General features: G+C 41.7%; 7 protein-coding genes across 10 annotated transcripts; 3 read left to right on the top strand and 4 right to left on the bottom strand.

Annotated features, from left to right (window-relative positions):
- Positions 1-3,474: 3,474 nt before the first annotated feature.
- Positions 3,475-9,537, bottom strand: slc38a8b (solute carrier family 38 member 8b). The gene is made up of 10 exons (XM_026166808.2): positions 9,100-9,537; positions 7,959-8,157; positions 6,049-6,205; positions 5,869-5,970; positions 5,727-5,784; positions 5,231-5,345; positions 5,006-5,153; positions 4,718-4,920; positions 4,509-4,560; positions 3,475-4,065 (listed from the first exon to the last, which is right to left on the bottom strand). The coding sequence occupies exons 1-10, from the start codon at positions 9,286-9,288 to the stop codon at positions 3,963-3,965; spliced, it is 1,326 nt and encodes a 441-aa protein (XP_026022593.1). The 5' UTR covers positions 9,289-9,537; the 3' UTR covers positions 3,475-3,962.
- A 3,628-nt stretch (positions 9,538-13,165) lies between these two features.
- Positions 13,166-18,698, bottom strand: nrn1lb (neuritin 1-like b). Of its 2 annotated transcripts, XM_080299030.1 has the most exons (4): positions 18,403-18,698; positions 15,364-15,511; positions 13,948-14,290; positions 13,777-13,905 (listed from the first exon to the last, which is right to left on the bottom strand). In XM_080299030.1, exons 1-3 carry the CDS (start codon positions 18,455-18,457, stop codon positions 13,987-13,989), a joined length of 507 nt encoding a protein of 168 aa, XP_080155156.1. In that variant the 5' UTR covers positions 18,458-18,698; the 3' UTR covers positions 13,777-13,905; positions 13,948-13,986. The 2 variants fall into 2 exon arrangements, with proteins under 2 accessions (XP_026022463.1, XP_080155156.1); XM_026166678.2 differs by having other exon boundaries at positions 13,166-14,290.
- A 6,938-nt stretch (positions 18,699-25,636) lies between these two features.
- On the bottom strand, positions 25,637-27,817 carry thap11 (THAP domain containing 11). Its single transcript, XM_026169335.2, has one exon. It carries the CDS (start codon positions 27,720-27,722, stop codon positions 26,892-26,894), a length of 831 nt encoding a protein of 276 aa, XP_026025120.1. The 5' UTR covers positions 27,723-27,817; the 3' UTR covers positions 25,637-26,891.
- Positions 27,818-27,879: 62 nt separating this feature from the next.
- On the top strand, positions 27,880-39,857 carry gfod2 (glucose-fructose oxidoreductase domain containing 2). Of its 2 annotated transcripts, none has more exons than XM_080298975.1 (4): positions 27,880-27,994; positions 31,066-31,187; positions 32,635-32,995; positions 37,325-39,857. In XM_080298975.1, the coding sequence occupies exons 3-4, from the start codon at positions 32,743-32,745 to the stop codon at positions 38,218-38,220; spliced, it is 1,149 nt and encodes a 382-aa protein (XP_080155101.1). In that variant the 5' UTR covers positions 27,880-27,994; positions 31,066-31,187; positions 32,635-32,742; the 3' UTR covers positions 38,221-39,857. The 2 variants fall into 2 exon arrangements, with proteins under 2 accessions (XP_080155101.1, XP_026025097.2); XM_026169312.2 differs by having other exon boundaries at positions 27,894-27,994; positions 31,066-31,183.
- Positions 39,858-44,939: 5,082 nt separating this feature from the next.
- LOC113023295 (uncharacterized) lies at positions 44,940-50,451 on the top strand. Of its 2 annotated transcripts, none has more exons than XM_026169321.2 (4): positions 44,940-45,384; positions 45,593-46,012; positions 46,511-46,915; positions 49,603-50,451. In XM_026169321.2, the coding sequence occupies exons 1-4, from the start codon at positions 45,141-45,143 to the stop codon at positions 49,935-49,937; spliced, it is 1,404 nt and encodes a 467-aa protein (XP_026025106.1). In that variant the 5' UTR covers positions 44,940-45,140; the 3' UTR covers positions 49,938-50,451. The 2 variants fall into 2 exon arrangements, with proteins under 2 accessions (XP_026025106.1, XP_026025114.1); XM_026169329.2 differs by having other exon boundaries at positions 44,947-44,966.
- A 395-nt stretch (positions 50,452-50,846) lies between these two features.
- cog4 (component of oligomeric golgi complex 4) lies at positions 50,847-61,148 on the top strand. The gene is made up of 19 exons (XM_026169294.2): positions 50,847-51,012; positions 52,215-52,297; positions 52,394-52,508; positions 52,894-53,068; positions 53,261-53,454; positions 54,776-54,881; positions 54,964-55,121; positions 55,206-55,264; positions 55,352-55,476; positions 55,587-55,705; positions 57,629-57,795; positions 57,908-58,073; positions 58,464-58,526; positions 58,627-58,740; positions 59,309-59,401; positions 59,481-59,564; positions 59,666-59,767; positions 60,055-60,183; positions 60,741-61,148. Exons 1-19 carry the CDS (start codon positions 50,878-50,880, stop codon positions 60,873-60,875), a joined length of 2,322 nt encoding a protein of 773 aa, XP_026025079.1. The 5' UTR covers positions 50,847-50,877; the 3' UTR covers positions 60,876-61,148.
- Positions 61,149-61,703: 555 nt separating this feature from the next.
- On the bottom strand, positions 61,704-68,375 carry gnao1b (guanine nucleotide binding protein (G protein), alpha activating activity polypeptide O, b). The gene is made up of 8 exons (XM_026169304.2): positions 67,880-68,375; positions 67,692-67,734; positions 65,365-65,506; positions 64,906-65,066; positions 64,687-64,815; positions 64,481-64,610; positions 63,564-63,717; positions 61,704-63,483 (listed from the first exon to the last, which is right to left on the bottom strand). Exons 1-8 carry the CDS (start codon positions 67,995-67,997, stop codon positions 63,296-63,298), a joined length of 1,065 nt encoding a protein of 354 aa, XP_026025089.1. The 5' UTR covers positions 67,998-68,375; the 3' UTR covers positions 61,704-63,295.
- Between the last annotated feature and the right edge of the window lie 455 nt (positions 68,376-68,830).

Below are 68,830 nucleotides of genomic sequence, written 5' to 3'. Positions count from 1 at the left end.
ACTTCAGGTCACTGCAACAAGCCCAGGTACAGTTTACTGACGGATGGGTGCAGGACCTTGAAATGCACCGTGTAGAACGAAAGACCATCGTACGTATCATAAGTTTACCAGTCTCACAAATCGTCGTCATAAATACACATTCCTTAACCGTTTATTAATAGGACCTTTGAGCTCAACGGTAATTAATTAGTAGTGGAAATAATTTCTGGTAGCATCACAGAAATGTAGCAGTGACAATAATATTGTATGCTGTAATCGTACTGGGCAATTAGTGATACAAACCTGTTTTATCCTGTGAATAAAAGTATATGTTTTTGTCAATGTACCATAATAACAGAAGCGAAACGCAATATTGTGTCAGGACAATTCACTATTTATGCACAATAAATAAAGGAGCATAGCGCGACAATTTCTGTTCAGCGCCAGACTTGCTTGTAACCTATATCACCAATTATGTTAAGAAAAATGACGCATTAACTACAACAGCAGACTGACCTTTGTGTAAATGCTTGGAGCAGACTAACCTGTGAGCTGGAGGGTTCTGGGACGTTATATTTGATCTTTGAATGGCTGCAATCCAGGCCATCCGTCGCCTCTTTGTTACTTCGGAAACATGGCTCGAACAATTTCTCTTCAACGACGTAATCCGATAACAACCGATCTCTTTACCCGTCGGCTTCCCGTGGCTGTCATGCGACCGGCTATTGCAGTTAATAATACAACAGCTTCTTGACATTTTTGTGTTACTTTTTATCGCTGTATAACTGATTTTAATTGAAAGCCTAGTACCGCTTGCCACGAGTTCCCAGAATCCTTTGCGGTTCTACCCGTGAATGACGTCACATTTTCAATCTCTATATAATATGCATGTTAAATTTTATATTTGGGGTAAAATATCAAGTCTTTTCAAGTAAACCGGTTCAAGTCCAATTCAAGTCCCAAGTCATTGGTGTAAAAGTCCAAGTCAAGTCACAAGTCTTAGAACATTTTTTCAAGTCAAGTCTAAAGTCATAAAATTAATGACTCGAGTCTGACTCGAGTCCAAGTCATGTGACTCGAGTCCACACCTCTGGTACATTCATCAGATAGGTTTGACTGTCATGGTGCACAGATAATTTTAATGACTTTTGGTGAAATCTTGAAATCTTGGTCATTTTCACTTGTCTAGAAAAATGTTGTGTCTATTAGCACCAACCAGCAGAAGGCTGATACTGGACTGTGATTGGTGTTGATGGGTAGGGGACGTTCAAGTTCATTTCAACTGGTCATTAATGTAAGTGAACCAATCACATGCCAGCAACTCAGTGCATTTAGGCACCGCAGCATTGCGCTGATGACCCGCTGAGCATCGGAATGAGGTAAGATAAGATAAGATAAGATAAGATAAGATAAGATAAGATAAGATAACCTTTATTAGTCCCACACGTGGGAAATTTGTTTTGTCACAGCAGGAGTGGTGAAGGTCAAAGGTGATTTGAATGTGACTTTGAATGTGACCTGTGTGTAAACTGCTGATCCACTGGCATTTTCTCATACAACCATCTCTATGGTCTACAGAGGTTGTTCTGAAAAAGAGAAAACAACAACAAGAACTCTAATGACCATAACCAAGATATGCAGATGAGCATCTCTGAACACATAGTATGTCACAACTTGAAGCAAATGGGCTACAGCAGCAGAAGACCACACTGGGTACCACTCCTGTCAGCTAACAACAGGAAGCTGAGGCTACAGTTCACACAGGATCACCAAAATCATTAGATTAGAAGATTCAAAAATGTTTCCTGTTCTGAGTCTTTCTTTCATTCAGATGGTAGGGTTAAAATTTGGTATAAACATGAAAGGGTGGAATCCATCCTTGCTTATTCCCAGGATCTACATCACATCTGACCAGTCACATTGTTATGATGTCACAACTTTGTGACTTGGGAAAAAACCTGCCAATCTACACTCAGGAAGAAAATCTAAAAAACAGGGGCAGTTAGGGTTTCAGTTTTGTATGCAGTGTTTCCACATAGCAAAACTATGACATCACTACAATGTGACTAGTCACTTGCAATGTTGAACCAAAACTAATGTTCCTGAATCAACATTAGTTTTGTTGATTCAGGAACAGCAACAACACAACAATAGAAGGTGTACCTAATAACGTGAGTTTTCTGGTTGATTTGTGCATTTGTTTGTTTGTTTTTTATTTCAATAGCATGAAAATGTATGTGTTAAATCGTCTAAGGAGCTTGGAAAGAAAAGCATCTGGACTTCTTTAAGTTGATTGAAGACGTTTCACCTCTCATCCGAGAAGCTGAGAGGTGAAACGTCTTCAAGCAACTTAAAGAAGTCCAGACGCTTTTCTTTCCAAGCTCCTTAGACTATCCTTTATGCCCAAACAGACGAACCAATAATATTCCAATTGTTCTTAACCATTAGCTGTGTTTAATGAGTATTAGCAATGTTAGCATGCTAATTCACTAAACTGATGAAAACAGGTGAGCGTGACTGCTTTGAGGATTGTGATGTTAACCTTTAAGTCACAGCAGTGCTGATCCTGCTCCAACACTGAGTCAGAAATCGGGCTTCAACATCTTTATGTGGGTGCTGGGCAATAGTGAGGGTTGACTGAGTGGGTGAGTGAAGTGCTGCTGTGACTGAAACATCTGTTTCATCCATTTCACATGTTTGTTGCTTCAAATTTGGCAAAGCTGCAGGTGAAGATTTTTGTAACAATTTATAGCCTTATGATAAGGAGACTTATTGTACACTCTTCTTATCCATGGAGCTCAAAGATTTTCATTTTGGCCAATTTTAAACTTCTACCTTTAGACTTAATAACTACAGAAACTACCAGCAAGCTTGTCTTACTGGCTTTACCTATTAAGTTGCCTGCATAAATGTAATGACAGAGAATGACTGCAAGATTTAAGCAGTTTACTTGATTTTCACCCTTTTTTCCTTGAAAATCGTCATTTTTCCAGCAGGTTGGGAAAAACACAAGAAGAGCATCACATTATGAGGGTTTTCCTTAAGGACATCAATAGCAAACATCTATTGCATAATATTCATGAGGAACTGCTGTGTTCCTTTTTTTAAAAATTTAAATGAAAGTTATTTAAATGTTGTATGTTCAGACAGATAAGTTCTGGATTACTGCAAAGTCAGCATGGCTCATTTTGCTTTTAAATCAGACGCCTCCAGACTCCAGATAAAACACCCAATTTTCCAGATGTAGTGTAAACTATTACTCACTCGTGCACTGACACACGTGTGTGAGCACGTGAACGCTTCCAGGCAGCATCCTATTACTCTTTTAAGTTTGAAGTCCATAAACAATAAACAGCTATATTCAGCACACCTCAGCCATCACCCTGTGCTCAGTGAAAGCAGCAGATTTATATCGCCGCTGGGATTAAGGCAGTGTGGAGTTTAGAAATGGTGCGACAAGATAAGGAACAAACACTTAAGAGAAAGGAAAAAAACAAGTCTTCAGTCAGTTTATCATCCTGTAAATGCAAAAGTACATTTCAGGGACAATGAGTCCATCTGTTTATGCTGAAAAGGCTCAGCGGGCTCAGACAAGCCATTATCGCTGTGGCCAAAATAAGCATGATAAGAAAACAGCTTCATCTTATCTGTGTTGTCACTATGCAGTTCCACATATACAGCATGTGAATGAAAAAATATACAGAGAGAGGCACTTCCTAAATGGTGCAATGCTGCCCCCTGTCAGTGCTTAAACATAAACAAGGGCTCAGACAGATGAGATGTTTCACTGATGCTTCACCAGGCAGTCAAATATTATAGTCAATATTCATCACATCACATAAGAAACCATTCAGACACTGTCAACCTAAATTAAGGCCACAGACAGTCAAATAAGAGTCACACATACCCCTAAAAACCTTCTTTAAAAATGCAACATTCATCTCCCTGAGAGAAAAAGAGAGAGTTTATCTAGTTCTGAAAGTTCAAAATTTGCGGAAAACCTCCATGACAGCGAGGGTCGTGCTCTGTCCAAAGATGAATGCTCCAACTACAATCGTTATGACTCCCCAAGCTGTTAAAATCGCCCTGAAATGATAAAAATGCAATCAGGTGATCGGGAGCATCAAGTGACAGATCAGTGCAACAGCAATAAAAGAAAAACAGAAAATTCAGAAGCATTTATCAGTCTGTCCTTTAGCCAGAAATCCTTCACTTCTGAGACACTGGATCAAATTTACTGTGCAAATAAAAGCCCAGAGAGGGAGACATTACCTCACAGCCATTTCTGCTGTCTGTTACTGAATCTAAGAGTCATGCAAAATAAATTCACAATATTTCCTGAAAAATCTCCAGGAAGTAAAAATTTCCACATAAAATACTGTCTAACATACATTTATTCTTTAAACATTTGTCTACCTGTACAAACTGTTGCATGTTCAGCATGTTCCATTTATTTGGATACACTGATTTGAATAGAGATACTAGCTGAATGAATTAGAATAATACATGGATTGTTTCTGTCTGCTCACCTGACTCTTGAAGAGATGTTCTCAGTTTGCATGGTGAACACTAAGCAAAGACCTGCAACACACAAAAACACACCACACAAGGGCCTGGGTTACAACGACGTCCTTGTACACCTTTCTCTTATTTTTGTATTGATTGTATATGATAATAAAGGGCTAAATATGTCATTACAAAACAATAAAAGTCACATTAAAGTGAATGTTGCTGCTACCAGGAAATATAAAGATGAAGAAGGCGCTGATTCCACCGATGATGCTGATGACGTCGCTCATGTCAGGTACAAACATGGCAATGACAAGCGTGAAGGTGATCCAGGCCACCGTGAGAACAACTCTACAGCGATTCTCAAACGAATGAGTGACGATTCCCCGGTAATGTCTGCGAACTCGTAACATCAGGTTGAGAATGACTGACCTGTTCCACACACAGAAACACAACATGGCAGTAAGCATGCTCAGAGTCAGAAAATTAAAAACATCTCCACCCTGGTGAGACTTACCTCCCGAGAAGAAGAATAATTGGGTAGATGGTGATAATTGATATTCCGAAAAGTAGCCTGGAAACGATCATGACCACATCATTTCCTGGATATGACATCAAAATATCTGAGACTACGTCTTCTCCAAATGTCAAGAAGCCGTACACACCTGGAGAGGAAGAGAGCGGGTTTGATAGAGAGCTGCCAAATAAGCAGATAATACGCTTGTTTTGGGAGGGGACTCACCAGTTAGAGTGTAAATGAGCAAGCAGAAAAGCATGGAGAGCACAGAAATGACCGCCCAGTGGGAGATCTTCTGGTTCTCCATGCTACTGTAGATCGCTATACAGGCTTCATGGCACTGCAAACACACACAAGCACACTGTCAGAATATTTGAATAAAATCCAGGCTGTCTTTTGATGATGCTGAACAGTGAGTTCATTTTAGCATGACACAAATGTAAACATCCTTACTGGAGATGACAGGGAAGCATATACATATATATAATTATAAATAATAAAACCAATCGGGAAAATTTGTTTTTATAGTTTCTGGTAAATAATCTTGATTTCAGTAAGTGTGACACCCTCCTGTTTATCTCCTCATTCTTTAAAATATATATAAAGACTTAAGGCAGGGGTGCAATCTGCTAGGTATACCTAATAAATTGGCTATTAGACTGTATTATATAAAGGGAACATTAGGAAGTGAACAGTTAAAGATGTCCAAAAACAATCCTACCTGAAAGCCAAAGCAAATGGTCGGTACAACACTAAACATCGATGCCCATGAACTCACACTGAAAGACACAGATACATGTTCAGTAAGGTCGCACACGACAGGAACTTATCATAAGGATATGCATGCATTCGGATTTACTGACCTTTGGCTGTGGTCTGGAGTTATGACTGCGTGACTGTCCATCAGGTAATATTTTACAATCACTGCCACACACAGATATGTAGCAGCCAGCGTCCCCAGCACACTGACACAAAGAGAGACGATGAACTCGCGTAAACATTTACACTGTGAGTCAGGCTGAACACAGGTTAGTGCTGCTTACCTTGTGTATTTCTGGATGCCGATTTCTTTTGGGATGGACAGTGGTAGGATGATTACAAGGCACATGACGAAGAGGGCAAATCGTTGGTCTGTGTACCAGTGGTAGGGCATTCCTGCCTCGCTCGATCCCGTAACTGTCTCATAGAGAGAAATACACACTGGAGACAAAAAAGCGAGAGAAGTTCACAATATTTATCTACTGCAACATGAAAAGCATCAGTAAGCAGGACAACAGGGAGCAAGAACTGTCAAATCCTATAAGATTTAATGGGTCTAGTTGACTAGATTTACAAAACAGTCACACAAATTTTGCTTTTTCCTTTGTGATTTTTTTTTATGGCAAGATATCAGTTTTTAAAGTCAGTGGATCAACACACAGAAAGATGAGGCGTCCTGTGAATTAGTTTCAGCCATTTGTCACTAATCTGTATCATGCAGAATCTCTGATTAAAATCAGGAGGCGTTTGGGGGATGGAGTGTGTTTGGAAATCCAATCAAATGATGTATTTAAAACGGTAACAAAGCATAAACACTAAAGGAGATTTGAAGGTTTTCAGATAGACAAAACACAACAGGAAAAAAATTAAAATGTGAGATATTCCTGCTCCCAGTCACATGTTTAGCCTAATGCAAGCTAGAATAGAAATTAAGGAGCAGGTGATCTGCAGTCTGTATTAGGTTGCATGGTTACAGGTTACAGGGAACGGCAGCTAAACTGATCAAACTCAGGTGACAACAAAATAATGTCAAATACTCTAGAAAGCAGTGTGAAAACAGAATTCTTACAGGCTTTCTTTTATCCATTTATTTAACCTGCTAAGGAAATAGAAAAGGTAACATTAAAAGTATTAAAAGTTGATAATTTGGGAGTTTTTAGTGCATCAGCAGAGCATTCAGTGCATCACACATTCTGCTGTAATGGGTAACCTTAACCTGCTATCCTGTTAAAACCCCTAAAAATGTTTGCCTTACAGCTAGAGGCTAAGTCAGTAGAGTGGCAGTATTTGTTTGTGCTCATGGTCTGCAAATCTAATGGTTTATTAATATGTGTATAGTTAATGTTAGCAGATATTTTATAAGTGACTTTGTTTCTTGTCATCTTTCCCTGCTGTACATGAACACACAGGTGCAAGGTTTTCATGGCTAGTTCTGGTTGTGAGTTCATGTGCAGGCAGATATTGGAAGGCTGCAAGTCTGGAGCTGAAACAGGACTTCACTGTGTTTGTTAATGGACCACTGACACCCATTCAGCCGTCTTTTTCTGGTCCAGGTCACAGGAGTGGAAGTCTAAGCAGACAGGGGGTGCTGGTCAGATCCTGGTCAGATGATCAAGCCACCTCCACTGGCTCTTTTAGACATAGAGAAGTAGCAGCTTTTCTCTGTAATGCCAGGAGCTGTACATTGTCTCTGCAGGGCCCCCTAAGACCACTGGACCACTGGGTAAGGTGTCAGACAAAGAGAGATTCAGAAAAGCCCCATGATGGTGCCCAGTGTTTAGTGCCTTGGACTGGTTTGGAGTCTAGTGAGAGGCTATGGTGGTCTGATCCCTGATTGCCATCACTGGCTTTAGGAGTGGTGATAAGATAACAATAAAGTTTTTATTTTATTCTCATTTTCCTAGTTAACTTTTCATTGGAAATGAGTTAAAAGGAAAGTTTGGGGTGTAATGTTTTCCTTTCCATCATATTGCATCTGAGAATACCTGTTACACACTTCCAAACTGTTGTCAGTGTCCTCTTTCTTGATATTTTGTTATTTCCAGCTGACACCAAGTAATGTCAGAGCAAAACAGAGAAAGCCATAGAAGAAAGCAAGAATTTGGTTACTGATTACCAAGGCACGGATGCCACAGGTGAAGCTGTTTCTCTTAAAGCTAAAGAAAGCAAAGAGGAAGGCAAAGGTCTCGCTCACATTTCTCCAGCTGATCCTGGACCACCACGAGGAAGGCAACACTTATCATGAAGAGGTTGAAGCAGAAACAGACTTCACAGAGTTTCCCCACGGCTCGTCCACACACTTCTCTCACCACGTCCTGATACGTCTTCTGTCTGCTGACAGATGACGCATAGCCGAGGACGACCAGGCCGCTGATGAGGAAAACCAGAGACACCTGAAGGGGCATCAAAGGGATCAGCTTAACGCTAATCTTCACTCACAGACCACAGTGATGATATCACAAACTATGAGACAACAAGGCTGTGGGTATAGGTGTTTAAAAAAAGACACCTGAAAGAAGAAACATGCAAAGAAAGAAAAATATGCCAAAGCCTACATGTTTAAAATATTCGGTCTTTCCAACCAGTAATCCAAAACACTCAGGTTAATAAGATCGATGTCAAAGTGAACACTCTCTCTTTCTCTCCTGGGGGAAACTGAGCACAGGGGAAATGAGATGAGGAAGAAGTAAGAGTAGACAGGTGGCTCACAGAATAAAACAGAAAGTAACTATTACAAACTAGACACACACATGCACAGCAGCTTAACACTCAGGGAAAGAACAAATCCCAGGACTCTGAAAAGTGCATCTCAGCATTTTTAACACTGCAGGAAATTAAATGATTAAACAATATCTGCGTGCAAGTTATAAGTTGCAGCTGCTGTAACCAAAGTGACCGTTACAACAACTGGTGTTAAAAATATAAAATATATAACAACAGTTACATGAGACAAAGATGTCAAGCTCTGTGCCCGCTGACCTCTTTGGCCCATTCTTGGAAAGCATGCAGTAATAAGTCCATGAGATACACACACACACTGCTTTTCCAGCAGTCAGATGCAGTGCACTGAAAGTTTAGATCTTCACCTAAAGTGGAAGCTTCATTAGAGCTCACGTGTTAAATCTATGCGTCTCTTTCACACCAAGGAGCCAGAGAGAGGGATGGTGAATCCATACTGAGCCCATGCAGGTTGTAGACCAACAGACAAAGTAACCTCTGGGGGAGGGGGACATATAAAACTGTTGAATTTTGACCTAAATTATTATGTTTCAATATTTTAGATGATTCTTTGTAAACAACACTAACTCCAGCAGCATGTTAGATCCTGTACTCACCAGCTCCACACTGACTGCAGTGGTGACTCCCCCTGCCTTCTGAAAGGCCCAGGGGAAGTTGAGCAGTCCGGCTCCCAGGGCAGACTTCAGCATGATGAACACCGCACCGAACGAGCCGAGCCGCGGGGGGTCCGCGTGAGATGCCGATCGGGCCAGCAGGCTGATGCTCTCCCGGGCCAGCTCCTCCATGATCCAGAACCAACACACAGAAACACCAGAAACTATTCTTGTGCACCCAGAAACCTGCAGTTCACGTGTTCGACTCCCTCTGTATCTCCAGAAGTAGTCTCAACCTGGTGAGCTGTAAACTGTGCCAATATATAGACCCACACACCCGCACACACATGACTAACATGGTCTAATTAGACTTTTCGACTATTAAAAATTTCACTCTGAGGTGAAAAATTTGACAGTAAGGTGAGCATGTTTACTTCTGCCTGCTCCGCCATCCCTTTATGTCTGTCTCTGATGCTTGCTGATGAAGAAGCCTAACTGAGCAGTGAGGCAAGTTTGATAAATGAAATCAAATCAAATATATGATGTTTCATCAAAGCTGACAAACTTGCAGTGACATCAGCAGACTGACCTGCTGAGTGTTTCCGGGAAGAAATATTCAACTAATTCCATTTTACTCTCTTGTTTCTTTCTATATAAACAGTCCCAGCGCATCTCACACTCGTTAAGGACAATAACACCCACCTCAGGGGGGAAATTGACAGAGAAATAAATACAATTGTTCATTTTATTCTTATTTCTTATTAATTTCACGCATTATGTACACAGATCATAGAGTTGGTGCTCAGTTCAGCTGACAGCTTTAAAGTGTTTACATCCTGGTAGAATAAACCCCCGGCCACATGGATTGGACAGCCCAATCTAATACACTAGGAATTCATAATCCCTGCCATGTTTTATGCTACACACCATCTGCTGTAGAGCATCGCTCAAAAGCGGATGAGGACTCAGTTGAGAACAGAAATAAGTTAAAAAAAAACAACAACATGAAAACATGTTAATGGCCAGGCATTGCGGCTCCTCCTTTGAGTCTCACGGTGATGGAGATCGACTCCGGTGACGATCATGATACAGAGATTTGAGTGAGCAGGTCTGCGAAGGTGTTCTGGGGACAGACAAACTATGTAAGGGACGGGTCATCAAACTAAGATATAAATAGATGTTTTTATATAAAGAATTCAAAATGTATTTTTGCAGGCTACACAAAGCTCTATTTGTTTCTTTAAAAATATTTAAATTGAACTTAAATTGAGTTTGTTATGAATTGGGCAAATACATTTTTGCGTGTCTTCATTAATTAGTTGATTTATATTTAATTTCACCAGAGTTGTAGCCCCAAATTCTAACAATTACTGAGTACTGCTGCCATTTTTTTATCACATAGGTGCCACAATGGTGTAATAGTCAGTGCTGTCACCACACAACACGAAGGTCCGGGGTTTGACTCCCACAAGTACACACTTTGCACTTCTTGAGCGGAGTTAGCATGTTGGGTTCTCTCTAGCTTCCTCCCACACTCCACGATATCTGCATTAAGTAATTTTTTTCTAAACTGGCCCCAGGTATGAATGTTATCATGAAAAGTTATCTGTCTTTGGATGTTGACCCTGATTGGCTGTGCTGCCCAGTGGCAGTTGCGCCCCATGACCCTGAATTAGATAAGCGAATTGGAACTGGGTATAGAAGAGCTCAAAAATAGGCTTTTTAATCTATAAACAGTGTAGCTCTAACCCTAACCCTCTAGGTGGATTCCACCCATTTTCAGTGTAATTCTTAATTATCTTCATAGGAACACACTGTCTTGTCTGTTTTGCACTCTTTGACAAACACTCCAAGTTTAGATTCCTGCCTAAACTAAAAGACTGCTTTTAAAATGTGTTCATTTAGGCACGGCAGCTTTTCCCCTTTCTGTTTGTGGCGACCTGCCATGTTATGTGCAGACTCACTGAGGGTCGTATTAAAATTCAGTCTTCGTGTACTAGTGAGGATTTTAATCTGTATCTGTATCTGTTTAGACAGAGCAAAATGCTTTTTGATGGCAGTCTGATGGATTTCAGGCCAAAACTGGAATCTGTAATAGAGATGGCACGATACCACTTTTTTATGTCCGATACTGATACCGATATCATAAATTTGGATATCGGCCGATACCGATATGAATCCGATATAGTGTGTTTTTTAATAAATAAAACTGTTTTTTTAATATCTTGCTGCATTTTGTATAAGTTCAAACTCAAGTTTAAAAAAAAATAAAACACTAAAGCTATTCTGTTATACCTGTATGCAAAAAATACACTGCACCCAAAAAATTTCATAGTTTAGCAATACTGATCAATCTAATAAACTTAAACCTACTCCATCCTCCCTATTCTGGTATTTTAAAGAGTAAGCAACCTAACTAATAGGGTTTCAAACTCCCAGCAAAAAAAAAAATAGGGAACCACCCCCCACCTTATGATGCTTAATCGACATAATCAACTTTAATTTGATGCAGTGTGAAAAAAATGCACAGAAATCAATTATTTTTCAAGAATAATTAAATCGATTCAACATCTTTGTTCAACAGAAGTTTAAACTGCACAGATGGTATCTTCCCAAAGGAAAAGTACTATAGCTTACTTGGGTATATTAGACTTAATAGTTACTATATACAGTAATGGACTTCTATACATTTTACATCAGATTAAAACGTTGTGTGTAAAATTCAGACAATTAATTATTAAAAGCTGGACATTTTAAATGAGAATAAGAAAGAAAAGTATGTCTTTGTGCCCCCCTTTTCCCTGTTCATGCCCTATCGGCCCCCCTGGCTAAACTTTGCTAGATCCGCCCCCGCACAGTTACCAGCCGTCAGCTACGTAGAAAAGGATCCTGGTGTAGAAAGTAATATTAAATAAATCCTAACAACAGATTATCAAGCTTAAACGTGCTGCTGTTGTTCAGCCGCTGGTTTCCTCTTTCTGGCGCGAAGTGGGCAATAAACAAAGAAGAGAGACGGACAGAAAAGCTGATCAGCTGATCATTAATCAGTTTCACAATTGAAGTAGCAGCAGGAGAGGGAGGGAGAGAGAGAGGCAGTCGCTCCATATATCGGTTGTTAAGCTTAATGCGGGAATGCTTTACAAACATTCAGAGATGAACTTACACACTTGCTTTACTTCTCTCTGGGAAAACTTCCTCGGAGATGAAATGCCAGTTTGGTAGTGAGGCTACAAATACACACAGCGCTCTATCACGTGATGCATACTGCTCCGAGTGCTAAGGTTATGGGCCGAGTTAAGCCATGTTGCAAGTTTTGTGAGGTACTTTTTTGATATTTAATGGATCGGATTACATCTTTTATTTCTCTCTGATATCCGAACCAGTAATTTAGGTCAGTATCCGACCAATACCGATGCGTAATATCATCTCTAATCTGTAGTGCAAACGGAATGAGACATACACACTTAAAACTATGAAAGAGCGCTGGTCAGGCTAACCTGTGAGATTTGGATAATCTGGTGGTTGATAAATATTAAAGCTATTTACGGTCTACCTGAGGTTCCCTTGACTGCCACAGCATCAGTCATCACTCCTCAGATGATGTTCAAGTCTTCCTACCTACGGTGTTTATCTGCTCTGAGGCCACTGAGACTGATTTTAAGTGTTTTGAGGTGCAACCTGCTACACAGTGGATGAATAAAGATAGATGAGATTAATCATGACTCTGCTGTTATGAAACAGCTTAAGGGTATTAAGATTATACACACACACACACACACACACACACACACACACACACACACACACACACACACACACACACATAAAACCTGACTCAGAGCATTTGATTTTAGGATAAGTAATAGTTTCAATCACTCAGCAAGATTGTGTCATGTATGTTAACATACCTTCCATGGTGAAAAATCACAGTGACGTAAAGTTGCATGTCCCACTAAATAATGCAAAACTAGAAAATGATGCAGCAAATACACCTGTGTAAACCAGTGAAAGAAATTAAAAACATTTTTACAAATGACAATTACACACTAAAGAGACTCAGACTGCTGACTAATGTGCTTGTTGTCCTTTATGCTTCATTACTGTCCAAGGAAATGTTTATTGCATGCTTTTTGTGCATTTTATTGAGACATGTGCACACTGTTCCCACAGGAGACATCTTTAAACTGGGTTAAAGTCACATGAAATAATAACATGTAGCAGCACATCAGAGAGTCTGTCGTCACATAAATCTGATTTCATGTCGTTAAACCAGTCAAACAGGGTGATGACTTAAACCTACTGCACAAAAACACAGTTCGCCCCCCTCGCTGATAATACTCTCCTCCGGATCACACCTGATTAGGTTGCACGCAGATCTGAACACCTGGCGTTACAGCATGCCTCAAAATCTCCTTTGTCCTCAAATCATGGGACACTGGTGATGAACTGCAGCAGGGCTAAAAGATATATATTTTTCATAACCAGAGCTTTTCTTTCAGCTAAGTTGACACATTAAAGAGATGTGGGGAAAGGGTTTATTCTTCCTTACATTAACTGTTCGTTCTTCTATAGCAGAATAATAAATATTAGATTATGCGAATTTAATCAAAATCATTTAAACTCTTGCAGTGATTGAAAACTTGGTGGACTTCATGTAAGAGGCTTCTGTCTGACAGAAGACAGGTCTTCAATTTTTTTCAATGCGTCAATGCTGTATTAGTGTCCTGAACCAAACATTTCAAACTGATCCAGTTATAGCAATCCTTATTTAAGGATTATGATGAAAGTGACTTGTATGGATTGTGTGCCCTTGTTTGTTTGGATTGTAGGGGCAGCAGGACTGTGACGGCCTGCTGGCATCACTCTGACCGAAGGGTTAATATGGGTTAACTAACTCCTGAGCAGAACTAGCAGCATGCTGCACACAGGGAGCAGTACAGTGAAGAGCGTGGGGCTGTGCTTGTGTGTTTGCCCTTTCAGTGTTTCCTGGTTTGTCTGGTCGGACGTGGGGGGGCTCTGAGCTGCAGGCACGGTGCTGGGTGGGAGCGTTGTGCGGCTGGCGCACATGTTGTAGAGGTTTCCAGAAAACTCTGTCTTCCTGGACTCTTGTCTTAGAGACTCCCAAACAGCTGCTGCTTCTCCAGGACAGCCGGCCAGAGCTGAGTTGGCACAAACGTGAAATGCATTCCAGGACCTTGAAAGAACCAGGACAGGAAGAGAGGTTAGCATCTCCAACACAATAATAACCCAGTATGTTAAAGTAATGAGATTACTACAGCGTTGATAAGTAGCAGACTTCCTGTGGTTTATCACTTCTCTGGTGTCCTGCAGGACCCTCTGACATCACTTTTGGGTCACAGACTTAAGACAGCTCATTTTCTGGTAATTCGAAGGAGACCTATTATGTTTACTTCCAGCTTCATATTTTATTCTTAAGGCCTTTGCACACAGCGCATTGTTAAAAAAAAAAAAACTATTTCACTCGCTGGGCCCACGTCCTCATTTTAGGTTTGACAGTGTTTTTAGTAGATAAAAGTGAAGGCTTGGACATGAACTGAGCTGCGGTTTGGGGAAGGCCTCGAAGGGGACTGGCGATGGCTCCCGGGCCTGGCAGATCCCCATGCACCGTCTTTCTGAAGCAGGTTTGTGTGACGTGTACACACTGTAAATATATTTTTGTGAAGCTTTTTACCTCAAAAATGCACCACTAAGCAACTGAGTATATCAAGCACTGATGAGCTGGCCCTGATGTTTCTAAACAAAAATCATAAGAAACTGAGATTCATCCGATTCTCATGAGAAGGATGCTTTCATACATATTTAAGGATGTCAATGAGGCAGTTTGAGCTGTTGTTGGAAGACTTGTAACAACTTCTGAGGATGCAGAGATCCAGTTGACCCAGAGCAGCAACTAGCAGTGTGTCTGAGGTAAACCAGTATTATCTTACCAATTCCAGATCACTCGCATTTTAACCTACAAGCTCACTGGTTGCCAGATGCAGTGGCCTGATTGGTCAGATCTGTTTATCTGGAACTGAAAAACTAAATTTGATTCATAAATTCATCCAGCGATAATATGTTTGGTATGCATTAAAAACAGGTGAGTCCAAAAAATATTTTGAAAGGACAAAGAAACACAGCCCTTCAGCTCTTGATCTGTGACCTCAGTGAACACTTTCCCAAAGGCTGTGTGGTTTCAGTCACTAGTTTCAAGTCTCATTAACATAACATTAAAAAAATGACAGACTGACACACACAAACACACACCTGCAGATGGCATCGATGTCCTGTGTGCTCTGCTCTTTTTGTGTGTCCACTAAACTGTCCCCGAGTGTGAGTAAACACTGAGCAAAGCGCTTGTAGATGGAACCACATGAAACAGGGATTGCAGCGCTGAGACACACGGGGACCAAGCCTGGTGGAGAGGGAAAGACAAGACACAAGCATATTTGAACACTACAAAAAGATCATTTTATCTAAAGAAGGTCGATGCTCTTTCTCACAATTGAGCACTAAAGACATATAAAACACTCCTTTTTTCAGTGCAGAAGAAATGAATGCATACATGAGGAGACTGTAAATACAGTGTTACTAAACTAAAAGGTTATGATGGGAGAAAAATAAAACCACTAGATTGTTGAGGATTTGAATACAATGTTTGTATGTTCATAGTTGTGATCCATCAGGTTCTTAGATGGATCAAACAGATACAGAAATATGTTGTATTCCATTCATCTGGAGGGATTATACACCCTCAGAGCCAAATTCCATGTAGCACTATAAAGCCATGTATAAGCTGTATGGTTGCATCGGTCAGTCCACATATAACATGTCATATAAAACATGTCCTTATGTAGTTTGAGTTTTCACTGAAACCTTCCTGAAAAGCTGAGACACAAGGTCTGACTGGAGCACTGATTTGGGAGTAAATCTGTACTGCAAGATCGCTTTCAGTTTGTCGTTGGCCTCGAACACATTCGTTTGCCAGCAGACCTGATGAGCTGTTCCAGGGTCACCCCTAAAACCATAAACATCAATCTGATGCTAAACCAGCCTTCATTTTTCTGGCTCCAGGCTTTACACAGAAATTTGGATGCTCTCTTTCTAATGTACTGGATGTGACTGAGTGCAGTTTGTCTAATTTCTGCCTTTGTGGTTCAGAACTACTGTTGGCTCTGGACAAGCTGCTTACACGGGGTGTAAAGAACACTGATCTTATTTTATATATCACTGAATATTGAAGCATTGATATTTGAATTAAAGAACAGAGCTTAAACAGCAATCCTAAAGGAGATCTGGCTGTCTGTATACATTTGACCAGAGGATATAAAACAAAAGTTAAATATGCATTGCAAAAACAAACCGCTTGTCTGAAAAATTAGCTCAGAAATTGGTGACATCTAGGACATTTTTGCCTTTTCTCCACACGCCACTTGGAACTTTTGTGATTCAATCAGTCTAAGACGACCTTGTTTCTGCCTAATGCCAGTGCACGTTATTAGCTGCATCATTAAACCCCTGATGTTTTGCTTTTGCTTCTCTGTGTTCTTTCTTTGCAGATGTTTTTTAATAGCTGTCTCTGCAGAAATGTAATGAATTCCTGTTGCGAAATTTCCATGTTACTTGGTAGATTTTTCCACAAATGAGCTTCATTCATAAAATGCGGTTGCACGCTTCACCACCACTGCAAGTCACAGCTAATTGCATTATGGTTCCCGGTTGTTGGAAAGTGTTCTCATGAGCACAATGTCTCCAGGGATTTTCTTCGTGTTTTCCACAAATGTTCAGTTGAACTCGAGGATGAACTGATTACGTTTCTGCACTCAAAGGTCAAAGACATTGTGACCTCAATAAATATGTTGCTTTGTGATAACTCAGTAGCTCCAATTAAGACAGAATTTCACACAAATGACAAATGGAGATAAAATGATGATGTTGTGACTTTTATATGCAAAAGGATAAAGGTCGTGTTCACTGCAATGCCTTAATTTAGTGCAGAAACATCCTTCTGGCAATTATTCAAGGGCATTATGTAGCTATGTTAAAAAGTCAACCCCAAAAACCTTTATATTGTTAGGACAGCCAAGGTGGAAGCAGAATTTGCATTATTTACTATTAATAAAAACCTTATATAAAGATAATAACATAAAATATAAAATAATATATAATAAATATATTTAATATAACTTATACAATAATAAATATTACCACAAGCATCTTACAGGGTGCCTGAGCTTCTTCTGAAACTGATTATTTTCTTCTGCATCAACTTATTTACCCTTTTTTAAAAATTTGCGAGAAATCCAGCCACAGATACTCTGAACAAAAATAAAAGTAGCAGAAAAATTGAGCACAAAATGAAAAAGTGGTTAATCAGTTAATCATTTCAGCTGTATCTTTATGAACTTCTGAGTAGTTTGATTTGTGATAAAAAAAAAAAAAACATATTTTGTGTGTTCTCTATGTTATATATGCTCAAATCTACATAATTCAAATACTGAATAACATTAATACTAATATAATAAATGTAGCAAAGTAAAAAACTTCTGACTTTTTAAAGTCTGCTCTGAAGACTATTTATTTAACCCTGACTCGAAACTCTGCACATGGTTTCCTGTGTACCCAGACTTAGTGTATGTGTACAAATGGCAAATAAAAAAAATGAATCTAATCTTTATCTCTAAGATAAATGGTTTTGTTTCCCTGGGAGAAAGATTCTGTAACCGAAGAGTGTAATTGATATCCTGCATTGCACTGGGTATCTATTTTATTCTATTTTATTGTTTCCTTTTTTTTAAATCAATGTGTGCTTGGAAAAAAGATTTTAATCTGAAAGATATTACAGTAAAGTAAAGGTTAGATCAAATTTAATATGTGTTGTAGCAGAAATATAACGTGGTATGAAAAGAAGGCTCCAATTTGTCCTCAGCTAAATCTACTTAGTTTCATTCCATTGGTGTTCACACTCAAATACACAATGTTGTACACCTTTCTGCATGCACACACACAAACACACAAACAGCCTGGGGGGCATTTCATTAAGGTAAGCGCATTTGTAAAACCTTTCTCATTAATATCAGAACAAGCTGAAGGGAACATCCCTTATAAGCCATCTGAACTTCTCTGGACCTTTTCTGACAAACCTGAAAGTGCAAAGAAATTGTATATCCGTATACAGACGCAGGACAAAATTGGGGCAGTGAAGAGCACACTCAACACTTACAAAGTTTTCCTACAAGACTGGATTGCACACAAACACGTACAACACGGTCACACTACAACTGGAGAGTACGGCAAGTTCCTTACTGAGGCAGAGGGCGATGGGCAGCAGCACCGTCGAGCTACCTGGATGGGACTTCATTGTTTGGCTCAGAAGTCCCGTGGAGCCGAGTACCACCCCCGAGCAAGAGGCTCTGATGTGAAGCTCCCACTTGACGTAAATCCAAAAAGTGCAAAATTCCTGGCCTAAAATGTGATTTTTCCGACCGTCCGTGGGGAATTTATCAGATGGCAAAAGTACAGCAATGCACGGAGGCACAACCCAGCTGGATTAACAGTGAAAGGGACCAATGCATCACAGAGAGTAAGAGGATGTTGTGCTTGTGTGTATGTGTGTGTGTGCACTGGGAAGGCTTGGAGCAACAGACCAATGAGAGCATCACATCATAGCACAGTGGATTAGAGTGTTCTCATTTCCGGTTTTCAGTATTTGGAACATTTGTTTGAAACCCAGATATATGATCTTATAATGATTTTGCTGTTCACACTTGTGAGACACCTACCTGTTGCAAAAATCTGTTTTAACCATTGAACAGAGACTTTGTAAGTGAACAGTCAAACAAACCATTATTAAAGGTGTCAGGAGGCAGGAGGATTTTTTTGTGCACAGATGGATGACATCCCAGTGAGGATAACACAATCAGGCTCACCTGGGAGTCCAATGTGGTTCCACAGCGCCTTCTGGGAATAGCCTCAGCCCACGAGAGAATTCATCCGCTTTTTAGGTTATGACAATAAGAGACAAAGACAGAACTGTTAAACTGTTGAAAATGGGTGCTTGTGATCTTTACTCCTTGACTTCCTTGTGATTCCATCTTACATCCCCCTCCTCACCCTCCCAGATGGCTCACACTCTGTGCATTAGTATAAGTCCTGGTTGACATCTGCATACCGACACAGGAGGAATAGGAACCCATTGTTAATCTGCGGCTTAGAACAACCATCGACTGCAGAGTAATCTGTCTGTGTCCCAAGCTGCTGCCCTGAATCGATACATCACTGGAGCTACTTTGGCAAAAAGTCTTCCTGGAAACATCTGCATTAGCTCATCAAATTCATCACTTTGCAATGTCATATTGCAGATGTGTAACATTTACGGTGCCATGAAAAAGATGTCATTCACATCTATCAGTTGGGAAAGGTTTCAAAGACATTTCTGAGGCTTTAGGACTCCAGAGCTATTATCTACAAATGGAGAAAACTTCAAACTGTGGTAAACCTTCCCAGGAGGGGCCACTGTCACCAAAGAAGCGCTTCAATAACTCTTCCAAAAAGTCTCGAAAGAACCCACATTTGCCCAAAAACATCTTTGTGATCCCCAAGATTTTTGGGAAAACATTCTTTGCACTGACGAGACAAAGGTTTGCCTTTTTGGAAGGTTTGAGTTACTGTTACATGTGGCATAAAACTAACACAGCATTTCTTAAAAAGAAAATCGTACCAAGTCAAACATGGTGGTGGTCAAGAGTTAGTCTGGGCCTGCTTTGCTGCTTCAGGACCTGGGCGAAAAAAGAAGAATGTCCGGCCATCAGTTCATGTTCTAAAACTTGAGCGTGCTGTATATAATCAGGTTATATCTGAAACATGCAAGTGTGACAAAAATGAAATAAATAAAGAAATCATGAAGAGGGCAAATACTTTTTCACTGCACTGTAAACTGGGTGAACTTATCTAGATTTTTTTGCTATTCTAAAAAAGGAAATTCCATTGTTTATATATTTCAGCTATATAAAGGGGGCAATTGTGGCTCAAGAGTTGGGAGTTCGCCTTGTAATCGGAAGGTTTCCGGTTCGAGCCCCGGCTTGGACAGTCTCGGTTGTAGTGTCCTTGGGTAAGACACTTCACCCATTGCCTATTGGTGGTGGTCAGAGGGCCTGGTGGCTCTAACAGGGACCGCAGATTTAAAAGTAAACATTGCCATTTTATGTAAGACGCAAAACTAGCAACTGAAACCGTGAAGTTAGGAAAGAGGCTCACAGATTAAAGGATCTGAAGGACTGTTTTACCCCTAAAATTGTATTCAGTCTTTTTTTTTTCTTTTTTTTGTAAGCACAGGAGTCGCCCTCTGTTGGCCAAAGACTGCATGCTTTGAAGAACTTTGGCTTCATTTTTGAGATTTGGAAGTGATGTCCATGTTTTACATGCTTTGTGATTGTCCAAATCAAGGACTTTATATCAGGGGCGGAGCGTGGGGGTGGCTTACTGGGCTTAAGCCCGGGGTCTTTTGGAGTGTAATTTTTTCATAGTTAGATGCCTGGCTGACAACTGTATAAAACAAAAAGTAAACAAAATATTCGAAGCACGTAGTGCACACTGTGGGAATTTACGACTGTGCGTGAATCCCCCCTGATATTGGTATGATCCGAGCTCAGGCACTAAGCGACTGAGCGAGGGGGCGGGGCAGCTGCTGCCTGTGAGTGCGCTGTTGGAGAAACGGAGCCAGCCATACTAAGGAGAGCTTAAGTTTGACCAGGTACCAAAGCAAATCATTCGTACCTTACAAATAATGTAAATATGACGGTGCATCACGAAAGATTGATATCAAACTGATCACTTGACCAATATTACGTTACTTGCTCTTCAAGTGAATCAACAAATGGCGAAATGAAAAGCGAACAAATGCTATTTTTTTTAGAGAGTCTTAGCTTACGTGTGTTTATTTCATATTTTCAGTTCTTACCCTCCCCGACTAAATCAGTTTCAGTTATGTACTGAAATATAAGAATGGACATTAGAGGCTTCTTTCAAAGAAAAAACTCAGGTAAATGTTATTTTATATATTATGCTTTGTATGTTGTTCAGTATATTTCTATGCAAACCAAGAGGGATTTCAGTACACAGCAGGACATTCACATTTGTAACCAGATATTTACATAAAACATAAACATAAAACATTTTTACTGTACAACATCAATTTAGAGTAAACTTTTGTTTTAGATAAATATTGAAATATATTTTGAATTAGTTAAATGTCAGAATAAAGAGAGACAGAGCTGTCTATTTATTATCACTTTAATCAAATTTAGGAGCACATATACGCTAAGTTTATTGTTAATTTATAAGAAAACTCCAGAGGATTCCATTCTGAGCTGAAGAAGCTTCTGATAGGTTAGTAGAGTCCATGTGAGTAAATTGGTGGCACAGCTGTGGATGCATATAAGGCAAAACACAGAGCCTGTTTCATTGAAATGGGAAAATCAAGAGATATCAACCAAAACACCAGGAAAAGAACTGTGGAGCTCCATAAGTGTGGCTCAAGTTTGAATACAATTTGGTGCCATTTGCAATTAAGAAATACAGATAGTTTCTCTCTTTACTCTTAAAGTTAACAGATATGTTTTTTATATTTATCAATCTAAAAAAAAATAAACATTTAGTCTGATTTGATGTTACAATTAAAAAAGTGTTTGTGTTTTGATCTGAAGAGTGTGTAAATATCTGGTTTCAACTGTATATTTGATGATTGTCAGCACAAAGAGAGAGGAACAGAGAGGAGAATGAGGACAGAACAAAGATGGAACAAGAGCAGGTGAGACAGACATGTTAGTCAAATGGTCGTTTACCAAAAATATCACCGTATCATAGGTCGTCATGTATCTCGTACCTAGTGTTTCTTTTTAGGTTTGTTATTTATCAAATTCTATATTTACTAAGTTATGCAGGCTTGTTTATACAACAAGGCTAAATAATTATATAAACTTTTCTCAATCTAAATAGTGTACTTTGGTAGAATTAAAAAATAAGTGTAGTGCAGGTCTATGATGATTTTTAGTGCTACTATCATCTAGTTCTGATTCTGGTTCTGTCTTGGTTAAATCCCAAGTAGTCCTGATTTCGAACTGTTGTAGTCCTGTTTTAATTCTGGATCAGTTCTGGGTCTGGTTGAATTGGGGTTTAGTCCTCGTGTCTTGATACTAACAGCTGGAAACGTGTCATACAGCTTTGTTTGACAGAAATGAAGGAGAAAATCTTTTGTTCATTTGTTTGTTTGTTTCTACATGAGCTTTGATCATTCTCTGTAAGATTAAGCTCAGCTATTGAACGGCGTATATTTTAAAGTAAAGGCTTTAAAACCAAGTTAGTAGTACAAACGTCACTAATGTCACATAACTTTCCCGACATGTGGCCAACAGTAATGTTTTAATGTTCTTCGTTATTAAACATTTGCACATAAATAGGTGACATTATATTCAGTACTTAAAGTTTACTCTTTGGCCGCCCCTCATCCGCCGTTTTTTTCCGGCAAAATTATCCACACCCACCGCCGCGCTATGCATTCTGGGATATGTTGGGCCACGAAGTCTACACTGCCACAGCCTTAAAATTCAGGGAAAAGAAGGACGCATTTCAGGGCCGCATTTCGAGCAGCCTTTGAATTGGGACAGCCTTCGGCGCGCCGCTGTGACGTAATCGGCCTTGAAATGCGTACTTTAAGCTGCAGACCCTGAATTGGGATACAGCCAGTGTCAGGAGTTTCCCTGTGCTCAGGGTCCTAATATGCCACACCCCTGAACGGCTGCAGTTTATCCTGAGGCTATATTTAAATGTTTGGACCTTATGTTTAAATTAAAACCAATCCACACTGAAAACAACTTTTGTTGTGAGATTCTCCTCAAAGAGGACTCCTGCTGACAACTTTTGTGAAGTGCTGCGCTGACCGTTTTCCTCCTCCTCTTCTTTCACTTAGCTCAGAGCCGTGATCCATGTACGGTTACTTTGCTGTTGCGAAACTGTCCTGTTTGCCTCACGCAGGACACCCAGCTTGTTGTGTGATGATCCCACCAGCGTTTTCCTGGACAGCTCTGCAGAGAGCTGCGATTTGCTTTGTCATGAGCAGTTGAGACGATGGTCGCAGAAGATTCCAGATATAATATTCCTTATTCGATTTGTTTTAAAAGGACAATGTAGTTTTTTCTTATTCTTTTAATACAGGAAGTCCAAGCTTTAAAGTGTCACAAAGTATTTAAACACAATCTGATGAATAGAAGCTTAATATAAAATGTCAAAAGAATTATTAAAATAATTAAATATTATTCAGTAATTATTATTATCAAAAAGTATGTTCCTAAAGGAAACTGAAAGCCTAATTAATAGTGTAGAAAAAGTTTCAAGCATTTCAATTTACAAGTAAAACAATATACACAAGATGTGAATATTGATATACATGTAGCACACTAAGTATTCACACTAAAAACAAAATATGCAGTAGCAGCATTAGTAGGATATGACAGAGTTTTTAAATGGCAATCCTGCAGACTGTCAGCTGTCCAAGGATGACCCCGCCTGATCTAGACTCACACACTGAAAGATACAGGTGGATTATTATATAGCTATAGGGAATTGCAAAATGATGTCATGCAACTTTCTTTTCTATAAATCTAACATTGCTTCCTTAATTTTTTTTAGATCATGACCAGCAAAACTATAAACTTTGACCCGGATTACTTATAATAAAGGCACCCTTTCTGACACACTTCAAAGATTTTCCATGTTTATATACAGAAAGTCTTATTTCAGTGGATTTCAGAATCACATGTTGCTTTCATTGTTGTACCTAAACAATGAAACCTGCCTTGAAAAGATGTCATTTGGCCTGATTGCAGTGGTAAACGGCAACAGCCATCAAGAAGGAAGATAGAGTTGTGTAAGTTTGATTGACAGCATTGGATTAAGGCCTTACGCAACACTGTAGGGAGTAGAAAAGATAAATCCAGATGAGATTAGGATCTGGATCCTCGCTCTTTCCAATGCTCTCTCTCCATCCATTCATCCATCGCTCCCCCTTTCTCTGTTTCACATTAATACATTAGGTGTTCAAAAATTACCCATTCCAGTGTGAGCGGTGGAACTGCATTACATGCCTATGTTCGTGTTAAGATAATTAGCATTTCACTTCCTTAAAATCTGTAACAATTAAGCAAATGAGCATCAGATTGGCCAGCAGACACACATAGATAGATCAAGCAAATTAGGTCATAAAGAGAGGAGCTGAAGCTTCTCTTCTTCAAGCTTTTATCCTAGCGCCATCTAGAGGGTAAAAATCATGCTTCAGACTCCGACTGTAAGGATGATTATTCCTGTCCTGAAACTCTGGACTGGACAAGATGACGAATCAGTTTCTTTGACCTCCAGTCACCTAAAATATGACACTTTGCTGTTTTAAAAATGAAATCACATTTGCATTAAAGCAAGAAGTCAGAACGTGTAATTGAATCCACTATTTTCTAGTAATTATCCTCATTTATTGACAAATTGGGTCTTAATTTAACAATTTAGTAAATCTGAAGCAAAATACGACTAGAGATCATTTTTTGAGGAGTGATTTCTCTTTGGTGAGTTGGTTCTTTAATCCGTTTAGGCTTGTTATTTACACTAGCAAAGAGAGAGAGAGATAAAAAATTCATCTTTTGTTCTGACATTATACAACCCAGTTTCAGTGTAAGCCGTAAACAGAAGGCACTCATTACATTTAAGCGAGAAAACATTTCATTTGTTTTCTTTGTGCAATATTATATTAGAAATTTCAGTTTCGTGCATTTCAGCTTCGTGATTTCTTTTTTAAATAAAGTCCTATCTCTGTTATTTTGAATGTAATGCCAGCAAAAAACTGTGTAAAACTTTGGGGAAGAGCAACAAAATACTGTGGGGCCAAAAACACTTCTCACTCACTTTAGCTAAGTTGGTAAAAACAGCTTCTCAGACATTTAGAAATAGAATTTAACATACAGTGTAATTAGAAAGATGATTTCACCAGGCCAAAGATGGCCATCACATTCAGGTTTTCAGGTGGTGCTGGATTCAAACAACAGTCAGAGCACGGGTTTATAAACAGAGCCACAAAAGCAAGTTAAAACTCTGACATGAAAAGAAAGGAAAACACACAAAGAAGATCCAAAAACTCTAATATGTTCTTGAGATCCAGCCTGGACAATGACGTAAAATATAAAGCTGTTTTCTGACCCCTCAAAATTTTAACTTCCTGATAGAAGTAATACTATGCATCCTGTGAGTTAAAGAGAGATTTGTAGACCCAAAGTCAGCATCTCTATGATGCAGAGCTATTAATCTGCACAGATTATCTATCCTGTGCATCTGTGAAGGCACCACTAGTGCTAAACAATGATGATGATGATGTAAACTGGCAGACCAGACCTGTCACCCACTCGGGGGAAAATTCAAATCCAATTAAATTTTGGGTGTGAATAATTTTAAGATCACTGCACTTTACGCGACGATCGTAAACTGTAAGGTTTCCAACACGAGTCTTTTATAAGTTTATTTCATACAAATTGTATTATTTTGTCCACAACTCAACACAGCTGAAAAAATTTGTAATATTACTTACAAGAGCCACTGCAAATCTTCATGTCATTTTAAAATAAACCCCTCACCGCAGTCCGGGGATGAGATCACATGAGCCAAACCCCTCCACCCCCCCAATATCAATGAAGGTTTAAAAAGAAAACAACAGAAACACTGTCAGATCCTTTCTCCCCCACCAGAAGTCTCTAAAATGCTGCTATGAGACAAAATGCTTGTTGGCTTGAGAAATAACTTTCCAGTCTTAAACAATGAGCTGCCAGATCAGCTTCAAAAATATGAAATGTTTGTAATAGCCTGTGCTTAAAACACTGATGAACAGGACAAATATGTGGGAACTAAACATCTGTGTGAAGAATAGGGAAGAGGCACGTAAAATGTTTAAATCACACCCAAAAAATGAAAAAGAAGTAGGTGCTGCTTCCCCCAAAACTAGGGAAAAAACGTCCCCAAGAAGCATCCTTTAATAAGAATTAATTTTAAGTGCCCTTTAAAGCTTTGAGGAATTTCTTCAAGTCGTTTTTTCTTCTTCTCAGTTGCAAAAATACCTCTAGCAACAAAAATAATGGAAATAATCTTAAGGTACCTTTAAAGGCAACTCTGAAACAGTCGCGGTAGAGTTTTATTTAGTTCACTACAACCCTAAGCAGGCCAAGATTAGTGTTTTGGTAAAAAAAAAAAAATCCTATAAATACTTCATCTTGGCGCATTTTTGCATGTTATTGTGGGGTGTTATCCTTTTTTTTTTTGCAACAAGAGCTCCTAAACTCTGTTGGAAAAACAAAACAAACACAGCCTAAGGACAAAAAACATTTTATGCAGCTAGGCAGTTTTGAGCATGTCCTTCGCCGGTGTCCCCTCAGTCTGTCCCGTCATAAATAAGTCTGAAATGTGAGTCTGTGCAAACTACGAGTCTTGTCTGAATGGATTCATGTGATCTTGGTTTGGCTGCAGACCAGAGGCAGACTGTGCATGTTTCAATTAGATTAGCAGTAAGTTTATTACTATCAGCTACATCAACTAGCCAGCCTACAAAAAAATTTAAACGCAAATAAAAATAAAAATAAGCTCTACTTGAAAATAAATTGTCATCGCTCTCAGTTTCGTAGAAATCGGGGCTGGATCTGCTGTCCATCTGCTCTCCGTCAGTCTGAGTCTGTATATCGGCTCGTCTCCGGGGATGTTCACCCATCCCATCAGATTTTCTTCCGAACGTTAGCAGCCACCGTGTGGCCGTACAGCAACCGGTCCCGTTCCCGCACTTCCTCTTGCAGCTTGGCCTCCGCCACCCGGAGCTGGCGGATGGTCGCCTTCATCTCCTTCATCTTTACCTCCATGAGCGCGATGATGTCCCGCTGCTCGTTCAGCTTCCTCAGTAGCTCGGCCGACGTGGTGCCAGTGGTCAGAGAGTACGAGTGGTCCAGCGGGCTGCTGGTCACGCTGACATACTGCACCGGTGCCGCCGCGGATGAGGTGTCCACCTGTGAGTCGCCAGCCGTTACCTCGGCTGTACCGCCGACCTGCCCCGTGTAAGATGTCCCCTCCGTTTGGACGGGCAGTCGCGCGGTGCCCAAGTACTCCCCGTTTTGGCCAATCTGCACCACGGTGATGCTGTCGTCGCTCGCTTCCCCGCCTGCGTTGGCCTCGGCTCCTTCTGCGGTGCTGCCCAGCACGGAGCTGGTGACAACAATTCCGGAGGTCGCAGCTGCGGCGGGCGCGGGAACCGCCGCGGATACTTTCCTGCCTCTGCCCCGCCGACTCCTGCGCTCATTCACCCCTCGCAGAGGGAAGAGGGACGGCACCCGGATGCTGTAGGTTTTCCTCCCGCCGGCGAAATGCACGCTGCAGACTCGATGCCCCGTAGTCGGCTGGAAGGTGCTGAAGCAGCCGCTGACCCCGGCCCGGGAGATGTTCCTCAGCCACTGCTCTCTGAGAGCGGTGTCCTTAGGAAACGTGTAGAAGCGCAGTTCCCGGTCCCGGTGCGAGTTGTTGTAGCAGCCGGGGACACAGCAGGTGAACCCAGGCATATTTACTTCAGCGCCGAGGCTAAATCTGCGGCCTTCGGGTGAACTTAAGATTATTTTATTTTTGTTTCTTTATTCTATGCTATGTTATCAAGATCGGCGGCCTGCAAGCGGAACTACACGTCCCACAACGCTAACAACTTCCTGTTTATTTTTTAGCAAAAGTGAGGCGCTCTCCTTCGTACGACGACTAAATCCATCCGAGATTAGCCGGCCGCGGAGCACACGAAGCTCTTGCATATGATGAATTCACGGATGCTGTTTTATTTTCAACGGTAAATGTTTTTTCTTGTTCTTAGCTCTGTTATCAGGGTAATCGTCCACCACTGAGAACTAAAAGTCCCACAATTCCTTGCGCTTCCTGTCCATAACCGTTAGTGATATAACGCCTCTGCTGGTCAGTGTGTGTAATGACACCGTTCAAGTAGGCGTGTGTGTAAAGAAAATACTATCAACGTGTTAAAAAACAACAAAATAACTTAATTAATTATTGATCTTTTTAAAACAAACGCTGTATTTTAATGTAAAACAATTATATTTTTATATAGATGCAGACAGACTTCTATTTTCTTCTCCAAGGAAAATAATTTTTAGAATCACAAACTAAGGTGTTTTCAGTTACAGCTGATGATTAACTGATTAAAGCAACCTAAGTCTAATTGGGGGAAAACTTCAAATACAGAATAACAATAGTGTAAAATTTGATTAATACATATGTGCAATCAGAAATAACCATGGAGAATAAAAAACTTTTTAGATGGAGCAATTTTATGAAATTCAAGTCTAATAATTTAATGTCCTGCTTTTTCTTTTGGCTTGCCCTTTTAGGTGTTGCTATAGCAGATCATAGGCCTCTGTCTCACCCTATAACTTTTATCCCCCTTAATCACACAATCAGCCATTGTCATCAGTAAATGTCATATTTTGGGGTGAAATCACCGTTAATAATAGCAACAGTGCATCCCCACCAGTATAAATATCTAATCAACTTACATCTAATAAGCATCCACAGAAGGTGTATTGTATTGTATTGTATCTTTATTTTGAACATGTTAAATTAGTACAACAACAGAAAAAAGAGACAAACAAACAAACACAGCAAAACAAAAGGAAAACAAAAAACAATAATTTCAAATAACTCATAACATGTTCAAAAAGGAAGAAGCATAATCTTATTTAATCCCACCCCCTTTCACTATTTAGTAATTAATAGTCTACACTTTTTCTTCCTGTTTCCCTGTCCATCAGAAATTCTTCATTACAATTACATTACATGTTACATGTGTTTTTTATTTATTTATCTATTTTTATATTTTTACATTTATACTTTAAATATATACTTATATAAACATACTTGTGCACCTACACATATATACACATCACTGTTGTGAAAATAGTGGGTGAGAACACCCGATCAGAGCCCTACCTCCTTCCTTTACTTTGCAAAAACCACAATTTTGAACTGAGTCATGCTGGGACATTGCTTCAGTTCTTCACTCTATTCCACAGCCTCCCTCCACACACAGAGATGCAAAAACGTTGTCATGTTATACGGATACAAGGATGTTTTAAATTTAATTCCCCCTTCAAATTGTATCCCTGTTTCCTTTTAGAAAACAATTTGAGAATACTGTCAGGAAGTAGGTCGTTTATTACTTTATACATAATTTGTACTGTGAGAAAATGAACCAGGTCTGTGAATTTTGGTATTTTTGATTTTAAGAATAGCGGATTTGTATGATCTCTGTAGCCAGTTTTATGGATTATCCTTATGGACCTAGATTGATGATAGCAAACATTTATGAGTATTGCCCCAAACCTCTGCACTGTAATGCAAATATGGTGAAATCAGTGAACAATATTGAATGTTGGATGATTTGTGATCCAGATGTGTTTTACTTTACTTTACTCATGGTGATATATCATGAGTGTATTTTATGAGAATTTCAAAAAAGGTATCAACAGGTATTTTTCACTAATTTAAAGTTAGACTGATTTTCAGTCTGTTTCCTTGGATTGTTTGTTCATCTTTCCATGTCAGCTGCCACACTGTCCAGGTGGTAGTAACCATTATCATCCACCTGATGGCCTTGTAGATCACTCTTCCTGCACACTAAACCAGCACGGTTTAGTGTTTGGCTGGTTTAGTGGTTGGCTGGATGGTTGTGGATTTGGACGCTGCAGGTGTCACTTTTCTGATCATCATCACACAGCTATTTCTGCAGATTTAGTTTATTATTTACACACTGTAAATCTGTAGTAGCCAAATAAACCTCATACCGTATTCATCTAACATCATTTCACAAAGTAAACACCAAAGTTTAAAAGCATTTTAAAAAATAAATTGTATTTGAAAAGGCTGAGGCAAAAGAATGTAAACCAAAGTCACCCCTGCCAACAGCAGCATTAAACATGAGCGCTCACACACACCTCTACAAGTTTAAAGTCTAGTGTGTTGCTCATGGTGCCAACAGATGAACTAAGAGTTAACAATGGGTTCTTATCAGGGAAAAAAGATACATTTAAAATGGTATCTGTGTTGCAGTAAGTAAGGTCCTGCTATTATACTTGCATCAGGGCACTTATCTGGTTATTTGAAACATATGTTACTGGCCCTCCAGTCAAAAACAAACAAAAATCACTATTGATTCTCCACAAACAAATATTGAATATATATTTGAGTTTGTTTCTGTGAAATCTGTGCAATTGTAACTAATACTGTCAAATAAAATTAACCAGAATAAATTATCAAAATACATTTAACCGGAGACATTATATGAGAGGGATGTCACTAAAGTAACTGAAATACAAGGGAAAACACTGCAATAGCAAACGTGGTAGAATTAGGCTATAACTTTCAGAGAGTTTTAAGAGAGTTTTTAACCGTTTTAAACCTTAATTTCGTCTCAAAGCAAGCAAATTATTTTGTCGATATATTTAGATTGGAGTGGTAGCTACGCCTTGAGTTTTGGTAATGGTTAAAAATAACAAGTGAGATAACTGCTTTGGGGTAGACGACTGCCCACTTGGAAGAAGCTTTGAGGCAACTGTTGTTGCGATTTATATAAAACTGAATTGAAAATTTTTAGATTAAACGAGTGAAACTAGTCGACGTACTGAGGGATTTGTACAGGTAGCGCACTGAATCATGGGAAAACTATTGAAAGTTAAAGTAATGCCTTAACAGCAAGGGCACATATTTTATTCGTAAGACGTATTTATACATTAATAAAAAATATCTTTAAAAGCAAGGTTTTGTGAAACTTTTAGTATCTTTGTGTTTAAACATAACGTGTTTCCTATGAGTCCCCCGTGTTGATTTTCCGCCGGTGACCTATCTTCACAGCTTTAGTATGTCCGGTTCCCGTCACAGTATTGCTGTTGCTGCTGAAGTTACCATTAGCAACTGGGCAGCGCCCGGCTCGACACCTTCCGACGTCGCTGATGTTGTGCTGCCAAATACAGTAGGTAGTTAACGTTTCCTTGCTTTTCACTTGGGATTTGTTTTAAATAATACCCGTTTGTAGATACTTTAACGCTAAACAGTGAGCCCGAGAAATATCTGCGTTTACTGGGAGTTTTTTGTGCACGCTCTGCGGTTGTCTGGCCAGCTAGCTGAACGTGCTAGCTAACGTTATCAATAACCTGACTGTTTAGCTAGCTCACTGTGTGTGTAGGTGTGTGTGCACTTGTAGCAGTACGCGTGTTTGAAACGAAGACGTGGTCACTTTGAGGAAGTTTGCAGTGTTTTATGACATATGTCTGATCCCGAGCTACTACTTCTGATTCAGAAAGCGACGAGTCCGTGTGTCATGCCTTTGAAATCTCATCTGTCTAGCTGACTCGGCACGGCACGGCTCAGTTGCCAGTGTTGTCGGTGTGTGAGAGACTTCAGCTGCATTCGGCTGCTTTAGCCTGGCGCGGATGCGGTTTAAACGAGAGAAGGTTCCCAAAGGTGGCACGGGTAATGCAGGTGCAGGGGCACGCAGACTTTCCTCCGTCACCCTTCTGTTGTACAGTCATCATGGCCACAGGGAGAGTCAGCAAGATAGACCTGCTCATTGTTCACCTATATAGCACTGTGCTAAATATGGACACACCCCGCATTTCTTTATATTTTGCTAGGAAAACGGAAAATAGGTACAGCAATTTATGGCTTGAGAGAAGTTCATACCTGAGCCAAAGCTGCTGTTCTCCTGTTTCTCCTCTCAGCATATTCTTTTCCTTTTCCCCCCTTACTTCTCCCTAAGAGTCCACATTCAGTCCCCAAAGACTGTAGTCTTTGTAGTGGTACATTTAGTTCATTTAATATTTATAAATCAATTTCACTTTTTACTTTGAATTATAAAGTTTTTGGAAAACCTCTGAATTAAAAGGATATGTTTTTTGTGTTTTTGTGTATGTTTTTCAGCTTAGTTGATTTTTATGCATATGTATTTAATGTAGATATGGCCTGCTATTTAAATCAGTCACCAGTCTATTATCATTCCAGATCAGGAAAACAAGGGAGTAAACTCATACTGGTTCAGGTGATTTATAACTTTCAGAACAACATTAAGTGAGCGATAAATAATTAGATTGTTCTGGCTGCTGGTTTTTATGTTTAGCCTGGTTGAAAGACAAAAGATGACATTGACATTCAGTGGGTGTGAACAAGGAAAGGCATGTTAAGTATGTGGCAGGACACGGCATGAGAGCCTGTCACAGAGGTCTGATAAGAAAAACTGGGCTGAACTTTCATGAGACCTGCAGATACACTCAAAGCTGGGATAAATGGGTAAAGCACTTATTCACTACTCCTTCTCATTTCTTAGTGCTGCATTCACAAAGAGCTTTTTTATTTCCCAGGATTTTGTTATGTTATTGGATAAAGGTTGATCGCTCTTTAACTGTTCAATTGTTAATTGTTTTATAGGCTAAAATCAACAGCACAGGCCTTGAAAAGCTAGTGGATGATTTGCTGTTGAGATGTTGGAGTGACTGGCGATGGTTCACACATAGGGTCCCACTGAGCAGCTCTACCATGCTGCCGGGAGTCGGTGTGTTTGGCACGGGGAGTACGGCCCGAGTGCTGGTCCCACTGCTAAAAGCTGAAGGCTTTGAGGTTCATGCACTCTGGGGGCGAAGCGAAGAGGAAGCATGCTGCTTGGCAAAGGAGCTCAGCATCCCATTTCACACCAGCCGATCTGACGACGTCCTGCTGCATCAAGATGTTGACCTTGTCTGCATCTATATTCCACCATCCATGACAAGGCAGATAGCAGTCAAGGCACTGGGTAAGACTCCATAAACACAAATATAACATAATATAACACAGTGTGTTTGGCAGCATAGTGACTGAGCTATTAGCACTGTCACAGCATGAGGGGTTCAAATCCAGGCAACACTCTTTCGTACAGTGTTTGTATCATCTCCCTGTTCTTGTGCAGGCTTTCTACAGGGCCTCCAGTTTCTCCTACCACTAACCCTATTTAGTATGTCATGAAAGAAATCATCTCAAGAGTTAACACCCTAAATGAAGGTTGAAATATTAAGATTCACATGTTAGTATTGCACATTTCTTCCTCTTGCAATAATGCTTTCATGTTATCAGTGTTCTGGTACCAAATTAAAAAATTTTAATGAAAGCATGCAGTGCTCTGAAACACTGACCAGTGCCTCATGCCTGCTTGTGGTGATACTTATTAATCAACTGAGGGTAAAGTCAAAGCTACAGTGAAGAAGAAACTCACACTGTGAAAATGGCAGACAGCACAGATAGCAGGGAAAAGCACATTGGTGGCATTATTAATCACACTAATTAAACTGAAAAATATTGATTACACACACAGTGTGGCGAATAAATATATAATTACTGCTGATAGCCTCATTAGGGACATTTTTTTTTATTAGTTATACAGATATTTGATGTATCTTCTATGTTTGTTTTACAGTGTGTCCAGAACTGTAGGACTCAGTATCATGATATTGCTGTTATTTTGGGGAATGTATTATTAGTTGCTTCCACCTGTAATGACTATAATCCTAATGCAGCTCCTCTGGGGGTATCTCCACTTATCTTTGTGCTTCATCACAAGCCAAATGTGTCAGATAGAAACCCTTCAAGTTTCAGTTCTGGGTCTGGTTTCGATTTAGCACCCGTAGCTGTTTTCACACATGACCTCCATGGATTGTCAGTGTGGTAATTGCCCTACCTCATATGTAGCACACACCAGGTGATAGTCTACTTTAGATGCGTTCTCACTGCTGGAAATATTGCATTTGTTTAAAGCAAGGGAACTGCCTGGGTAGAGCATGCAAGAAGCAGCATACATGAGTGCCCACTCATTTGCTGGAACTTCACCAAACAATTATGTGTGCTGTTCCCACACGAGAACAGTCAACCATCACGCACCGTTTGTCCCAGTAGGCTGGAGATCGTTCAGTGTCCATTCTGACTACAGGGAGTGCAGAATTATTAGGCAAATGAGTATTTTGTCCACATCATCCTCTTCATGCATGTTGTCTGCCAAGCTGTATAGGCTCAAAAGCCTACTACACAGCAAAATCTCCAGTGTTAAATTAACACTGGAGAGTGTCTATATGGGTCCACACCTCTGAGTGTTAAATACAACACTGTTGAGTGTTAAATTAACACTTTTGACAGTGTTATATGTTTAAAAGTAACCTAGTCAGTTTTGAAGATTAACAAAGACTAACACTGAGCAGTGCTGGTTTTCTAACACTGGAATATTTCTAACATTTTGAGTTATTTTCCAGTGTTAGAAAATCAGCACTGCTCAGTGTTAGTCTTTGTTAATCTTCAAAACTGCTGGACATTATGAACAATGCTGGGCATCCTCTGCACACGGCCATAAACAATCAGAAGAGTCTGTTCAGTGACAGGTTGCTTCTCCCCAAGACAAGAACTAACAGACTTAAAAACTCCTTTGTCCCACACGCCATCAGACTGTTTAACTCCTCTCTGGAGGGGAGAGGGAGGGGAAACAGGAAACAGGAGGACAAAGGAGGGGGGAACAACTAAGCTGTAGTGCCTCTTCACCTCACTGTACAATACCTTGTGCAATACTTTTTGTAAATAGTCAACAGTGCAATAGACTCAATACTTGAAATGTGCAATTCACTTGTATTTTTATTTTTTATTCCTATTTATTCTATTTATCCCCTTTGTATATTTTATTTATATTTGTCTCTGTGTGTGTATGTGTGTGTGTGTGTGTGTGTGTGTGTGTATATATATATATATATATATATATATATATATATATATATATAAAAACAATTCTGTAACTGTAACTTCGGTCGTTGCTGTGCTTTTTTTTGGAAGTCGAATTTCCCAGAGGAACCCACCCGAGGGATTAATAAAGTTCTATCTTATCAAAACTGACTAGGTTAATTTTAAACATAACACTGTCAAAAGTGTTAATTTAACACTGGAGATTTTGCTGTGTACCAATTAAGCATATTAGGTGATGTGCATCTCTGTAATGAGAAGGGGTGTGGTCTAATGACATCAACACCCTATATCAGGTGTGCATAATTATTAGGCAACGTCCTTTCCTTTGGCAAAATGGGTCAAAAGACGGACTTGACAGGCTCAGAAAAGTCAAAAATAGTGAGATATCTTGCAGAGGGATGCAGCAGTCTCAAAATTGCAAAGCTTCTGAAGCGTGATCATCGAACAATCAAGCGTTTCATTCAAAATAGTCAACAGGGTCGCAAGAAGCGTGTGGAAAAACCAAGGTGCAAAATAACTGCCCATGAACTGAGAAAAGTCAAGCGTGCAGCTGCCAAGATGCCACTTGCCACCAGTTTGGCCATATTTCAGAGCTGCAACATCACTGGAGTGCCCAAAAGCACAAGGTGTGCAATACTCAGAGACATGGCCAAGGTAAGAAAGGCTGAAAGACGACCACCACTGAACAAGACACACAAGCTGAAACGTCAAGACTGGGCCAAGAAATACTCAATCAAGACTGGTTTTTCTAAGGTTTTATGGACTGATGAAATGAGAGTGAGTCTTGATGGGCCAGATGGATGGGCCCGTGGCTGGATTGGTAAAGGGCAGAGAGCTCCAGTCCGACTCAGACGCCAGCAAGGTGGAGGTGGAGTACTGGTTTGGGCTGGTATCATCAAAGATGAGCTTGTGGGGCCTTTTCGGGTTGAGGATGGAGTCAAGCTCAACTCCCAGTCCTACTGCCAGTTTCTGGAAGACACCTTCTTCAAGCAGTGGTACAGGAAGAAGTCTGCATCCTTCAAGAAAAACATGATTTTCATGCAGGACAATGCTCCATCACACGCGTCCAAGTACTCCACAGCGTGGCTGGCAAGAAAGGGTATAAAAGAAGAAAAACTAATGACATGGCCTCCTTGTTCACCTGATCTGAACCCCATTGAGAACCTGTGGTCCATCATCAAATGTGAGATTTACAAGGAGGGAAAACAGTACACCTCTCTGAACAGTGTCTGGGAGGCTGTGGTTGCTGCTGCACGCAATGTTGATGGTGAACAGATCAAAACACTGACAGAATCCATGGATGGCAGGCTTTTGAGTGTCCTTGCAAAGAAAGGTGGCTATATTGGTCGCTGATTTGTTTTTGTTTTGTTTTTGAATGTCAGAAATGTATATTTGTGAATGTGGAGATGTTATATTGGTTTCACTGGTAAAAATAAATGATTGAAATGGGTATATATTTGTTTTTTGTTAAGTTGCCTAATAATTATGCACAGTAATAGTCACTTGCACACACAGATATCCCCCTAAAATAGCTAAAACTAAAAACAAACTAAAAACTACTTCCAAAAACATTCAGCTTTGATATTAATGAGTTTTTTGGGTTCATTGAGAACATGGTTGTTGTTCAATAATAAAATTATTCCTCAAAAATACAACTTTCCTAATAATTCTGCACTCCCTGTATGTTAAACATTTGCTGTGTCACATACAGCTTCATCAGGTGAGGTGTGGAAAAGTTCAGAGCTGTGTATGCAAACAGCTCGTGCCCTGAAGCAGCTGGGTGTGGCAGGTCAGATCTCAAACGCATTTCCTCTGTAACGTATTCTTCAGGGTTTGTTATTGACGTGTGATTAATGGTGATCAAAGCCTTGATCAACAGCAATTGTAGCTACAAATTAAAAAAAAAAAAAGAAAGAAAAATTCTGTCAGCAGTAGACTGAAGCAAATATAATCAACAAGGTTTCCCAATCAAAGGGGACTTGATACAGGGCTTTCTGTATCTGATGGAATTCCTAAGCGTTGACCACAGTTTCCTGTTTTAGTTGCAACTTCCTGAGTGTTTCCCTGCTGAGGGACTAATCCATGGGACCAATTCCAACGGCTAGTGAGGTCTGATTTAAAATGTATAACAAACGCTGCACTCACTAGATGCCATCACATTATTTTGGTTTATTCATACCTAATGAGTAAATGAACAGTAAAGCAATCAAATGCACACTCTGATAGATGCACCGAACTGAAACTGCTGCAGATCTGAGCTTATGTAAAAAATAAAATAAAATAAATTGTGTGAAATCTGTTCTCATTGGCTCTACGCCAAAGATCAGTGCAGTAAGTTAATAACTGCTCAATCTCCGTCTGTCTTCAGGTATCGGTAAGAATGTCGTGTGTGAGAAAGCTGCAACTGCTGTGGATTCATTCAAGATGGTCACTGCAGCCAGATACTACCCACAGCTGCTCAGCATTATGGGTAACACCCTGCGCTTCCTGCCAGCTTTTGTTGCAATGCGCCAACTGCTGGTGGAGGGATATGTGGGCGAACTGCAGGTGTGTGATGTCCGAGTCTATGGTCCGAGCCTGCTGGACCAGTCGTACGGCTGGACCTGCGAGGAGCTGATGGGAGGAGGCGGTCTTCACACTGTTGGCTCCGCCATCATCGACCTTTTGAGTTACCTGTCTGGCACACGAGCACACCGCGTGCATGGTTTACTGCGGACCTTCGTGCAGCAAAACGGTTTGATCCGAGGGATACGCCGCGTCACCAGCGACGATTTCTGTTTCTTCCAAATGTTGATGGGTGGGACAGGGTCCAGTAGCGTGTGCTGCACTGTGACCCTAAACTTCAATATGCCGGGGTCGTTTGTACATGAGGTTATGGTAGTTGGATCCACTGGGAGATTAATTGCCAGAGGGACAGAACTGTATGGGCAACGCAACGGGAGTAAAAGCGAGGAGCTGTTGGTAGGCGACAACGGCTGGGTGGGACCAGAGGTAAAAGAAATGCCCCTGCCTCTCCTGCAGGGCCTGAGCTCCATGGTGAAGGCGCTGAGGCAGTCTTTTCAGGCTAAGGAGGAGCGCCGGTGTTGGGCACGGGGACCAGTTGCCACTGCACCAACGTTTGAGGACGGTCTGTACGTGCAGACGGTGGTGGAGGCGGTGAAGCGGTCCAGCAGCAGCGGAGAATGGGAGTGTGTTGAGATCATGAGTCATGAACCTGATCCAAACCAGAACCTGTGTGAGGCTCTCAAGAGAAACAAAAACTAGATCTGTTAATTCACCCAGTGCGACTACTGCATGTCTGACAAAACGGAGCTCTGAATGTTTCAAGTCCGCTGCTTCGACCTTTTATGTGACACATGACTACTTGGCTTGTTTTTTTTTAAACACACTTGTCACAATTTGAACTTCTTCTTTTTTTTTTGACTGTGTTGTGAATGCTTGAACCCTCACAGATGTGATTTGTTTGTACACTAAATTTGTAAACCACAGCTCTATTATTCTGATTCTCAACAGAAAACATTATCATAGCTGTAAAGCTCATTTAAACGTGTTAAAAGCTCCCTGTGTCCCACCGACAGTCACCTTACGCTGCCTTGATTATCATTCTTAGCTTGAAGTTGTGGAGTCATGATTTCAGATTTTCGGCTAAAAAAGGATCTAGACCTATATTAGTTGTTAGCCAATAGTAGATTTTAATTTTAAAAAATGGTTTTAGGTTGTTGGGTGGGTTTTTTTTGTTTTCAACTTATGAGCAGTTTCTTTAGATTTATTAATATAGAAAGAAAACAATTATGAAGTCTGAATAAGTGCATTACCCCTGAACATCCCTTTTTTTCTGGTTATTGTTTTTAATTTTTTGTTGTTGTTGTTTTTTCTTTTAAAGTTTGGGTATCACCAGAGAGTTTGAGCTGAGTCTAATATTTCCATGACCACCGGCTGGCTCGCTGGCTAATAAACCATGCACCAGCAGGAACAGTTCATTGAACCCTGCAAGAAGTCAGTGGTTTCAGGGCAGATTGAAAAGAGTGTCTCAGTCATATCTGAGATTGTTTTGGCCTGCTGATAACGTGAGAGGGGTTAATGGGTACAGTATGCCTATTTTATCTGAATTAATAGTCTCAGCTTGTATATCCACCCTTTTTTGATGGTACAGCAGAGTTTTAGGATAGTTATTTTGTTGAGCCTTCAGCTCTGGGTCAAGGATCCTTTCCCCCACTTTGCAAATCCAGGTCTGTAAGTTTCAGCATATTGGTTGCAGTTCACCAGCTGATGCCTGTAGCTACAGAAAGATTTGTTCAAGCACCATTTTTCAGGTGATTAATGATGCTGTGTATTACTATAGGGAAACTGGAACACCATGTGATTCTCTACTGTAGATAAAATTTAGACTTTAATATGTTTGAATGGAAATATATTGGTGTTAATGTACACTAACAGCACCTTTCTGTAAAAGAGGGAGTGTTTACCTCAGCCATGACTGTGACCATCACAGCAGCTGCGTGATTTGACTAACAAATGACCCGTTGTGATTCTGATAGAACTCAAATTAGAGTAAGTATAATGGAGCTGTGTTCAGTTTACTTTCTATTTTATTTTTCACCATGTAATAAGTATATTTTAGACATTTGAAAAAAAAGAGGTTTAATAATGTGTTTGTTACAAAATGGCCATGACTTGCATGATACCAGGGATTGAGTAAAATAAGCTATGTAGAGAATAAAGTAACAGTCTGTAGCAATGCCCCTGAATTCCCCACTGTAAATGTATACTGAACTATTACTCCTGTAAGCTGGAAAAGAGGATGTAGAAAGTGTACGGTTGCCTGCTGCACAGACAGAGCAGCAGTCACAGTTTTACCAAAGTACATTATAAAAATTCAAAATAAAAGCTCTACTCTAGGATGGATGACTCAGCCATGTCCTGTTACATAACTGAATTATGCCTCAGGGAGTTTTTAGTGCATACGCTTAGCACCTGTTTTTCCATTTTGGACTGATAGTATTCCATAAGGATGTAGACCTTATGGAATACTATCACCATGTTAAATTGGTATTTCCAGTTTATTTTGATGTGTATTTTCATAGACAGTATAACAGATGAACGAAGCTTTCAAGTCTAAAAATTGAAGCCAGCCTAGAAGTGCCATAAACGGAATTATTTTTAAAGGCAAAACCTGCAATACTGTGGGGGGAATGACCATTGAATTTGACCTGTGTAAACACTCTCCTGTTGAGTCACTCATTTTGGGTCACACTAAATAAATGATTACGTCTGTTTTCTAAATTTTGGTCATTCTTTGTGTCCGATAAAAAGATTTTTGAGGGTATGCTGGTTAGCTAGCAGCTTGTGATTGGCAAGCTGTTATGAGCATCACAGTAGCTATGTCCATCTTTTATACTGTCCATGGATTTATTAAATAGATTATAAGATGACAACAACATTGAAAATAAAAGCTAGGATGCTTAGGGGGAGTCATTCTCACATGCTCTGTTTGTTTGTTCGTTTCGGTTTTCTTCTGTGATGTTTTGGGCAAACAATGACTGCTGAGATCAAACGTCAGTTGATTATTTGGATTGTGTCTCAGGGAGTGTTTTGGAGATGTTCTTGGCACCTGATTTCCACTTCACACTGATCATAATCCATTTAACCAGAGAGCTTCTACTAGCCTTCAGGCTGCAAAGCAGAAAATTATAGTAGCAGCCGGCTCTTCATAGCATTCAGTGTTTAGTGGTAAACTCTGAGATGTATTGGATTCAAAGCCTGAGTGGTTTTAAAGTTTGTGTTTAAGGTGTGTTTACATTTGTTAAGCACTGAAGTAAATTGTAGATTTTTTTTTTTTTTTTCCAAACACATGTGGGGTCACCAGTCGTTCAGAAACTGTACTGATGTTTTTATTGAGTGAAATCACTGGATTTGATCTGTGTGAAAGTGTAAATGTGCTCCGAGCCAGACAAGCTTCACAGGTGTTGTAGTCACTCACTGCTTCTTACTTCTGCTGACTATCCTAACAAATCGTGGCTTCACTGTTGCTAACGCTGGTGTGGCAGGAAGTGACAGGGGGTGTGTACTGCTTTGGTCTGGTGTGTCTGTCCCCTTCTTCAGCACCACGCAGGATCTGCAGATATAAACAGATTCCTGTTACACTCTTACTTCATGGTGTCCCAACAGTGCTTTACAAAAACAGGAAGTTGAGTTTACATTAAGTGTCTTTATAAAACACAAAGCATGTCACGTTTGCCTGCAGGATGTTCCATAATCTGACACTGCTAAAATACATTCCAGCATTCATCATCATCTTCTTATCTACAGTTGTTTTGTTGTTTTTGCACTGAGAATAACATGATGCCACATATTTAATAAACAGCGTGATGCGTGTAGTGTCCAGCCAGCTCGCTGAAGAACACTTTTTGTATTTATTTGTAAGCTCAAGTGGAGAAAGTTTGCCATTTTTTGCTTTCAGCCTGTGAACTTCTTTTTAAACCTGTTTTTTTTTTTTTTTTTAAAGCACTAATGTGTTGCTTTAAAGTAGGGAAACTGTAATGCTCATCTGCTTGACGGATATTTCCTTTAATAAAAACGGCTGCCTTTGTTTAACACCTGTTGTCTAATCTGAGTTTGTTCATTGTGTTAACTGTGAAGAAGCAAGGCAAGCTAAGCATAGAAAAAGAAAAAAAACCCTCCATCAACCTCGATGCTCCTCTAAAACATATAAAGTGAGGGTTACATTAGAATTATTGTGCTGTAATCTGATGGCACAGCATCAGCCACTCCAGCTTGTTTGAGAACATGTGGAGTGTGAGAATATGCCAAAGACAATCAATTTAAGAGATGCCAGTTTATCTTTTATTATTATCAAACTGTTGCAGTAAGAGAAAACCATTCCATTGATCTATACTAATTCTAGCAAGTGCAGGGCATGAGTCTTTTGCCATACTTTACTCAAATCTGTGTTCTACCCAACTTTATTCACTCATGAAATTACAAGAGTTCCATGGCTACATCTTTAAAACTCGAGTCAAATGTCAAACACCTTTAAAGAGCTCTCATTTGATGAGTGGATGGTGGGGTGGGTGCAGTTTTCTCTGTGGTGGGGTTGGGTGGACTGTCCCGGGCTCTGTGGGGCCGGGAGGCGCTGCTGCACTGGGCCCCGGTCTGGATGGGCCTGGGCCCCCTTTCCCTGGCGGGTCGCGGAGTATGGGGGTGCCTACTGGGGTCAGCGGGGGAGCTGGCCCCAGGGAGGGGTCACTTGCCCCTCCCTTCCTTCCCTCCCCATCTCCAGCTGCCTCCCTCTTCCCGCTCCACCACAACCACCCACACATGCAGGACCTTGGAGTAGGGGTATGTCACCAGGGTGCAGACGAGGCTACCCCCCCCCCCCCCCCCCCCCCCCCCGTCCCCTTCTGGCTGCCTCTGCCTCAATTTTATCCCACAACTTAGACATTCACATTACTCACACTCTCATTACACATACATATAGGATCTTGGGGATGGGCACGATACACGGAATCCAAAGTACCATCAGGGTGTACACCCCACCCCTGGCGTCGTTGCCCACCTCTCAATTTTAAATACACGTAGACATTGAGGGCTAGCAGGAGGGACCATGCGCTTACCTGCTGCTCTCTGGCAGGTAGCTCCAAGCCCTCCTGGGTTTTAAATGCACCTTAGAACACACATGCATCAACATTACAATGAGCGGGTGGAGGGAGGTTTGGAGTCTTCTCTCACCCCCGTTCTCTGCGACCTGCTGGAGCGGGAGGGCTAGTAGGAGGAGTTGGCCGTCCGACTGCGGTCTGGAGTGTGGGGCCTTCCTGCTGCTGCGGAGTCGGGGCGGTCTGCCTCCCCCCACCGCAGGGAAAAGGGTAACACCACCTGGGTCTGGGTGCAGTTCCCCCCTCCAGGGGCAGGGGCACCTAGACCCGGTTTGTAGAGTACGCTTGGGGAGTGTGATCGTGTGTACACCGTCTCTTTATGTCTGTCTCCACGTTGGTTGAGTGTGGAGTAAGGGCATATGAGAGCATGAGGGTGGGAATGGATGTTTGTATCTGTGTGTGCCTGTATGTCTGTGTCTATATGTCAGGTTGGGTGTCAGGCGCCACCTCTCTGGGGACATCTCAGGCCCTCCAAGGTTTGGAGGCCTATCTCCCCCTACCACCACTTCCCCTGCCAGTGGCGGACCCCCTCAGACATCGGTGCGTTGGTGGTTCTCTGTGTCCGGGGATGGGCGTCCAGGTACACACCGGCTCACTCCTTGGCGGCCGCTTATCGGGGCCTGGAGCCTGGGGCTCGCTCGGGCCACTTCAGAGGTGGGGTGCCCCCGGCCTCTCGGCCTGGGGCTCGGTCACTCAGGCGCGGCTGGCTGCCGGCGGAGCTCACGGGCGCGTCACTGCAACTCCCCCTGGCTTCTGCTCCACGGCTGCTGAGTGAGCCCTCATCTGGGACTCTCCTCAGCTCTTTCTGGGACAGTGGCGCAGCTGCCCCTCTGTTGGTCTTCCTTGGTCTCTTGTGTTCTGGGGGCCTCTGGATGTCTGGAGTTTTGATCTCCTCCATACCTGCTTCATGCCCTGGAGGACGGGGCTGTGGCCCCCCCACACCCTCTAGCAGATTATTACAAGAAGGAACCTTTTAAAAAACAAAAAACAAGCGCGTCCATGCTCACAGGTGTACACACGGGTGATCACACCCACAAACTGCACCCTTTTTGGCTCCTACCTCAGGGCACACTGTGTTCTGTTGGTCTTGTGTGCTGCACAGTGGTGTTTAGTGTTTGGTATTTGCTGTCGTATTCCCATGTATCATTGTGGTGTTGTTTGTTCTGTTGCTCTTGTTCTCTTCTGCTTGTTTTCTTTTTTCTTTCTCAGCAGGTGATCCAGGTGATTGATATATGCATTTTTTTCTTCTCTGCCCGTTCTGTTGGTTTTTGTCTTTTGCCCTTCTCCCCCGTCCCTCTTCTCAGCTGTTTCTCTTTCCCTCTTTCTTTCTCCCCTTCTTTCCCCCAGTCAAGTCTGTCCCGTATTCAGTAAGTGAAAATAAAAGAAACAATAAAAGGTGAATCAAATGGACCATTACGGCAAGGCTGGGATGGTCAATTTGGTAAAGTAAATCCGTTGGGCATCTTTCTTTGCCTTTAGACAACAATTCTGATGGCAAAAGAGCCAAACGGGACAGGCAAAAAAAAAAAAAAAAAAAAAAGAGCTCTCATTTTCACAAGTATACTCGAGCACACCTATTGTGTAGTCATAAGGGGCCACCACATTAGGGCAGTTCCACATGCTTTGATTTTGTTAATTTTTACATTGTATGCCCTCCAAAGGGATATGTGTCTGCCCCCAGGATCAAACCGGGGATCTTTTATTTGTTAGGTGAACGTGTAAACAGCTACATCATAGAGTTATCATGATAGCTAGTTTATATTTATAGTATTATTTCCTTTGAACTTTATGTTATCAGTAAAATTTAGATTCCATTACGTTTTATTGTCTACGCAGTTTAGTTTTTAATAATTAGTTTCAGTGTTTGTTTGTTTGATTGTTTTTATTAACTCGGTTATTTAATTTTCATTCTTTCAGCATTCTCTTATTCTCCACGACCGGATTAAATAATCAGATTTTTAAAAGTCCACTGCATCTCCTAGATATCCTCATAATGATAATAAGAAAATATATTAAATAAAATTAAAAAATAAACTAATTTTTGAGTCGGGTTTAGTAAACATTTAAGATACGTCTACTTGTAATTGTCGCGAATCGCTATGAATCTGTTGCTTGTGGACGGTAGAGGCTGCCTAGGTAACCATCTTCCGTATTTACTACCGGGTCAGCAGCGGTAGCGACATGCTTTCATTGGTAGTTTTTTTCAGTCGTTCGCGTGGAAGCAACACTTCGCGTCGCCAGCGGTTATTCTGTCGCCTTTAGTCGCTGAAAGTCATTCACTTTCTATGGACTCCGGTCGCCACGTCGCTTCCAGTGTTGTCCCGCGCGGAAGACGACGGTTGATACCCCGGATATGACGTAGGGCTATTACATTTTCGTATGCTGCCTGCGCGTAGTATCAGCTAGGCTAGCACATCAAAAACAAATAAACTTCATTAATAGTACGGATAGCCGCAGAGTAATTATTCGTTCTGTACCGAGCCGTGGCATTTGACTCTTTATTCACAGCAGTGCCAACCTGTATCCACCGCGATGGTTCGGGCGCGTAGTAGTGTAGTTTGGAGTTTTTTCGAAAACAACGACTCGCGGTCTGTCCGTTGTCTTCTCTGCGCTCGTCACTTGCTCAAAAAAGGTTGTGGTTCCACCACTGCTATGCTGAGACACCTGCGTGTGAAGCATCCCACCGAGCTCTCCACGAGAAGTAACGGACCCGGATCTAAACCTGGCCCCGGGGAAGACCAGCACCATCGGGCGGAAGGAGAGCAGTTCTGCTCCGGTACAGCTCGTCAAACCATCTAAAGTGAACCCCAGCTTTGTGGGGACAGAAGTAGATATACTGTATAGTGTTTTAGAAAAAGGCCGCCAAAGGGTTAGGGTTAGTTAAGGATGAAAACCATATTCTATGTGTATTGAGCAGTCACTAAGTATTATCATGTAGCAGAATGTTCACCACTTAAATGTAACTTTGCCTCTTTCTTCTTCAGTGGAAGTGGCACTGGAGGACGATGAGGGTGGCACCATCACCGCAGTACACACAACTGGAATCAGCTCTTCTTTGAATGACCTCCTTCCACAGGAGGGTCCATCAGAAATAATAACACAAATGGAGACAAGTGATGAGCTCCCTGTGAAACGTTCACGACATCGCAGCGTGATCTGGAAACACTTTGATTGCTTGGACAATCTGAACGCCGTTCGTTGTCGCATCTGCATGAAGAAGCTGGTCGAAAGTGGTGGCGTCAGCAACCTGCGGCGACACTTGTCCTCAAAACATCCTAAGGTGTACTCTGAGCTGTTATCCACCCAGCAGTACCCACCAACACCCTTAAACTCCTCACAGGACTCAAACACTAACCCTGAGTCCGATGAGGCCTTATGGGGGACAGAGCAGAGTGATGCTCAAGGTAAGCTGTTTGACAGCCATATTAAAGTTTCACATCTACACAAACAAGAGATAACACCTTGCTTATCTTCCTCTTCAGTATCAAGGGAGGTAGCTAAAGTTCTGGATTGTTTTCCAGTGTTTAGTTTGATTTTTCCTTTCTAAGATCACTCGCTATGCTCCCAGTGGTCTTATATCTCTTTGTGATTGGTCAGATGCTGCCAGTGTCACACCTTTTCATGTATGTGTATCTATGAAAAGGAGAATAAAGAATCATTTGAAAGGATTTAGGCATTGATTATGCATATAATATGGTCTCCTTTTTATCTGAGTGACCAATACACACAAACTTAAGTGGCTCAAATTTATAACACACAAACAGCTGTGCATCTACATCTGGAAAAATAAGTGAACTGCTATAATGTGACTTCTTCTCTAAAGGCGACCTGGAGTCAGGTGTTCCATTTAAGGACATGAGGTATGAGTTGTGTGATTACAACTATGTTTTCTTTCTTTTCAGTGGAAGTCTTGTCGAAGGACAGAGACTCTGAGACAGTAACACTGGTGAATGAAACCGATAACAGTGTGGCTATCAACGGTATCTTAGACGCTTCCCACGGAAATCCAGCAGAACCTCAAACACACACAGAGGGGAGTGACGACCTTCCTGCAGGACGTCCACTACGCAGTACCATCTGGAGACACTTTGAGCGCTTGGACAGCCTGAACGCTGCTCGTTGCCGTATCTGCACGAAGAAGCTGAAGTGCGGGAAAAATAGCTCCAGTAATCTGCACCGACACATGTCAAAGAGACACCCAAACTTGCTGTTAGAGCAGGTGTCCAATGGGCTGCGTTTACCGGCGTTAAACTCATCTCCGGTCTCACATGCCAACAACAAGACGTCAGAGCAGAGACAGGCTCCAGGTATGATTTTATAGCTCACTGCTGTTTCACTCAGTCTACAGGAATGGTTATGATACAAATCTCTCCCTGTAAATGCTTCACTCTGTCAGCCCTGCTTGTGGTCGCATGGTCCTGTTTCTCCATGTAAATGTGTTCAAAGTAATTTTCTCAATTAAGAGGATGAATACACACAATAAATAAATAAATATATATATATATATATATATATATATATATATATATACACACACACACATGTGTATATATATATATATATATATATATATTTATATATATATTTATTAGGGGTGCAACGATACACAAAATTCACGGTTCGGTTCGGTTCGATACTTTGGTGTCACGGTTCGATATTTTTTCGATACAAAAAAAATGTTCATGCCTTTTTAATTTGTCATTTATTAAAATTATAAATATATATTTTAACACAAAAGTACAGTTTTTAAATTTAACCCTAACCCTTGTGCGTGTTGTTTCTTAGCTCGTCATATTGCAGCCACAGAAATTCTTTTGTCCATGAAACCATAAAGCTGCACTTTCTTTTTGCCTTATAGTCTGATTTGTCATAACTTCTCCGTTTTGTGGTAAGCTTTTCTTTGGCTGTCACTTCTTCACCCTGACCTGTCTTATTTGGCTCAGCAGAACTAAAATATATATCTGTCTGTGAAGGTTCTCAGTCATCCAGGTCATCGTAGTGAAATATATATCCTGCCACACTCACATAAGCTCAGCGATTCTCTGCGCGATCAACCTCTCACATGTTTAAGCTGCGGGAGATTTCACTTGTCATGTTTGCATAGTAAGCTAACAATTAATAAGACGATGTCAGAGGAATTGGTGCACAAATTATCATCACTCACAGATCAGTGCTGTCGCTCTCTATACACAGTTCGCGCGATTGCAAAGTGAAAGCAAAAAAACAAGCGCAAATTCAAACACAATTTCAATATGTCACATATTGACAGTGGCTCACCCAATGACATAATTACCCAGCTACATTTCTGAAAGAATGCAAAAGCATTGGCATATATTTTTCCTTCCTACAATAGCCCGACAGGCAGGGCAGAGATAGCTCCGGGACGTCGGGCTAGCGATATTGCGAGCCCTGTATCTGATTGAGGAATCACTCATCTTTGGAAAAGAGAGTTTATTACAGAGAAATGTCTCTTTCCAAAATAAAAGCTATACTATCCGCTTCTTCTGGGCTATATTCTCAGCAGCATATTAAACATATCAGGTCTCCATAAGGAGAATCCTGTGCTAACAGCTGTCTAAATGACTCGGCTAAAGTTTGTAGCATGCTTGTTGTTTTTGTCTTTGCACTAGGATGATGTCGGTGTAAATGTGCAGTCATATTCGTTGTGTTCCCACTAGTGCTTTCAGGTTAATCTCGTTGAAATAACCTTAACGCCACAACACGGCAAATCTCCGTTAACGAGCTACCCTATACAGAGGGGCTAGACGCCAACACGTTAACGAGCTAACTGCGCTAACACACTAGCTCCCACCCATGTAATTGAGCATTGCATGGCACATCCAACATACTGTTTTACTTTAGTCCATGACTCGCTTACCTTCAGGGTCATACGTCACATGAAAACCAAAATAATTCCAAACGCCAGATCTGAATGAGGGTGGGGAGGTCCACTTCTGTCTCGCTAGCTTGCCCTGCGCTCTTCCTTCTGACCATCCTGTCTGTGTTGAGTGCTCAGTGAATCTGCGTTCGACTACTCCGCCTAGGCTGCACTCTCGAGCCTAGGCGGAGTAGTCAAATGCAGATTCACTGAGCGCTCAACACAGACAGCATCGTCAGAAGGAAAGTTGATAAAATAAATTACAAATTTTGTATTGTTCTTTTTTTTTTCTCCCCTTTGGTTTTCTTTCTTTCTCTCCCCCTCTTTCTTTCATTCTTTCCCCCTGTCCTATCCCACAGTCATGTCTGTCCCGTTTGCAACTGAAAATAAAATAAATTCATAATTATAATAAAGGTCAATCAAATGGACCAATATGATGATCCACTTAAAATAAATCCTCTTGTCATCTTTCTTGGCCTCAAGACAACAATTCTGATGGCTATAGATCCAAACGGGACACAAAAAAAAAAAAAAAAAATTGAAAAAAATTGTATTGTTCGATACATATGCGTACCGAACCGAAAGCACTGTATCGAACGGTTCAATATCGATATGAATATCGTTGCACCCCTAATATTTATATATATTTATATACATGTATTTATACGTGTGAGTGAGTGAGTGAGTGAGTGAGTGAGTGAGTGAGTGAGTGAGTGAGTGAGTGAGTGTAATGTGCCATTGCTCACACTCTGAACCGAAGAGAAAGGAAGAAAAGAACAGGCAGACCGAATGGGCTCGTGCTGATGCAGCCACTACTCTGTCTGCACTCCCTACTCTTTGGTTTAGAGAAATTTCCTTTTTACAAGACTGAAGTGCCATAGTCATTACTCCAAATTATGGCACAATTTGATATATAAATCTATATTTTGAGGACTTATTTTTTGTTCTTTTTTTCTTTACTTTAAATGTTTATCTGTTCCAAATACCTGTTATAACTCCCTCTGATTAAGAAAAATCAGTAGCAGCCCTTAAAAAGACACTTCAGTCCTGTTTTCCAGGTTTCCACTGTGCTGGAGGCTGTAATGAGCCTAAACCTGAGTCCTTCTCCTCTTGCAGGTGCATTGAAGATGTCTGAAGGAGAAAAGCGTACGCTCAAGAGGGAGAGAGAGCTGATAGAAGCTCTGAGGAGAACGCAGAAGGAGGAGGCTCGGACTCTGGAGCATCAGAGGGAGCTGCTGGAGAAGCTGCGTGCAGCTAGTGCCAGAGAGGCAGCAGCAGAGAGGGAGCAAATCGAGTCTCTGAGGAAAGCACAGCAGGAGGAAGCCAACGACTTAAGTAGACAGCGAGAGGAGCTGCAGAAGGAAAAGGAAGAACTACAGAAGAAATGGGAAGAACTCCAGCAGGAAAGAGAAGAGCTCCTGCTGTTTTCCAGAGAGCAGCAAGTCTCTTGATTTTAACTTTGATGAATGCAGCCAGCATTGCTTAAAACACAAAATGCTCTGAATTTGTTTTAGTAAAATATGAAAATTTGAAAACAATAGGTGTGCAGTGGTTTGTTTGGGTTTCTTTTGTTACGGCTTCATCCTGGTATTTAATCCAGGACCCCATCTCACCTTGCAAAGCCACAAAAAGCAACTTTCAGTTAACTTTTCCCTTTAAAGATACCAAGAATATCATATAGCTCAGACATAAAAATATGTTTTTAATACCATAGTAGGTGGGGATGATCTGCCAATGGCTTTCCAGGACAATATACAATAATGGTGGTGACGTGTGCTGGTCTATGCATTACATTTAACCCTCTACCGTAAACTATTATCAAGTTAATACAGAAATTTTCTCTTTTCATTAAGCAAACTTGAGAGCCACAAAACTGCTTTTGTTCATTCACATTTTTAGCAAATAATTAGATGTTATTAAAATGTGTACTTGGTTAAATAAATCTTGGTTTATGCTTGTACATCATCTCATATGCGTCTGTAAACCTTTATACACCAATTTCCTTCCGTAGTTTTAGCCCCATACGGTCTCTCCGTTCACTGAGAAGTGTCGCAGTAGCGCCCTCTAGGGGACCAGTTTCGGTGCTGTGGGTTTGTGAGCATGCGTGGTGGTACGTGAAAAGTTTCTCCCCGAGTAACAGTTGTCAGGCACTTGTGTAAAAATGCTGACCTATCCTCACCACTAACAGACTTTAATATGTAATAAAATTTATATATTTATATTATACTTGGTTAAATATAACGTTGTCGACACGGTTATGATTTTAAGACGAGTTCGTCTTCTCTAAAGACCCGATAATAATGCGCCGAAACGCTGCCTGGCAGACTAATCACGGGGAATAGTAACAAAAATGATGACGTTGGCTTCTGTGTCCTGTTCCGGTGGCGGAAGATGGCTGACGGTGGACCCATAACAGCGAGAAGATGCGACTCCAGCTCTCTGTCCTCTGTGAGTATGGACACCATCTCCGCCCTGACGGAGCTGGAGGACCTGGAGAAAATTTACCAGCAGCTCTGCGAGGAGGAGGTTCGTACCAATGGCCGCTGACGGTGGTTTGTTTGCGACATACAGGTGCTGTCGTCATCCACGTAAACTTAACAGGCGCTCCTCCTCAAACCGCTGCTGAGAAGGATGTCTGCTTTAATAGATATTCACAAAAACAGCAAGCTTTAATAATAGTTTACTGTCATCAGTAGGAATGCAGTCATGCACCGTGTCACTTCATATTTATTGTTTTTCCTGTTAAATCACCATGGATCGCCTTCTTCCTGCTATCAGTTGTTTCCCAGTATTTGTTGTCGCTTCGTTTTTTCATTAAGTTTTAATGTGTTTATATTCAACAAGCTCCTACTTACATACATAACTCCTTTACTGCCTTTTAGAGGTGGGCAGATCGATCCAAATATCTAGTGTCGATTCCAAAACTAATATTGATATTGGATCGATACCTACTCCAGCATCCTGCGTTTTTCGCACCCATCAGATAAAAACCAGACTTTCGAGAAACACATGTCCTTAAGTCAAATACAGCCAATCAGCAATGTGAATATGCAAGATGGGAAATGATAACATGAAAACGCTCTACAGTGTTTGTCTCATCAGTCATGGTATATGATGACAGAGATGGACGAATTTACCCTTAAGTAGACCTGAATTTACAGTGTATTGTCTGAATGTTGGGGCAGAAACTGAGACTCATCAGACGAGGCAGCGTTGTTCCAGTGTTCTGTGCTCCAGTTTTGGTGATGCTGACAGGACTGCTGTTGTAGGTTCTTCTTCAAATGATTATTTCAATTACTGTTGCCTTCCCATCAGCTTGAAGCCCATTCTCCTTTGACCTCTGGAATCGGCAAGGTATTTTCTCCCAGAGATCTGCTGCTCACTGGATATTTCCTGTTCTTCAAACCAATCTCTGTAAACTTTAGAGATGGTTATGTGGAAAAATCTCAGTGGATCTGTAGTTTCTGTAATACTCATACCTGTCTGACACCAACAACCATCCCATGCTGAAAATAACTTAATTCACCTTTTGTCCCCATTCTGATAGTCATTTGAACTTAAGTAGGCTGTCTTAGTTACATCTACATGGCTAGATGAACTGAATGTGATTGCCTGATTAAATATTTGGATAAATGAGCAGTTGTACCTAATGAAGTGTGGATAAAGTAATGTGAGTTGTGGGAACTCTATAAAGTAAAAAACTGGTCTTTGTTTTGTTTTTATTGCAGAAAGAGGTGGAAACAGAGCTGGACAGACTGGTAGGGCAGGAGGGGGTCATTCACACTAAAATGCTGGCACTACACAGGATGGGGTACACACAAAATCAGCTGCTGGTCTAAAGTATTTAAATGCTAATCTGTAATGTGTTGTACTGAGAAAAAAAATGCTTTCTCTCTTTGCTCTGCAGACCCAACCTCCAGCTGATTGGAGGAGATGCCAGCCAGCTGTCGGGCATGATCACTTTTACCTGCAGCCTGGCTGAAAACGTCAGCCGTAAAGTACGACAACTAGACCTGGCAAAGGTGAGCATGCATACATTTTAAAGCACCTCCATCAGACCCGCTCAAAATCAGCAGTTTTTGTTTTGCTCTTCTTTTTTTTTTTTTGCTTTTTGGCACTATAACTTGCAAATTTAAAACCAACAAACTTGTACCTTTGAAGTATGCAAAACATAGTATTTTTTTACCGTACTTGTTACAGGATTTTGGAGACCTTGTAACTTTATAAGGACAGGAGATGGCTTCATGAAATTTACAACCATCTTTGAACGTCAATAAAAGATGTTAGCATGTGAAAGGTCTCCTTTTAGGCCATCATTTTGATACCAGGTTCATTTTCTAGGCGTGACTCTTTCTGGGTCAAAACAGCTTTGATTTCTGAACATGTATCTCATTTGATTTCCCTCAGACGCGGCTATATAACGTCATCCAGCGTGCCGATGATATCCTCGACCTGAAATTCTGCACAGACGGGGTGCAGACAGCTCTGCGTAATGAAGATTACGAACAGGCTGCTGCTCACATCCATCGATACCTGTCTCTGGACCAGTCCGTTATCGAGCTGAGCAGGCAGGGAGAAGAAAGTATGGAGCCTCTTGTTCTACATCAGCATGCAATCTTAAACTGCAGGCTTAGGGTTAATTAAGCAAATGGAAAATGCAGTTACAGTTGATTTGAAAAATAAAGCTCCATATAGCAGTTAAAGTCGTTACATTAAGGTTTGGGTAAGTGCCACAAAGATACACTAACACTACCATTTCATCACGTCTGCACAGGCAGCGCTGTGGACGCCAGTCTGGTCCTACTGCAGGAAGCAGAGCAGAAACTAAAGGTCATTGTTGCAGAGAAGCTTGATGAAGCCGTAGCAGCAGTCGACCTGGCACAGGTGGAAAGGTTTTTCAAGATCTTCCCTCTTCTTGGCCTCCACCAGCAAGGCCTCGCTCGATTTGGCCAGTATCTCTGCAGTCAGGTCAGTAATGAAAACAAGTCCTTTATATTTGCTGCTTTAACTTAAAGAAAGCTGAATCTCATTAATCACAAACCACTTAAACATAAAGAGAGATCCGTGCATGCTGGCTGGTTCCGTGTGTGTGGATGAAAATTAAGGGGGGATGTGGATCCAGATTTGGCTTAATGGGGACATTACAATTCAGCGGTGATAGCACATTGGCAGTCCATGAGAGAGTGTCCAAAGTATGTGGAACAGCCCGTCAATGGACCACTCTTCATCTGTCAGCCAGCCAAGGAGACAAGTAAAGTTATAACGTTCAAAGAGCTGAAGTGAAACCGAGAGTTAAAAACAGAGAAAAGTGTCACTGCAGCCGCTGTTTGTGCTTTTCATGCTGTATTTTTTAATCTTTGGTGTTTGTTTCTCGCTGTTCTCGTTCCCGGTGATTTTCACTGCTGCTCCCTTCAGTGTTCCAGCCCGCTTTACAACCAGTGGTTGAAAACGCCTGTCTGCAAGGCTCTCCATAAGCAAATACACAGACAGCGGTAGCACAAAATTAAGCATAACTCATCATAGGTGGTGACCCTAACTGTAGACTTATGCTATTGTGTGTTATTTATGCATCATAAATTTCTTTTCTATTTTTCCTTAAATGTTTTGCTTTTCATCAAAGGATAGGTTTGGGGTTGGGTTCTTCACCAGTGATCAGTTAAAAGTTGTCTGGTTTACTGATGAAGGTCACCTGCCAGCAAACCAGAATGGGTTCACCGGTGGGGGTTTTACTTTGTTGTGAACACAGACAGCTGCAGAGACTACAGACGTACAGTCATTGTAATGTAACACATGTGTAATTGGTGTTGTTGTAGTGTAGTCCACATGGATGCCATTATTAAAAAAAAAAGAGAAAAAAAAGGGCAGGTACGTCACGCAGACCCAAGTAGACCTCAGCGGACTCACAGATATGGAAACTAACCTCACCTCCTGCATGCTGGCTTGCCGTGCCAGCCCTTGGTCGCTCTATGACAGTGATTTTCAACCACAAAGGAAGGAAACAGTATGGTTTAAAAAGGCACAAGTAGTCACACATTGATTCTAAATGCGGGGATGCTTATCTGTTTATTAGGTTTTTGTACATAAAGATTCATATTTTTAACATAGCAGCTTAGTTTGAGTGACATGAGGGCAGTTGTGGCTGTAATAGTGGCCTTAGTCGAGGTGCATATTTTCTTTTTGTCTCCTATTTATGCATTTCATCACACTTGTAATTTCAGTTTATCCTGATTTGAGTCATGTATTTTAGTCTGCTACAATATGTCATTTTGATTCACACACTCTCACACAGCTTGCCTCCAAAGCTGAGGAGAACCTGCTGCTAGCGACTGGAGCAGATCTGGGTGAGAAGAGAGCTCTGCTGATATTTGCAGACACGCTAACGCTGCTGCTGGAAGGTGAGAAAACACAGACTGTGCGTGTCTGCCTGAATTCCCCTTTGCATGCTCTCTCCACCCGTGTGCTGGTTTGCGTTCACAGGTATCGCTCGCGTTGTGGAGACCCATCAGCCAATCGTAGAGACGTACTACGGTCCAGGCCATTTGTACACGCTCATCACTCACCTGCAGCAGGAATGTGATCGCCAGGCCCAGAAAATAGTTGACAGCTTCATCCAGCAGAGAGGATACCACACCAAGGTGTGTGTGAGACGCCAGCGCTGCGTCACATGGTTGCTTTCACTGCGTCCCTGACCCGGCTGTGACCTTGAATCTGCTCTTTAGTTTCAGGTCGTCCAAAGCAGCATGATGAAGAGTGTTCCAGGGGAGAGGATCGAGCCAAGGTGCGTGTGTTTGTCTAAGCGGGATGCTGCATTTCCTACATGTTTGAGGGTTTATATTTTTGTTTATACCTCTTCGTCCGCAAACAGGGAGCTGGATCCCGTCCTGGCAGAAGTCACTCTGATGAACGCGAGGGCGGAGCTCTACCTGCGCTTTCTACGTCGCCGCGTGATGGCCGACTTTGAAGTTGGGGACGCTCAGAGCATCACGCAGGGTAGCTTCATGTGTGATTTTCTTTTTCTTTTCTTTTTTTAATTCAAATGTGAATGTAAAGAAGTGTGCAGTTGAAAATGTGTGTTTTCCCCTCCGTGTTTAAACACACAGAGCATCAGCAGAACGTGGAGAAGCTGCTGAAACACTGCCTGCTGAGCACAACGATGCAGGAGCTGATTGGTTATTACATTCCCATGGAAGAGTACTACATGAGAGAGTCTGTCAACAAGGTCAGCTGAGTGCAGTGTTATTTCTGTACTTCAAAGACTCAGTTCACTCATCGAAGACTGTTTATGTGTCCGCTGCACTGACACAAACGTGAAAAGGTTGTGTAACATTTCTGTGGATGTGCAGGGAGCTGTACATGTCGAGTCTGAGGTTAATAAAAAAAAAGCTTAAATTCTGCAGGTCACCCTCTGCTTCAGGCTACATTAGCTGCTGATAGTATAATGCACTCAGATGACAGACCAAACTGTGGCGGTCATGTTGCATTATGGGTAATGTACACATCTGTTTTAGAAAGGGAAAGAGAATATGAGGGATTTAAAAAAAATTTTTTAAAAAAGGCAGCTGGCTGGTTTTATGTGCAAATTCATCAGCATTTTCTTACTTGAATTTACCTGTGATTTCACTGCAAACATTAAAAATTGCTTAGATTACCAGAGAGCAGATGAGTCCCAAAGTGTGGCCTGCAGCCCCCTGGTGGGCTGTGAAGGTATTGCCAAAGGTTAATTGGCAATAAATACAGGCTGTGTCAAAAAGATTTATTCAATTTCAAAAGGTTGTATTTTTTTAAAGCAGTGGACATTTTAAATTTAAACATTTTATTTAAAAATTTAACACCATCTGCTTCTTGGAGTTTGTGTTTTTGTTGGGGGTTTTAAGCTATCGTCACTCCTGAGCAAATGCTTTGCTTCTCTCTTGAAAAAGGTTTACAGCTTTCCCTAGTGGAACAGTTCAGAGCATACATATTTCCTTCATCAGGGTTTCTTAACCTTTTCCCTGCACTTTAGAATGCCCAAAAACTTCACACATCAACTGTTTCTCATTTATGATTAGTGATGAAAAAAAGGCTCGGCGGTGCTCGTGTAATACAAGACAAGACAGGTCAGCCGGATAGATCAGCAATTTCCTGTTTGTTTACTTTTCCTGAAACAGTTATGTGCATTAATTTAACGTAGTTTTACTCCACATTCATCCCCTGGTTGTCCACCCTGGCCGTGCAGAAGATCTGTGCCTTACATAGAAAAATGAGGACATTTCAGCATATGCTAATTATAAATAGACAGACAGACTGATTCTCATTCAGTCGTGTCCTGAATGTGACAGTAATTTTACATGTGTTTGATGACTCGCAGGTCTGGCAATGAAATGGCTATAGTGACATTTTTAAAAACAAAATGTAATATTTGTAGACAAGATCTGAATATACTCCAAACATGCATCCAAAAACTTGACTCTTTAACACCCGAGTATCAAACAGGATGTCTGACTTATAAATAAAATATTTCTCATGTTTCTGGAACAGTTTAAAGTTTCTCTTTAGCCCAAACTTGTAGAAGAGCAACGGTAACGACAGCAGTACCTTGTCACTGCTTGTGCTACTGTATGATAAAGTCAAGTTGCTCATTTTACATCAGAGGCAACATACACTTTGATCTTAGATGGGCCGGACAAGTAAAAATACCCCTTTTGTCACTATAAAAATGTGTTAACTACACATTAAATACCTAAGATATCTCAATATAAATACAAAAATGTAATATTAGAAAAAATGCCATTTCATCTTTAGATCTAATTTTTCTACCTTTTTTTTTTTTTAATGCGTTTGAGTAAATAAAAGAAATCTGTCAGCACCACTCTTTGTGTCTACATTTATAAGAAAATTCTGGTAGCTCATCGCCCAGACTGTCCTGTAATTATAAAGTTTTTGTTAATTCCCTAAAAACCTCCTGTTTTTATTACTTATGCACACATTGTGCATAAATCTGTGCACACATTCGAAACAAAAACCGTTTGCATATTATACAGTGAAAAAAAGAGTAACTTTCTATCATTTTACTGTTTATGTGTTACCTTATTACTGTAGTATAAAGTAACTTCACGTTTTTTATTTATTCGTTACCATGTTATTAACTCCTCTCCTCCCCCAGGCTGTTGCTATGGACACATACGAAAAGGGACAGCTGACCAGCAGCATGGTGGACGACTGTTTCTACATTGTGAAAAAGTGCATCAGCAGAGCTTTATCGAGTTCCAGCATCGACTGCCTCTGTGCGATGATCAACCACGCCAACTCCGTGCTGGAGTCTGACTTCAGGTCGCTCGCTCATTTTCTACCTCTTTAAAATCCTGGTTTTGTTTGGTTTTACACATTTATTACATTGACACGTGCCCCTTTCCTGCCTCATCTGCCTCTTCTCACCCGTCAGGGAGGTGTTGTATAACAAGCTGCGGCAGGGCTTCCCGGCTACAACACTGCAGGACATCCAGCGTGGTGTCAGCAGCGCGGTCAGTCTGATGCAGAGCAGCTTACAGCAGGGCAAGTTCAACACGCTGGGCATCGAGAGCACCGAAGATGCCAAGGCTGCGTTCCTGGTGAGACCGCTCGACACAGAAATACTTGCCTCACTCGTAGAGCAGTTCCTTAGAAATCTTTGTCAGACTGTAAGATAAATGAATCGCTCACATCTGCTGTATAAGCCCTTTAAAAAAGAGCTCAGCAGTAATTTAAAGGAGGAATCGAATGAATGAGCTAAGTGAGTAGCGCTTTAATTTTTAAAATGGCTCTTTGTTAAAACAAGAGCGACTTCAAAAACCTTTTTAATATCATTATAAATTGAAATTAAGAAACACTTAAAGGCTTATAACTACCAGCTGAGGCAGGAGATGTCAAAATACCTCATCTCCAGCAGATTATAGTTTTTAAAGCAGGACTGAGTCACGCTGGCTGTAAGAATCCTTCATTTGCACTCGTCCCCCACTCAGGTGACCCTGAATAACGTCGAGGTGTGCAGTGAGAACATCACAACTTTAAAGAGGAACCTGGAGGTGAGTTTGTGCCACAGCTCTTCCTTTCTCCTGTTCATCGCGTTATTTTTATTTTTCTCCCCAGAAATAAAAAAAAAATGTCAATTTTCTTTCCGGTCAGAACGACTGCTCCAAGTTGTTCAGTCAGGGGGTCGGCTCTGGAGAGCAAGCCAAGATTGAGAGCTGTTTGTCCGACCTTGTCAGCACGTCCACAAAGTTCAAAGATCTATTACAGGTTGGACGTGCACGCAGACACACACACACACCACATGCTTGTCTGCACAGACCTGTATATTCTCTTAATTGGAGTGGGAGCCTCAGGATGGAGAACTGTTGTTAGACCAGAGAGCGCCGTGGAGGGAGAGCTCTTATTTATTTAACAAGTCACAGGAGATCTAGAAGCGCAGCTTTAATGAGATCTTTTAATAAAGCCCTGTTTTCGAGGAGGTGCGTGTCGTTGTTGTGCAACCCCGGGGATACTCCGGGCGTGGCTGCCTGACATCCGGCTCCAATGAAGCAGATTGCACCTGCTCCACACGGTGCTTATGATTCCAGAAAATGCATCCCAGAAACAAGTTTTTGCTTCGTGTTGGCGCTGGAGAAGGCAAAGACTGGAACAGCATAGAGCACCCAGTCAGTTACTAAAATAACAGACCTCGTGCTCCCGGGGTATCCCAGTATCCCGTGAAAACATGACAAACCCACAACCCGTGTGCTTCCAGAATAAAGAGAAATGGAAAGAACTAAGAATTTATTTATTTATTTTTTAAGGTCAGGTATTTGTCTTTGGTTTTCTTTCACAGGAGGGTCTGACGGAGCTAAACACAACAGCCATAAAGCCTCAGGTCAAACCCTGGATCAGCAGCTTCCTGTCCATCTCACATAACATAGAGGAGGTAACGCTTTCACCTTTCTGCACACGAATAAATCAGAGGTTACAGAACGTCTTGCTGCAACTGTCTGCATCCCTCACAGGAGGAGTTTAATGACTATGAAGCTAATGACCCCTGGGTGCAGCAGCTCATCGTCAACTTGGAGCAGCTGATGACAGAGTTTAAGGTGTCTTTTAAGATTTGACTTTGTGTTTACCGGCTAAAGATACTCTTCCTCACTGTTTAGTAAACTTCTCTTCTCGTCTTCTGATCTGAACTCCCCGCCAGATGGCCCTCTCCCCGGTCATCTACGACACGCTGACCAGCCTGATGACCAGTCTGATAGCTATTGAAATGGAGAAGACGGTCCTCAAATGCTCGTTCAGCAGGGTGAGGCGCTTAGCTTGGCCACTGGGTGGCAGCGAGCTGCTTGTGCGTCACGTCACTGACACTCCCGTGAAGAAAGGCCTCCAATAATTTATTAATGAGTTCAGAAAGGCCTGTAGCAGAGGGTGCTTCCTTCTGGCACGGCAGCTTCTTCCTATTTTTGTGCAGCATGTTTTTACATAACCTCTAAATAAATTATGACACAATGTAGAACATATAGTCCTAAAAAAGAAAGTTGCCATGTACGTAAAACGCACCCACAGATGTTATTTTTGACTTTTCTGTTGTAGCTCGGGGGGCTCCAGTTTGATAAAGAGCTCCGGTCTCTCGTGGCGTACCTCACAACCGTGACAACTTGGACCATCAGAGACAAGTTCGCTCGCCTCACACAGATGGCCACCATTCTCAACCTTGAGCGGGTAATTTAGACTGTTTTAGAAACACACACACCATTTATGGGGGCTTAGCACCAGTGATGGATTGTAACTAACAATGTTTTTGCTATTGGGAAATATCTATGTGACAGCTTTAGCTGCTATCCATCCATTCTCTTCCGCTTATCCAATTTAAGGTCGCAGGGGGGCTAGAGCCTATCCCAGCTGTCATAGGGTGAGAGGCGGGGTACACCCTGAGCAGGACACCATTAGCTACGAGTTGCTTTCATTAACCTGGCTTTAGCCTACCTGATACAGCAATGAAATGTGGCCTGCTGGCTTAAATGCAGGAGTTCTTTCCCCTGTATAAGTCAATTTTTGGTATTCCTTTCCCCAAAGAAGTCGCCAGTCAGTATCACATTGTTAACTGGGATTTCTTTTATTCTTTTTGTCTCATAGCATGTTTAGAAATGACAAGAACAATGGGCTCATGTGGTTTCCACAGAGTGTGGACCACTCGTGCTTTCTGTCATACTGTTGTGAGCTGGAGAAAACACCAAAAATAACTGAAGTTACTATTACTTTACCGATTTCTTCTGCAGGTAACTGAGATCTTGGATTACTGGGGCACTAATTCAGGTCCCCTGACGTGGCGACTGACGCCGGCAGAGGTGCGTCAGGTCCTGGCGCTCCGCATCGACTTCCGAAGCGAGGACATTAAGAGGCTGCGGCTGTAACCCTCGGAACTGGTGTGCGGGTACCTTCGATTGCTGTGAGAGTTTTCACTGCAGAACTCTGTTTGCAGTACGGACAAGCCGAGGATTTCTTTTTATCTGAATTCTTTGGGGGGGTTCAGACCTTCTGCTCTTCACCCCTGACTGATGACAGTCTATATCATTATAGCCGGGCTTTTATGGGGCAGGGATTTTGACGAATTTGATAGGAATTAACTGTAAAATATGAGAACGTTCTGTTAAATGTTTAATTAAAAGCGTGACTGTGTAATTATATCTCAGTGGGAGTTTAACCTGTAACTGGCTCTGAGAAACGAGGACACACTGGGACTGAGGAGCGGCGCTCTGCGGCTCTCAGTGAAACAGAGCAGTAATGAACATCGTACCCATTAAACTGACAGAAGCAGGTCAGACAGCTGATCCAGCCTAGTCATTCAATATATGAATAGCTCCTTGTCTACAGCGATGGAACACTTTTAACCTAATAAATCGAGAGCTGCTGTGCGACGCCTCTGATCCCCCGCCATCCGCCACATTTCACCGAGTGCCGCTCCGCTGCTGCGCAGGACCTGCTCCCAATCTTTTATACATATTTCTGACACTAAATACAAAGCTGTGCTCACCAGGCGATGAAGCATTAAAAGTGGTCCACTCTCATAATGTTCAGCCTAATTTCCCGGTCTAACCTTAGTTCTCGGCACAGATTAAAGCAGGTCAGCGTTTGTTTAAAGTTTTGTTTTTGTTTTTTCCTGAGCAGCGTTGCAACCGTGACGGTCTCGTTTTTTGTTTTCCTTTCAGTCCTGTGTAATCAGACTCAGACAAACGCAGGGATAGTTAGGAAAAGTGTGGCTTTAATGTAAACACAACATTCGATTGGCTCAGCACAAACATTCCACATGAGAGCAACCAATAAACTACTGAATAGGATGAGGGGTGCAGCACAAAAACATTCACAGTAAAAAAAAGAAAAAAAATCTGGTATAATCATAATATATATATACAGTACGGTGCTTTTTTTTTTTTTTTTTTTTAAGGTGAAAATGGAGATATGAGGGTTGATATGTGATGGCTAGAGAGTATACAGGGGTGGGAAGATGAATTTCTGGGTGCATGGGTGAAAATAGAGAGCTGGGTTTGTTTGTTTTTGTTTTGTTTTTTTCCTTCTCTGTGAAAAGAGAAACATGACAGAAGAAAGAGGAGAGAAGGAGAGGAGAGGGGAGTGGTGGGATAATGGTTCCCTCCTCACTGATCAGGGGAGGGGAGGTGAGGAGGAGGAGGGAGTGGGGGAAGAAAAACTTGACTCCCCAGACAGAGGCTGCCTCAAATGAAATTGTTCTCCCCGTGCAGTCTTCTATTTCTACACAGATTCACATCGAAGGGTCACGCACCACACGGAGAACAAGATGTCATCGGAGGGCTGATTTCTACCCTCTGAACCGAAGGCGGGAATCGGTGCACCCCAGTTATTTTGTGACAGGAAATAAATAAGGTGGCATGGGATTTCAGGAGGTAGGAGGAGGCATGTAGGGCGTGAGGCTTAAATAAATAAATCATTCACTGATAATAAAATGTTATATCTGTTGGTTAAATAATAGAGTCGATATAATGAGCTATGATTTCTGATGCTATTCCCCTAACTGTCGTTCTCAGATGGTTGGCACCGATATTTTTTCAAGAGATATCATTGGCTGTTAGGTATTTCCTCAGGCTACAGGAGGCCAGTGCTGATGGGCAGCCACTCTGAACAGAGGGATCCTCTCTTCTAATCGTGATTAAAGTAAAAGAGAAAACCGAGAGTGGAACAGGCCTGGGGGGCTACTCCGTCATGTGCACATCTGAAGGAAACTTTAAATAAGCCTCCTTCTTTTCCATCCATAACCCTCAGCCACAAGTACAGCACCTCCCTGACATCCCCGTCGTCATCTCCACACACAACAGCAGCTCTTCAAACGGCGCACCAGAGGCTGTATTCAGTCCAAAGACGCGAGCCTTGAGACTTGCACTTAAAAACAAAAATGCCCACAAATTCTGGGGACAATATTCCACGTTGTGCTTAACCCAAAAAAAAAAAAAAAAGAGCACGCTCCTCGCATTACATTTCAAGCTCCGGCTGAATAAACCCCTGGTGCCGCCGCTTCTGACCCTCCCGGTTGTTGACACGGTCATAGACGAAACAGCAAACATTCAGCTCAAAAACACATTTTGAAAAAAAAAAAAAAGACAAAAACGGGTTTTTTTTATACTGAAATCAAAATAAGAGGAAGAGGAACAAATCATGGCAATAATCCAGTGTGGTGTCTGACGGCAGCTCTTTGGGTCCGTTTGGACGTGTAGAATTACATATTTATGTGTTTAAGTATCATCAAAATTATCATTATTAACACCTCATACACTCCATGACAACCTCTGTGCTTGGCCAGGCCTCAGTATAAGCCACACCCTCTGAGGTTGTTTGCAATAATGATGTCGGTGACGGCATCAAACACTACCTGGATGTTTCCCGTGTCTGTGGCACAGGTCAGGTGACAGTAGATCTCCTTGTTTGGAGAGCGGTTCTTACTCTCAAACTGAACCTGAATATATGCAGTAGCGTCTTCGTAAGTGTTAGCACCTGGAGAGAAAACAGCAGAGGGCGATTAAAGCGCGTCGCTTTGCTCGGGAAGCCGCTCCGACTGAGGGCGCGGGACTCACCTGTGTATTCTGGAAAACAGATCGTCAGCGGGGACTTCTTTATCTTCTCAGCGAACAGATCCTTCTTGTTGAGGAAGAGGATGATGGAGGTGTCGATGAAGAACTTGTTGTTGCAGATGGAATCGAAGAGCATGAGTGATTCGTGCATGCGGTTCTGCGGAAAGAACAAGTAAAACAATGAGGGGAGTCTAATAAAACACAGGCCCAAAGGAAAGCCGGCAGCGCTTCAGTAAAGATCGTTTCTTACTGCTTTTGTTACTTGGACACAGGCCCGGTCTGAGCCCAGAAAAACCCTGATAAACAATAAATCGCAGTCCCAGCTTTAATGATTGTTTAATCGCTTTTGTTATGAAACAGAACAAACACACATTTTACAGGATTATTATTATTCCTGTTAACTCAGCCGAGGCACTTGCCAAATATGCATGTGTGGGGGTTTTCCGTCACAGAGGCCTTTTAGAGCAGTTTTAGCCAAACACAAAGAGAAATCACCAGCCTTGTCACATTTTTTAACCACTTTTGCTCATCTTAGTCTGATTTTTTTTTTTTTTTTCACTAGAAACGGTTGGAAGTCACAGGAAAAGGCATAGAGTTCTGTCAAGTATGGTAACAAAAGTATTAAGCCAGGGGGGAAAAACCTGTATGTATCAATTTTATATTGAAGAAGAAAGTAAGAAAACAATAAATAAATGAATAAGAAGTGTTTTTTCCATAAAATTTAAAGTCTAAGAATGGAATGAGGTGATGTGTGGACTGTACAGCCTACCTCTGAGACAAATAGAGATTGCATAAATACATATTTTTATACAAATATATAACACGTGGCGAAAAAAACTTGCCAAGAAATCTTCAAGTTAATTGGACGACTTCTAAGTTTTATTGGATTAGCGTCAGTGGAGGGATTCAGGCACACTTACAGTTGTTTCATCTTCATGGAGCACCTGGTCGTACCCACTCAGAGCGACGCAGAAGATGATGGCTGTCACGTCTTCGAAGCAGTGGATCCATTTCTTCCTCTCTGACCTCTGACCTCCCACGTCAAAAAGCCTGGAAAAGGGCGGGGGGTGTCAATACAGAGCAGGAGCAGAAAACCTTTGAACTTCGAGCAGGAGCGGCTTCCTACCTGAAGTGGAGGTTTTTGAAGGTGAAGTGGGTTTCGACGATACCAGTGGTCTTCACACGGGTTCTCAGGATGTCCTGCTCTGTGGGCTGGTAGTCTGCCGCACCAATTCGGTCTAAACTGTCCAGATAGCTGATGAAGGAAGACAGGAAAAGCAGTGGATAAAAATGGTGGATTTTTTGTTTGTTTTTTTTCCTTTTGTAGTCTCTTTGCTCGACTCACTATTTAGCCGAATCATTAAGCTGGTATTCTCGAGCACGGTTGAAGCACTCCTGAGTCCCGGCGTCAGCCCATACACGCTTCATAGCGCTGAGGAGCTCTGCAGAGTACGGCTCTGTGTCCTCCATACGACTGACCACATCACAAACCAGCTTAGCATCGGCCTGCACGAGCACATTTCATTAGATCAGGGAAGAGCAACTAAATTATATCAGTATATTTATTATTCATCATCTGTCAGAGCTGTATATATGGGGCTTTTTAAATATGATAAATCAAAATACACATCTGTTCCTCTAAATGGATGCTACAAAGAAGTTGAAAAGTACACTAGATAAAACTGCTGCATCCAGTCCTTAAATCAAAACCCAAAGATGCTGTGAACTACATGAGACCAAAATTCGAGGTTATTTTGTTAAAATTGCAGCTTCTGAAGAGCTGAAGGGTGAAGGTAAGACTAACTTTTCGATCCTTGTCTCCAAACTCAATGCCCAGTGAATCCATGGCTCGAAGGATGGCTGCCAAGCTCTGGATGGTGTTGCTGTAGACCACAGGCTTGTACTGCTTCACATCATCCCCAGAAAAGCCATCTTCATGGATAATCCTGCACAAGTACAGAGATATAAAAGAGGGAAAAGTCAGACTAGTCCGTATGCTAATGCGCATGATGTGTGCGCATGTGTGTGAGGTGGTTACTGTCTTATCATGCTCTCTCCCGTGTTCTCTGCCTTAAATCCATCTTTAAGTGTGTGTATAGTGTGTATAATGAGGCAGAAATTGATCACACACTCCGTCTGTGATCAGTAATTGAGCAGTAATGCGATATTTATAATTTATGATGGGAAATGGGGTGGAATCAGTGAGAGCACCAATCAATCACACAGTTAAACTCCTCCATAATCCGGGTAGCATTAAATCATCCATCAGGACATCCTCACCCCCTGGCTTGATCGATAAAATGTCAGGTGCATCCTCCTGAAAACTGACCCGCGATCCACTCCTTAAAGCGGGCACCCCGTTCGCTCGCTTGTCATCAGCAATTGATATTTGATTTGGGGGGTGGGGTGGTAAATATGGGATGACGGTTTTAATATATTCATCTCATTAGTGCACATTACGAAAAGATGTTTCACGGCAGGGAGATCAGCCTCACGCCCTGAATCTCCACCACCATCATAAAAATTAACAGTCGTGTGAAATAAAACATTAACCCAGAGGGAAACAGGAGCAGAGGTGCCATCTAAAGCTGATAGGAATTATACCCGTCGATTAATCGCTCATGCAGTGAGTATTTCCAAAGTGAAAATACTCAAAATACAATTACGGATAAAAGAAAAGCACCATTCAATCATCAGAATAAGTTCCTGACAATTAACTAATTGGTGAAGCTCTAAGATAACTGTGACTATTGATCAATCCTACAAGGACGTGTGTGTGCACAAAATGCTTATAGTGACAAAAAAACCCTGCATAATAATAACTATTCTGACTAAACGAGATACAGGGAAGTGGATAGTTGTTATAAAATTATGAAATTATTAAGAATTCAAAGCACTAGTTTAAGGTATATGCTACTAATAAAGACCAATCACAGAGTGTGACAGTGGAAATGTATATAAATAGACATGCCTGACATTTCTGCAGCTGCAACTGACTGCTGTGGCAAGTGCTACATCAATCTATCGATGAAGCTGCTCCTTGTTTAATTCACTCAGTCCATGTGGAAAATCTACTCTGGTGTGTGTGTCTGTGCTGCACTTTTCTGGCTCTACTAAGGCTTTTCAAACATTTCCTGTTGCCTCTCTTTTACAAACTGGCTAGAGTGAAATTGCAATACTGCCTAAATACCAACCTGCAAGATGATGAGTTGGCAAATCAAAATAAGGGCATGCAACCTGAACTCTCCAATACCTAAACTTTATTACTCATGATGTGTGTGTGTATGTGTGTGTAGTAAAAACCCATCCATCTGCTGCTTGCTTGGGCTGAAGGAAGCTCTGAAAGTGTTTGTAAACACTATCTGGCCCAGTGTGTGGAGTTCAGGGAAGAGTGGTGAGTTATGGGCAATCAGAGACCGCAAGGAGGGTAATGAGGTGAAGGGAAGAGGCATAGAGGGAGGGCGCAGTCGGTGCAGTTGCAGGAAGGAGACAGAGATGTTTCACAGGACAGAATAAGCAGAACAGCATGGCTTTTTCATGCTAAAACATCGACAAACTTAGCTAAGAGGGTTAGAGGAGATGACAACTGTGATTTAAAACATCAAAGAGTGATTTAGCTCAGACAGGGGGAGGTTTAGATGCTGTTTTAGAAGCCATATTTCTGCGTAAATCGGCTTTATGGGCAAAGTACTCCCGGCGATATCGGGCACTTAAAGCCATTAAGATTAAAAGCAGAGGTATTCACTAATGGACCTGTAGTCCTCACTGTAATTCACACACGCGCGCGCGCGCACGCACAAACACTCGCATACGGAGAAACAACACCCACACCTCCCCAGTCGCACACTCCCTGTAGTCAAGCCAAAGCCTCGTTAACTACATTTCAGCACCCCGGCGGTGAACAGCACCCTGGGACGCACCGGTGTGGCCTCCGCAGCCTCACTGTCGGTCTACAGGAGGTGCTCGAGTCACCGGCACTCCTCCTGGGCTATACGGCATCTCGAAACATGGCGGCTCAACCTGCCTTAGCCCATATAGGGGAGGCAGGCGCAATCTCAGGCCTTTCACTCTCGATGTGTGTAAGAGGGTCGGAATAAGGCCCCGAAAAAATTAAAATTAACGGACACTTACTTCATCTGCTTGACGATGGTGCTTTTGCCGGACTCTCCGCCGCCTGTAAAGAGGGGAGGAGGGCAAGAGTGAGAGCCGGCAAAGAAATCAGTACCACGGAGAGCACCTCCGCCCCATGCAGTCCCACCAAAAGAGGTAGACCGAGCCGAGGAGACGAAGCCCCGCGGCCGGGGCGGCTCTGATCTTACCGAGCAGGAGGAGTTTGACGTCCTTTGCGGCGACCATCCCGTCCTCTTTCAGGTTTTTCTCGATGGCCTTGCTCCGGTCCAGAGCGGCGCGCTCCTCGGCGCTCAGCGTACATCCCATGTTTCCAGGCGAATGAGCAATCCCGTCGTCTCCCCGGTCCGCCCTGTCCCTCGCCGACTCTCTGTCACTGCGTTGTCTCGCTCGCGCTCTCCTCCCGCGCGGTCTGCTACAGCATTAGGCCCGGATTGAGGGCGAAACGGAGCCGGGATCCCGAAAAGGTCTTTTCTCCGTGACTGTGAGTCTCTGGCTCCGTCCCCTCTATCAGAGGGGGTTGAGAAGGGGGGTGGGAGGTGGGGTCGTTGTGCTCGAGCCTGCGGGGTTGGGGTTGTTGTTAGGTGGGGAGGGGGGGTCTCGAGCGCGCGCTCTCTCTCTTTTTCTCTCGCTCTACAGGGCGGCGCTGATGGTGATGATGGCAGCGAGCGCGAGCGATTTCATCGTATCTTTTTTTTTTTTTTCACGAAAGCAGGCAGGAGGGGCGCTAGAGGATGAGGGAGGGGAGGAGGAGGAGGGAAAGCTGCGCGAGACTCACCTAACGCGGACAATCTGGCTGACGTCAGAGCAGCCGAGCTCTAATCACGTCCGATGAAAGATTATTCAAACGAAAGAGCCGTTTAAATGGCAAACGTCGCCCCCGTGTCTCGTGGCATTAGTGGAAATCGTGCAGCGGTGGGAACGTTAAAATGCCCCAGCGCGGTCACCGTCTATTCCCTGGGACAAGCATGACGTGCGATTATGTCAACAGCATAAATAGGCCTGACCTTGTGATCCCGGCGAGCGAGTTTACTGTGTAAAAGTACTACAGTGATTTTTAAATAACGTTTTAGGAGTTAAATACAAATTCCGTGTATCCTATGCACAGGTATGCTATATAACGTCTGCCGTTGGGTAACTGT

Source organism: Astatotilapia calliptera, chromosome 1 (genome assembly GCF_964374335.1).
Source record: "Astatotilapia calliptera chromosome 1, fAstCal68.1, whole genome shotgun sequence".
Lineage (NCBI taxonomy): Eukaryota > Metazoa > Chordata > Actinopteri > Cichliformes > Cichlidae > Astatotilapia > Astatotilapia calliptera.
The sequence above is the reverse complement of the archived record's forward strand: the minus strand, read 5'-3'. Positions and strand labels throughout refer to the sequence as shown.

What these genes read in the sequence shown, in the direction of transcription:
- slc38a8b (XM_026166808.2), bottom strand. Translation starts at nt 9,288, where the DNA reads ATGGAGGAGCTGGCCCGGGAGAGCATCAGCCTGCTGGCCCGATCGGCA. An exon ending in GCTCATTTACACTCTAACTG is followed by an intron (nt 5,154 to 5,230) that starts GTGAGTCCCCTC and finishes CTTCCTCTCCAG; the next exon opens with GTGTGTACGGCTTCTTGACA. An exon ending in AACATCTCTTCAAGAGTCAG is followed by an intron (nt 4,066 to 4,508) that starts GTGAGCAGACAG and finishes TTATCATTTCAG; the next exon opens with GGCGATTTTAACAGCTTGGG.
- gnao1b (XM_026169304.2), bottom strand. Translation starts at nt 67,997, where the DNA reads ATGGGATGTACGCTGAGCGCCGAGGAGCGCGCCGCTCTGGACCGGAGC. An exon ending in TTGGAGACAAGGATCGAAAA is followed by an intron (nt 65,067 to 65,364) that starts GTTAGTCTTACC and finishes GTGCTCGTGCAG; the next exon opens with GCCGATGCTAAGCTGGTTTG. An exon ending in TTCAAAAACCTCCACTTCAG is followed by an intron (nt 64,611 to 64,686) that starts GTAGGAAGCCGC and finishes GCCCTTTTCCAG; the next exon opens with GCTTTTTGACGTGGGAGGTC.
- thap11 (XM_026169335.2), bottom strand. Translation starts at nt 27,722, where the DNA reads ATGCCTGGGTTCACCTGCTGTGTCCCCGGCTGCTACAACAACTCGCAC.
- cog4 (XM_026169294.2), top strand. Translation starts at nt 50,878, where the DNA reads ATGGCTGACGGTGGACCCATAACAGCGAGAAGATGCGACTCCAGCTCT. An exon ending in GCTAACGCTGCTGCTGGAAG is followed by an intron (nt 54,882 to 54,963) that starts GTGAGAAAACAC and finishes TTGCGTTCACAG; the next exon opens with GTATCGCTCGCGTTGTGGAG. An exon ending in GTGCTGGAGTCTGACTTCAG is followed by an intron (nt 57,796 to 57,907) that starts GTCGCTCGCTCA and finishes CTCACCCGTCAG; the next exon opens with GGAGGTGTTGTATAACAAGC.
- gfod2 (XM_026169312.2), top strand. Translation starts at nt 27,960, where the DNA reads ATGATGAATTCACGGATGCTGTTTTATTTTCAACG. An exon ending in ATGCTGTTTTATTTTCAACG is followed by an intron (nt 27,995 to 31,065) that starts GTAAATGTTTTT and finishes CTATCTTCACAG; the next exon opens with CTTTAGTATGTCCGGTTCCC. An exon ending in ATGTTGTGCTGCCAAATACA is followed by an intron (nt 31,184 to 32,634) that starts GTAGGTAGTTAA and finishes ATTGTTTTATAG; the next exon opens with GCTAAAATCAACAGCACAGG.
- LOC113023295 (XM_026169321.2), top strand. Translation starts at nt 45,141, where the DNA reads ATGGTTCGGGCGCGTAGTAGTGTAGTTTGGAGTTTTTTCGAAAACAAC. An exon ending in AGGAGAGCAGTTCTGCTCCG is followed by an intron (nt 45,385 to 45,592) that starts GTACAGCTCGTC and finishes TTTCTTCTTCAG; the next exon opens with TGGAAGTGGCACTGGAGGAC. An exon ending in AGAGCAGAGACAGGCTCCAG is followed by an intron (nt 46,916 to 49,602) that starts GTATGATTTTAT and finishes CTCCTCTTGCAG; the next exon opens with GTGCATTGAAGATGTCTGAA.
- nrn1lb (XM_026166678.2), bottom strand. Translation starts at nt 18,457, where the DNA reads ATGAAGTCCCATCCAGGTAGCTCGACGGTGCTGCTGCCCATCGCCCTC. An exon ending in GCCCATCGCCCTCTGCCTCA is followed by an intron (nt 15,512 to 18,402) that starts GTAAGGAACTTG and finishes CCTCTCCACCAG; the next exon opens with GCTTGGTCCCCGTGTGTCTC. An exon ending in GACATCGATGCCATCTGCAG is followed by an intron (nt 14,291 to 15,363) that starts GTGTGTGTTTGT and finishes GGTTCTTTCAAG; the next exon opens with GTCCTGGAATGCATTTCACG.